This window comes from Diceros bicornis, chromosome 8 (genome assembly GCF_020826845.1).
Source record: "Diceros bicornis minor isolate mBicDic1 chromosome 8, mDicBic1.mat.cur, whole genome shotgun sequence".
Lineage (NCBI taxonomy): Eukaryota > Metazoa > Chordata > Mammalia > Perissodactyla > Rhinocerotidae > Diceros > Diceros bicornis.
In genome coordinates, this window is record NC_080747.1 from 54,208,555 (window position 1) to 54,280,643 (window position 72,089).

A 72,089-nucleotide genomic window follows, 5' to 3' on the forward strand; every position below is an offset into this window, starting at 1 on the left:
TGTGTGTGTGTGTGTGTGTGTGTGTGTGTATTCATTTATTCAAGGCAGTATCCAAATAAGGACCATGGTATTAGTTTCATAGGGCTGTTGTAACAAAGTACCAGAATCTAGGTGGCTTAAAACAACAGAAATTTATTGTCTCACAGTTCTAGAGGCTGGATGTCTGAAATTAATGTGCGGACAGGGCCATGCTCCTTCTGAAACCTGTAGGGGAGAATCCATCTTTGTCTCTCCTAGCTTTTAGTTTTAGCTGGTAATCCTTGGTGTTCCTTGGCTGCATCACTCCAACCTCTGCCTCCATTTTCACATGGCAGTATTTTCCTTGTGTAAATTTCCTCTATCTCTGTGTCTCTTCTCCACTCTTATAAGGATACCAATCATATTGGAGTAAGGGCCCACCCTACTTGACTATGATCTTACCTTAATAAGTTGCATATGAAACAACCCTATATTCAAATAAGGTTACATTCTGAGGTACTGCAGGTTAGGTCTTCATTATATTATTTTGGGGACACAATTCAACCTATAACATCCGTGTACTGCAATTGGTTTATATTTTGTATATTTCTCATAAGTTTATTTTAATGTATAGATTACTTACATCAAAGTCTTTTTTTCTTCCTTCCTTGCATTTTATTTTTGAAGATGGCTACTTGTTTGTCCTGTAGAGTCTTCTATTGTCTGGATTTTGCTAATGGTATTTGTGCAGGATTGCTTAACATATTCATCTGTGCTTTACCTGTGCCTTAGAGCATGATCTCTCAACATGAGCACTATTGACATATGGGTCGGATGGTTCTTTGTTATTAGGGAGAGTGAGCCTTTCCTCTGCCTTATAGGGTGTTTAACAGCATCCCTGGCCTCCACCCACTACATACAAGTAGCTCTCCCTCTGCTGTGGTAACCACAAATTTCTCCAAACATTGCCAAATGTCCCCTGGGGGCAGAATCACCCCTGGTTGAGAACCACTGACAAAAGTCTATGAGATCCAGGTTTAATGTTTTGGCAAGACTACTTCATAGATAGTGTTATGTACTTCCATCAGGAGGCACATGACAGCTGATTGTCGTTTTGTTATATTAATTAGGAGCCATTAAAACCATTGCCTTGATCTGTTTATTTCATTAATGGTTGTAAAATGGTGATGTCCTAGTTCTGTCATTGCTTCACCCTAGCCATATATTACCTGGAATAATTCTATGAAGAGAAACTTCCCTTCATCAACTACTTGCTTGGTAACCCTGAGATACAGTTCTAATTGCAAACACAGGATGAATGATTTCTCTTTGTTTGCTAGTTTTCAAAATAATGAACTGGTTCCCTAGCATCATCCAAAGAGGACTGATGAATTTTTTTGAACTATTATGAATTCATGGATTTAAACATACTTGATATGTTTCAAGCCAACGCAGTTTTATCTTTACAGTGCTTAAAATGTCCATATTTGGCCAGTGGGAGCCATTTTAGTTAGGAACTCTTCTGAGTCATTTTGACAGGACCTTAGCATTCATTGATCACTGCTGTCTGGTATGACAAGATGTTCTAGGTTCATATTATACATTTGCTTTCCCTATATTGATATTCTCTAAGACTCTGGACTGAGTCTCCTTTACTCTTCACTCTACATAATCTTCCCAGGGCAACAGAACTCAACTACCAATTTTTTTTTTCTTTGATGAGGAAGATAGGCCCTGACCTAACATCTGTTGCCAATTTTCCTCTTTTTGCTTGAGGAAGATTGTCCCTGAGTTAACACCTGTGCCAATCTTCCTCTATTTTGTGTATGGAACACCACCACAGAATGGCTTGATGAGCAGTATGTAGGTCTGCACCGGGGATCCAAATGCAGGAACCCTGGGCCGCTGAAGTGGAGCACGCAAACTTAACCACTAGACCATTGGGCCGGCCCTGCCAATTTTTTTTCCTGAATCCACACACTTGAGAGATATACACTCCAATCAGTAATATTGGCCAGGAGTAAGGCAATTTAGAGGCATGGTGGAGGCCAAGCCTCACTGGAAGTTGTGTGCCCTGATTAAAAGCATTAAACTTCAATAAAAGCATACACTGTACTGGTTCACGGAAAGTCTTAGGTCAGCAGGCACCAGTCTGCAACCTATGCTATATGACCTGGTCCTGGCCTGATTTAAAACTGAATATTGTGAAAAATATGTTTCACAGACTCTATTTTGTTCTCTTCCTCTGAGAGGTGCTGATCATCTTGAACTTGTGTGAGCTTGGTTTTACACTTTATGGGTGCCCATCTGTGGAAAGCCCAAGACATTTTCCATTCCCACTCTCCAGTGGGCTCAACCTGGAGATTCTCTCTGCAAAGCTTGTACTGCTTTTGTTTCAGGCTGGGTCCTGATTAGGCCCTTACTCCTAAGGTGTGTCCTGTCCCTCAAACATTATCTCAGCTACTTGCCCTCTCATTGTCTGGGGTCCAGCTCATTGGCATTCTCCTTAGATCCTTGACCACACTAAAGCCTCTTTCTCCCTCAGAACCTTTGTTACGTGCTGTTCTCTGCCTGGAAGACTCTTACCTCCACCTTTTATAGGTATCAGTCTCAACTTCACCTCTTCAGAGAGGGCTTTACCGGTTTTTCTACATAAAAAGTCCTTCTGCCTCATCATATTAGCCTTTTATTTGTTTCTTTCCTAGAATTCATCACATGTAATTGTTTACTTATGCCCTGTCGCCCTAACTAGAACATAAACCTGAACTCCTTGAAGAGAGAAACCAGATCCTATACTATATATGTATATTAACTCTGGAATCTATAACAATATAGGACTGAATAGGAATTTAATAAATACTAGTTGACTGAACTAATAAATGAGTAGAACATTACATTATAATGCTTTTCTTGATTCAGTCTCTTCTTACCTAACCACTGAATATCGACTTGAATTGAACTATGGGCAGCTTTGCCACCTAGGACCTTTGCTTACGTGAAAACTATCCTTCTAACATTACCCTTGCCCTTTCTCCCTCTCACCTAGGCTAATATTTGTTTAGTTCTCAACTAGGCTTTATTTTCCCTTCTTCAGAAAGGGAACCCCCCTTGTTACCCCCCATCACTCTGAGTGACATGCCTCTAAGGATTCCAATATCCTGAGAGTATGCTACATGATGCAGTAATATCAAGTGGGTGGGGGCTAGAGCCAAATTGCCTGGATTTGAGCCATGTTTCTTACTACTACTTGTGACTTTGGGCACTTTAATTTCACATTACTTCACTTTCCATTTATGTAAAATAGAGCTAGTAATCTAATTGCATTTTTGGAAGAGGAAATCAGATCGTATACTTCAAGTGCTCAGAACAGTACCTGGCACACACAGTAAGAACACACAATTTTAACCATTATTCTTACACGACATCAATACAAACAATCCATAATAAATCTATAAAACAACTTGGGGTGAGTTTATCATATGAGCCCGTGTGAGAACCACATAGCCCTGGAAGGCGCCTTCACCAAGGAAGGAAGTACTCCAAAGAAGTGAAGTGTACAGCATGGTTATATACCATCTTGAAACAAAGAACATATATCAAATATGACAGGAATCTCTTTTACTACAGTCACAAGCTGTTTTGCTAGCACAGCAGGTCAGTGGTAACAAGATAAACACAGCAGGTCACAAGATGTACACAGTAGGTCAGTTTGACCCTTAGTTTCTGGGACAAAGTGCTTATCTCTAAAAAAAACGCTGATATGGGGGGAGGCATACATCCTTATCTTTAAATGCATCATTCTTTGCTTTGTAAATGTTTAAAGCAGATGTACAATGCATGCTTCACAGGCTATGACACGCCTTCCTGGAAAAACAAGGTCAGGCCAAACTAGTTTTAAACCAAGTGGCTTCCTTATATACTCTGTCTGTCTGTCTGTCTCTATATATACTTTTCTTATTGCTTTTCATTTATTTCTCAACATTAATTTCCTATTGTCTCTTCCCTATATTATATTGAACATTCTTTAAAGACAGAAATACTATTCTATTCACCCTTGATTCCTAAGCATCTAACACATAGCTGGGTGTTATGTTTACTTGTTTTTCCTTCTCTTTTTTCCCTGCAAGCCTCCAACAGCTCCAAACAAATCTCTTTTAGTGTTTTTCCACTGCTTAAAATCTTCCCACTGCCTTTAGTTTGGTCTCAATTTGTTATAAAGGCCATCAAGGACCAAGAAACTCTAGATTATTTTTCTTTCTCTGAACATGCCATTGGTTTGTTTTTACATAACAATGTTACTTTTTTTTCAAATTTTCTTTCCCTTGTAAACTCAGTCATGGAGTAGTGAAGCAAAATTACATCTTTATTCTTTTGGATAATAAACTTTATGTACCTTTCACCATATTATTAGTTAAGTAGTTTTTGGTCACTTCTGTACTTTCAATTTCTCAATAGTCTCTTTAATCAACTGAGTACCCCAGGGCCTCAATAAATGTTTAAATCAAATTTGCTATTATGTGAATTACAAAGTTATATTAAAATACAATATAATTCCTTTCCCCAATTAAAAACAAAACTAGTATGCTTTTGTGACAAGTGAGCTAGTTGCATCCTGTGCTGCCTTTGAAGCCCGGGACACCAACTGTGAAAGTACAACTGCCATCCCTGCCGACTGCAAAGGCAAAGGCCCATACTTGTCCTAAATAAATCTCCGATTTCCAGAAGGGAATCAGGAGTAGCGCGGAGCGACACGAAGCATCTTCGCTCTTAGGCTGAAAAGTACGCGAATACCCGGTTCAGTCGAGAAAACTGCGCCACCTAGGCGTACACAGCACAGCAGCGGCTCGATTTAAATAACTCCGGCCGCTTAATCACTGGCAATGAGACTCTTTCCACGGACATCCGGGCTGCGGGGGGCGGGGCGACGTGCTGACGTTACGTCACGTTCCCTTGCTCGCCCTGCTTCCCCGCCTCTCTCCGCACTGTGACGTTCCCAGGGAGGAACGAAGCGTAAACAGCGCAGGGCATTTCGGGAGCGGGATTGTTTCGCGCAGGAAGCAGGCTCCATTTTAGCGCCGCCCGCTGTCGCCATCTGTTTCCCTTCCCTCCGCCTACCCGCTCCGGTCCCCTAGCCCCAACGGGAAGGCTTGGCCTAGGCCGCGGGAGATTGGAGCGAAAGGAGGGAAGGGGAAAAGGGAGAAGGGAAAGAAGCGGGGAGAAAAAGGGTGAGTCGAGAAGGGTGAGTGGTAGAGGCCCAGGAGCGAAGCGCGCAGCCCGGCGGACGGACTGACGGACGCCTCCGAGCTACTGCTGCCGCGGCTGCGGCGCCGGCGCGATTCGCGTCGAAGCGGCAGCGGCAGCAGCGGAAACAGGAGGGGAGCAATGGCGGCCGACAGCCGGGAGGAGAAAGGTTAGTGCGGAGGAAGGTGACGGGCGGAGGCGGGGCTCGGGAGTGGGTCGACGGAGCCGTGGTCGTCGTTGCCGCGTGGGGGTTGGGGGGGTTAGCCTGCTCCGCGCGGAGCGGGTCCCCCCGACCGAGACGCTTGCACTCATTGGAAAAGATCAGGCCTGCCCTTACGTCCTCGATCTCCCTATGACCTAACACTTATCTGGCCTATGGTTTTTCTTTGATCCTAATTCCCCTCTTCTTTTTCCGTTTAGCTGTTCTGGGCGCGGCTGGGACAAGGCCTGTTCTGAGTTGCAGGCCCTTAGGTTTATTTGCTGGTAAGATTATGCGGATGTAATGCATATCTTCAGAACAACCTTTTCTGGTAGGCGAAATTTCGAAAACCCTGAATGTCACGATCAGAGCTGGTAGTATAGTAAGTGAGCATATTTAAGAAGTGCTATAGGTGGATTATTAATCTCGAGAAATATCTATTAGTAACTTGTGGCTGTTCCTGTAAAATAGGTAAAGTGGCATGAATTGCCCGTTTGGCTCCTCAAACACTTATTTTAGAAAACAAGATGTTTGGAAGGGTAATTATATGATTTAGGCCTGGCAAAAAAAATCCTGGCCGCTATTCTGATAGAAACACATTGTGCTTAACTCCCGGAGAGTACAACCAGGAGCAAATGGATGTAATTTATAGAGAGTTGGAGGGATAGAATTACAGTGGAATATAGAAAGAACTGATGTTGCCAGAAAGGAGTGTCATGTTTTGTGAAATACCGATCTCCCAGGCTCTGGAGATGGAGATCCTGGATCAGTACCTGTCTAGAGGGTGGTCTGTATTAGATGGTGCCTTAAGGTCTTTTCCAACCCTAAGATTACCGAAAGATTATAGTTAAAAAAAATATGGCACAGCTGCTGCTCTTTATTTCACAGATCTACTCTTCTGTGTGGCTAGTAAATTTGGGGTGGGAATTTATTAAATGAGCTCTAGAATCAAGTTGCATTAGGCCTGTGATCTTTTCTCCTTAAAAGAAAGAAGTCTTCATGCTTCAATAAACTGCTGTAGGATAGGGACAAGCTTGGGAAGTGGAGTGGGTGGGAATATGTTTAAGATATTGCTCCTATCTTAAAGCAGTTCAATGATTAGGTTATGGTAGCTTAATTTTACTTCCTTAGACGAATCCTAGAAACCCCTTCTGCCCTTTTTTTGAGAAGTCTGAAAGGAATGTGAACATAGGATTGCATGGTGTTAGTGAATAAAAGAAACTGCTTTTAATTAGTAGTAAAGTTAGTTATTAAAATAGATGATTTTAATCAATAAGAATTCAGTCAATGCTTGATTCTGTCACTGTTATTTATGAGCTGTGTGTATGGGAATGGGTGGCAGTTATGGTGGGTGAGATGAACCAAATATAAAATGAGTAAAACTCAGCACTCCTCAAGAATTCGTTGTCTGTTAAGATGAACATAGTAATTTTAAGTCAGTAATAGACTAGACTCCATAATGTACATTGAGGAAGAAAAGTAGGTGGTGGTGTAGAAATTTTGTCAAAGAAGTGGATATAGTGATGAAAATGTAATCCAAATACTTAAACTTTATTATTGGGAAGTAGTAACGCTACCTATTAGCAGTACTTAGGATAAATTGTCCGGCTTTTGAAAGGCCTTGATTTGTGTAGTTTTTGAAAAACTTAATTTCCATAATTGAACTTCTCTATTTTAGAACTTCTGATATAAGTGCTTATCTTTATAGTTTAGATCGAAGATTGTCTCTTAGTTTACTGCGAAAGCTAGCAAATACAAACTTACTGGAATTGCTTGTTTAATTTTTGAGTAGCAGGATTTCTAGAATAATCCACTTTGCAAATAAGGAAACTGAGTCACACAGCTAGAATGATAGCCAGAATTAAAATCAGTACTTGACTCTTCCTTCTCATACTTGAACAAGGAAAAGTGGGAAACTAAGTACTTAGTGTCATCAGTTATCTTGTATGAAACATTAGGAAATGGCAAAGATAAACCTTGTAAGAATCTTAGACATGTCACAAACTTGAGGTCCGTTTTTAAATGATTACATAAATAATGTAAGATCTTGATCAGAAATGAGTTTAAATGGCAAGAATTTGCTATTAATCACAGAACAGTTAAAAGACTTGGTCATTGAGTCCTTGGATTATTGGGTTTTGTGCGTTAGCTGTGTAATAAACAGGCATTAACTTCTATAATGCTTCTGTAATACTAATACCTGGAAGCTGAAGCCTGTTATAACTGGACAGATTGCCAGCTTCCTTTGATTCCTGTGTTGATTATTTGTCCAAAAAGTGGATTTGAAAGACATTAGAATGTTGATGGTGTTAACTAATGTTAAATGCCATTTTTCTATATGCAGAAATACACATCTTTTTTATTATAAACACTTTGTATAAATTTTATTTCTTAAGCTCTTATAAAGTTCTCTTCAAAAAAGTTAATCAAAGTTTAATATATCCAAAATGTGGATAATAAGTTACCACTTTCAAAAGTAACATGTTTTCTACATTACTAGACTGGAAGCTTCATGAGGGTCAGGAGTATGTCTGTCTTGTTCATCAGGTTTCTTGTGTACAGTTATTGTGTCTCAGTTCCTTGAATAAATGATTACAAGGTTGTAAATCGTTAGCCCAAGGTTGGACTTCATTAGTAACTAATTATATGACATTTACTATTGATATCCAAAGCTAAGAGTTTTTCAGTTTAAATTATATATGTACACACACACACGCAGGCAAATACATATAAATATCTGCACACACACATATATATATATACATATTGTGCCCCTGACTATAGTAAGTTCTTAGGATAAGATTGACTTTTTTGGTCTGCCTTACTTAGGACTCTGTAAGCATAGAATATGTATTGATATTCCAATGTATTTGTTTTATGCATAATAGAGTAGAATTAAAAAATTAAAAATGCTCTCCTTAAACTTCAATCATATGCTTTTTGGAAGACAAGAAATTTGGATGTGATGGGGAATCCAAGTCTCTACACTTCATTTAGAGGAATGACAGTTTTGAATGACAGAGGAGTAATTTGAGAGACTGGTCTAATGTAAAATGTAATAGAAAGGGGGGTTCCAGGAATTCTTGCTCCATGGCCAAACTCCACTAAAACTATATTAAATGAATTAAAAAATATAATGTACTTCTGTGCCCTGTGTTGGAAAACACATTTTTTTTTGCACTATTTAACTGCCCAGTTTTCTTTCTTTAAATACTCTAGGTCTTAGTCTGATGCTGGACCCTGAAATAATTAGTACTTTGTATTTCCTGACCCAGAAGCTTACCAGGTCAAAAAAAATGGACTGTCTTAGATAAAGGCTAATTTTCTACCGTGATATCCCTGGGGTTAAGGTTTGTGGCCGTCTTCAGCCAGGAATTTCAAGATCAAGGTGTGATTTTGGTACAGTGGAAACAGCACTAAATTTGGATTCAGCGTTGTGAGGGTTTTTTTTTTTTTTCTTTTTTGGTGAGGAAGATTGGCCCCGAGCTAACATCTGTTGCCAGTCTTCCTCTATTTTGTATATGGGATACCGCCATAGCGTGGCTTGATGAGCAGTGTGTAGGTCCGTGCCCAGGATCCAAAACTGCAAACCCTGGGTGACCAAGGCGGAGCACGTGAACTTAACCACTATGCCACTGGGCTGGCCCCTAGAGTTCTGAGATTTTAGTCAAGTCACTTTAATTCTGTGGGCTTTATTTTGGAATTCTTGTTAGGTACATAACCTTCTAAAGGTTAAACTACTTTGAAAGCCATTTAGATATTTAAGTTCCTATGTTTACCTAAAACAAACAAAAATCCCCTGAGCAAGCAACAAAAAACAAGCCTTGTTACTTCTAACATCTTGGCAGTTATTGAACAGACTCTAAAAACAATGATTCTTTTGATTTCCTTGTTTTGCCTCCTATACTTCTGGATCTGTACCCTTTATCTCAAAGCTCAATTTGCTAGTAGTTTGCATTAACTGAGATTATGCTAGCTTGCACCGGTGATGATAATGAAGTCCATGTATATCATTGGTTGTGAATGCAAAATGTTCACAGATGATTGCACTTTAACAGAGGAATCAAGCTAGCGGCAGCCTCCTTTGTTTTGTTTTTAATTGAGGCACAGTTTAAAAGTCAGACAATTTGAAATAAAAATCTGAATTTGGGAATCCTCTTGAAAATTTGGAAGATCTGACAGTGTGGTGCTTGTATGCTGTCAAGGCACTTAATCCACTGCAGTTGAGTAGGATTGTCCTCTTGAACATTCCTACTCTGACAAAGTATCGTATATACTAAAACTGGAGTTTGGTGTCCCTATGCCTCAGTGTCTATTGGACTGAATCTTCAGTTTATTTGCAGTTATTTAACATCACTGTTACTCAAGAGTGACAGGCTTATATGCATATGAGGGTCAGGCAGAAAAAGTACTTGTTTAATACAAAGGTAATTAGGTTAAAAAAAAATAGGCGAGTAAGCATGTCCTATGTTCAGGCAGAATTAGTAAATACACTGATTTACCAGGCGTAAACCTAGATTGCCTCATGCAAAACCTTGACGTTATGTTACCTTCTCTGTGTCTTAACAGAGGTCTATGAGGACTGCTCCAGCTGTTTGTTTTCAGGTGAGATCTGGCCCCCTTATAATCAAAGAGTCCTTTAAAAAAATGTAGGGACCCGGGGCTGGCTGGGTGGTGTAGTGGTTGGGTTTGTGCACTCTGCTTTGGTGGCCCAGGGTTCGCAGGTTCAGATCCTGGGTGCGGACCTACACACTGTTTATCTAGCCATGCTATGGCAGGCATCCCACATATAAAGTAGAGGAAGATGGGCACGGATGTTAGCCCAGGGCCAGTCTTCCTCAGTGGAAAGAGGATTGGCAACAGATGTTAGCTCAGGGCTAATCTTCCTAACACACACAAAAAAGTAGGGTCTGGATTTTTATATTAAATTCTTGGAGGTTTTGAAAACAAAGGGTCCAACAGCTAGATTTATCCTGCAGGCTGTTAGTGTATAACTTTTGAATGGATTTGAATTTTAGCTGTAAATGGGGATACTGTTAAATGAAACATTTTGTGTTTCATTTGGGCTAATTCATTGCACTGATGCATTGTGAAAAAATTCATTTTGTTGCATCTTAGACACAATTTTCAAGATTTTAAAATGATTTTTTTTTTTTGGTGAGGAAGATTGGCCCTGAGCTAACATCTGTTGCCAGTCTTCCTCTTTTTGCTTGAGGAAGATTGTCGCTGAGCTAACATCTGTGTCAGTCTTCCTCTATTTTGTATGTGGGATGCTGCCACAGTATGGTTTGATGAGCAGTGTGTAGGTCTGTGCCTGGGATCTGAACCCGTGAACCCCGGGCTGCTGAAGTGGAGCATGCAAACCTAACCACTATGCCAGTGGGCCTGCCCCTTAAAATGATTTTTAAAGACTAGTTAGTCTAGTTCTTTGTATAGACTTATCAAAAAACTTAATGTGAAGTGCTTTATCTCATAGAAATACCGCGTTAGAGTTATTTTTATAGTACATGAATTATATGTTCATAGAAATCTTAACTTGATGTTTGCTAACCTTTGTTCATTTTCCCGTTAATATGCTTAGGTTGGGGTGCTGATGTCAAACTACTATAAAGTAATTGAATGTATACATACCTCTATACACAATAACAACATTAAATTTCAGGACAAAGAGAGTGATTTAAAACATTTATTAAGGTAGTTTAAAGAAAGTTACCCTAGAGAACTAGTGCTTATTACTTTATCTCTTTAAGAGATAATTATTGGGGCCGGCCTGGTGGCACAAGCGGTTAAGTGCGCGCTCTCCGCTGCGGCGGCCCGGGGTTCGCCGGTTCGGATCCTGGGCGTGCACCGATGCACTGCTTGTCAAGCCATGCTGTGGGGCGTCCCATATAAAGTGGAGGAAGATGGGCATGGATGTTAGCCCAGGGCCAGTCTTCCTCAGCAAAAAAGAGGAGGATTGGCAGATGTTAGCTCAGGGCCAATCTTCCTCAGGAAAAAAAAAAATTATTTCTTTCCAAAAAGGGTATGCCTTTGATGATTAGTCTTTAATAGCAGTAGCTTCTGAAAATATTTAAATAATTTCCTTTCTTTGTAACTAATTCTTTTTTTTTAAATATTTCATTTCTTTAAGCATATTTCTTTTTTTTTTTTTTTTTTGGAAGATTGACCCTGCACTAACATCTGTTGCCAGTCTTCCTTTTTTTTCTTTTTTCTCCCCAAAGCCCCAGTACAGAGTTGTGTATCATAGTTGTAGAGTTGTAGCTCTTCTGTATGGGATGCCGCCTCATCATGGCTTGAGGAGCAGTGAGTAGCTCTGCGCCCGGGATCCGAACCGGCGAACCCTGGGCCACTGGAACGTGTGAACTTAACCGCTATGCCACTGGGCCAGCCCTAATTCATTCTAAATTGAGAAAAATGAATTAAAATATATACAAAGTGTACTTTTACTAGCTCATGAAAGAAGTAGTCAGAGGAAGCAGCTTAAGTTAGTTTTATAACCCAATGCTATAAACTCTCACCTTTTTAAACCAGATTTTGGTTTTTAAAAACACACCTTACATTTACAATTAAAATCTTTAAGTTTAGACAAAAATAAGTAGATGGTGGTAGTTTTGAAAACGTCTACCAAGAATTTGACACTTCTCTCAACAGTAGGTGGAGTCCATGTCTCCTTTGTTTGAACCTGGGTAGATTTTTGTGATTGCCTCTGAATAAAGTACTGTGGTAGTGTTGCTGAGCTTCTCTCTGGCCCTTTCTCTCTTGGGATGTACAGAATGGTAAAGTACAGATAAACATCTTTAGAGCCCTGAACCGCCTTATAAGAGGTCCGTCTATCCTGAACCTGCCATGCTAGAGTGACCACCGAAAGAAATGCCCTAGAACCCCTGCTGTTTTGTGTTTTCCCAGCCTAGGTGCCAGCCAGACATGTGAATGAGCAAGCCTTCACATGATTCTGGCCCTAGCCGCCATCTGACTTGCAGCCACATAAGAGACTCTAGTTGAGCTCCAGCACCATTAGCAATAATAATAAATGATTGTTGTTTTGTTTTTTTTTTTGTGAGGAAGATCATCCCTGAGCTAACATCCATGCTAATCCTCCTCTTTTTGCTGAGGAAGACCGGCTCTAAGCTAACATCCTTGCCAGTCCTCCTCCTTTTTTTCCCCAAAGCCCCAGTAGATAGTTGTATGTCATAGCTGCACATCCTTCTAGTTGCTGCATGTGGGACGTGTCCTCAGCATGGCCGGAGAAGTGGTGCGTCGGTGCCCGCCCGCATCCGAACCCGGGCTGCCAGTAGCGGAGCGCGCGCACTTAACCGCTAAGCCTCGGCGCTGGCCCCTAAATGATTGTGTTTTAAGCCACCAGGTTTGGAGGTGGCATGTTATGCAACAATAGATAATCAGAATATGTAAATACTTGTCTTACTGAAAAAGAGGATTTTGTTTTGTGTTCTTGACCAGATTTTGTATAATCACGTACCCTAGTTATTAACAAAAAGTTTGTGACAGGCAGGATTTATTAGAATCTGATAGCGATAGGGAAAGGCTTATGGGTTGAAAAACTCATCAGGAGATTCAAATAACTGCCCTTCTGTTTCCTTCCCAAAACACTGATTTTTTTTTTATTCCAAATACCTCTTATCAGAAGGGAAGAAACTGGAGCTCAGACTGGGACTTGTCCAAGGATACTTAGTTCTTAATAGATGACCTGGATTTTCTTACTTCCAAATCTAAATTTCTTTCTCCTGTGTATTATATTACAGTAAATATGTAAGTGGTTTCAGTGATGGAGAAAAGAAACCTAAAATGTGGTCATTTATATTGGGTCAGCAAACTTTTTGTAGAGGGCCAGTTACTGAATAACATTTTAGGCTTTGTGGGCCACATAAGTCCTTTGTCATATATTATTCTTTGCTTTTTTTTTTTTTTTTTTTAAAATACAACCTTAAAAATGCAGAAACCATTCTTATCTTTTGGGTCTTCAAAAACAGGCCATGGGCTGAATTTGTCCTGTAGGTTTTAGTTTGCCGATACTGGGATAAAACCACAGTTAAAGTTACTGATGTCGTGGACTATAATATGGATACGAATGTGTAGACCATCAAGTGAGGATGTTGTGGTTATCTTAAATTTAAGATGCTATAATGTTGGTAATACAAAGCTTTCTGGTGTGCTAATTTGAAATTAATATACTAATGCACACGACCTTTTTAATATTTTACATTTTTGTTGTTTCCTTATACTTTGTTTAAAGGTCCTTTTAATGTTCCCCATCTAATTTAACCCTAAATTTAAAAAGCCTAAACTCTAGACTTAGATCCATCTGTTTCTAGACAAGTGAATTTGGTTAACTTGAACTTCTGAGCTGCTTTTTCTTTATCTGCAAGGTAATGGATGATAAAACATATCTTATGTGTTTCATATGATACATATATATGATATATGTGAAAGTGATAAAATGTTTAAAAAGTAAGCATTGGTTAATATTTGTTGTTTTAAAAATTTGTAGATGTTTTCTAAAACTGCAGCCAGTCTCTGAATTTGACCAATATAATTATTTGTTAAAGCTTTTTAAAATAATAATACCCTTTTTTATAGGCAGACCGTGATTTAGGCATGTCTGAAATTTAAATTGATTTAAATTAACCTGCACATTTCTTTCATTCTGTGTTAGAATATATCCCATGAAGTATATAATCACATAAGTGTATAATTTCTTGTGACTGTTCAAGCTTTTGGGTTGAACACTAATTAGGAACTAGTAATTTCTTGAAAAGATTTGTGTAGCACTATATTTACTTAATTACCTATTTTGTTGTGGTAGTTTTAAGTTTTTTCTTTTTGGTTCTACAAATGTATTTGATTTCGTCAAGATCTGTTGGACCCACTTTTTTACTGACTAGAGAGCTTTGATCCAAGAATCATTGTGTCTGGATTTTTTTCTGTCGAATTATATGATTTTATTTTTTATTTATAGTATAGAGTCTAAAAATTGTTTGCCACCATTCAGATCTTGAGCAAATTTCCTCTTTAGTGATAACATGAATCCAGAAGATGTGAGAACCCTTTCTGGTTGGCTTATCTTGATTTTAAATAACATTTAAAAAATTGGTAAACCAAAGTAAAAACAGTCCATATAGTATATGTTCATTTTAGAAGAATGGTAAAGTACAGATAAACATTATTACCACCCAAAGAAATCAATTGCTATGCCATCCCAGTCATACTTAATTTTGAGGTGTTCTTAAATAGCAACTGTATCTGACTCCAAATACAGAGGAAGATAACCTTGTTTTCCTTCTTATCATACCTATGTTAAACTATTTTAGTTCTCTTTAGTCACTGATTTCTCCCCCCGTTTGGGGAAATTTGAATCCCATCTAACCTGTTTATAGATCTCAGGTTGATAGTCTTTGCTATACTTTGAGTTGGCTTTGCTTTTTGGCTAGAGCCATAAATATAATTGTCCTGTCTCATCAGTTTTAATGGCTTTGTACTTCTCTTTGCCACTCTTTAAAATTGGAAAGATATTTTTGATACCAGAATACTTAGTGTTCAAAACATTTACTATTAGCTTTAGTGCATTATAAAAAAATCAATTTAAAGTAGTAAATATTTGCATGTGTTTCTAAGATTTATTTTGTCCTGTTAGGGCGGGGATGGGGTGACAAAACTGAGTTCTAAATTTTCATGATTATTGAATATGTTAATTATAGTCAGTAGTTCCCTTCTCTGAACAGTTGCACTTTTATAGTTGATACCAGCAGCTCAAACATTTTTGATTGTGTAGCACATCAGTAATTTTTTTCTTTTAACTTTATTTTGACATTATTTCAGACAAACAGTAGCTATAAAAATAGTACAAGGAGTTTTCTTTTATTTTTCAAACATATTCCACAAGTGTTAACATTTTACCATATTTGTCTCTAATTCATTCTCTCTCAGTGTATATATGTGGATATATGCATGCAGACACACTTTTTTCCTGAACTGTTTGTCAGTTGCAGACATGATGCTTCTTTGCCCCTAAATACTCAAGTATGTATTTCCTAAAAATTAGGACTTTCTTCTACCTAACTGTAGTACTATCAAAATCAGGAAATTAACATCGATATTTACTATAATCTACAGACCCTTACATTTCACTAGTTTTCCCAGTTATGTCTCAGATCACATGCTATATTCAGTTATTTCTCTTTAGTCTCTTTTAATCTGGAGTCGTTCCTTAGTGTTTGTAATTTAATGACATTGACCTTTTTGGGTGCCCCTTAATTTGGGTTTGTTTGATGTTTCCTCATGTGTTGGTTCTTATGTTGCATTTTGCATAGGAATATCACAGAATTGTTGTTCTCTTCTCAGTGCATCATACCAGGAGGTCCATGATGTTGATTTGACCCACTACTGGTGATGTAAACTTTGATTACTTGGTTGAGCTGGAGTCTGCCTGGTTTCTCCACTGTAAAGTTATTTTTCCATTGATAATCAATAAGTATCTTGTGGGGAGTATGCAATTCTTGATAAAGGTATATTTATTTATAAGTTATACACATGTATTTCTATACTAATTTATTGTGCACATTTTAGATCTGTTACAAAAACTAGAAATTAAAGGATGAGATCGAAATACAGACGTTCTGACATTTTCTTTTTGTACTCCAGCATATCCTTTACTACCCTATGGGATGTATACTCCTGGCTTTGTAGACTAGAGCTCTGTATCATGTCCTTTACCTTGTATGGTTTTATAGGAATTATTCTTGTGTCTTGATCCTGAGATAAAAGCTCCTTGAGGGTTATGTTCTTATACTTCTGTAGCTTCAACATAAAGTACTGAAAAATAAATGCGTAATGATAATGATTTTTTCCTGTTACTTTTAATTTTCTTGCTTTCAGATGGAGAACTCAATGTTCTAGATGATATTTTGACTGAAGTACCAGAACAGGATGATGAACTGTATAATCCAGAGAGTGAACAAGATAAAAACGAGAAAAAGGGTATGTAAGATTGCTATTATTTTTGTTAAAATAACAGTGTAAATAGATATTTAATTTCTTAAGAAAGTGACTTTGCTTTTGTACTTGTTTCTTGAGGCAGTTAACACCACAAGCACAATCGTAACAAACTTTGGTACTCAATTCCATATGAGTAAGAGTAATATTTTTTTTCAGATGTGTTGAAACATCTCAAATGCATGAATTTATTCCAGTATTTGAAAGCTATGTTTTCTTATGATTAACTTTGGAGTAAAAATATTTCAGAAGACATTTTAAAGAAATGAGGCTTTTTTTCTCTTTAATGTATATTATCTGTTAATCTTGGGTGAAATAAATGGAACATGCAAACACTTTTATATGTTTTTTTAAATTGCATTTTTAAGGATCAAAAAGAAAAAGTGACCGAATGGAATCTACTGACACCAAGCGACAAAAGCCTTCTGTTCATTCAAGACAATTGATTTCTAAACCATTGAGCTCATCAGTTAGCAATAACAAAAGAATAGTTAGTACAAAAGGAAAGTCAGTCACAGAATATAAAAATGAGGAATATCAAAGATCTGAAAGAAACAAGCGTCTAGAAGCTGATCGGAAGCTCCGTTTGTCAAGCAGTGCCTCCAGAGAACCTCCTTATAAGAGTCAACCTGACAAAACTTGTCTCCGGAAAAGGGATCCTGAAAGGAGAGCCAAATCTCCTACACCAGATGGTTCTGAGGTAGTAAATATTATTGCAGACATAAAAGAGAAAGCAATTGTTTTTGAGGCTTTAGAACTGTTATTCACTCTGACCTTGTCTGTTATATGACTGCTGATTCCCTTTTTCTTTAAACATCAGAGAATTGGACTTGAAGTGGATAGACGTGCAAGCAGATCCAGCCAATCTTCTAAAGAAGAAGTGAACTCTGAAGAATATGGCTCTGACCATGAGACTGGCAGCAGTGGTTCTTCTGATGAGCAAGGCAACAACACTGAGAATGAGGAGGAAGGGGTGGAAGATGTGGAGGAAGATGAAGAGGTAGAGGAAGATGCAGAGGAAGATGAAGAGGTAGATGAAGATGGAGAAGAGGAGGAGGAGGAGGAAGAGGAGGAGGAGGAGGAGGAGGAAGAAGAAGAAGAAGAATATGAACAGGATGAGAGAGACCAGAAGGAAGAGGGAAATGATTATGACACTCGAAGTGAGGCTAGCGACTCTGATTCTGAATCTGTGTCCTTCACGGATGGGTCTGTCAGATCTGGTTCAGGCACAGATGGATCAGGTACTATTTTTTGTGTGTAGAAGTTTGTCGTAAAAAAAAAAAAGAATTTACCTGATTATTTTTATTCTTGAACACGTTATGACATTTTTGAGGAGTAATATTAATTGTGACTTTTTTTATAATTATATGCTTTTGAATATTGTAGATATATTTGAATAAGATTTACATATGTTAGTAAAGGTGTTTTCTAGCTACAAATTGATCGTATTGTTAATGAACCCAGTTGGATTATTTCTCTATAAGGAAATGTGTTTCAGGCTTTATGTTATAAATTCTTAGATTTTCATACTAGTCAACAACAGCTTATTAAAACACTGATATACTTGAAGAATACAGTATTCATATGGAACCTGTCTGCTAGGTATTACAATATTTCCGTGTTAAATGCCTCTAGATCTCCATCATGTGGTAACAGAAATCAAAACAACTTAATTTTTTTTTTTTTTTCTTTTGGGAACACAAGCTTTTTTTACAATTCTGTATCTGTGGGTTGATTAACTGAGGCCAGATCCCCAAAGGATTGGGTGTAAAGAATGGAAAATAGGAGTATAAAAATTCTTGTGGAAAGATTAGATAAGAGCCGTCTTGGGTCATTCCTTCAATACTACACGTCCTACCACTTTATCCCTATCAGATCATGAGATGTAAATATAGGAGTGGTAGGTAGTTGCAGTCACTAGGCTAAGAGTGCCCTCTTTTAGGGGGAAATTCAGAGGGTACAATAAGGAGAGGTCAGGATTCTTCAAGACCCCTGGCCACTATGTGGTGATTATACTCTCGTGGAGCCAGATGTGCTGCATAAGCAAAATATACTAAACATTGGAATATAAGAAAAATCCTATTCTTTTGATATATAGGATAGTTAAAATTTCATTATTAGAGAACTTTCTCATTCAATGATACGTTATTAGTAAATCATGTTCTTGGTATAGTGTAGCTGGTAGAGCAAGTGGCTAGTTATTTTCTAGTGATTGACAACTGAAATACTTTCAACCTTTTGCTTACTGGAGTTGTAGGTTTGGGAGGTTAGATAGGTTTTTGAAGGGGGTTAAAGAGTTAAGATAGATGAGTTAGTTGGGTTTAATGTAGAAACTTGTAGAATCTTTAATTCTACTCTCCCATCATACTTTTTGAAAACTGATGGAATATCTTAGAATTTATAATAATGGATAGAGAACAGAAATTGCATTGGCAATATGAATGAATATTCATTCATTGTTGAGAATGTGAAACTTGCGTAGGGGTAGGGAACATTTTATCGTAAGTGTCTTTTTGGCATCCACGTTAGGAGCGATATTTCTTAGACTTGAATGTTTGTCTTAAGTCAAACAAGGGAGACTTATTTAAATGGGTAGGGCCTAATATAATTTGCATTTTTTACAACCTCCTAGGTGATGCTGATTCTGTAGCAAGGTACGTGATAGTACTTTATATTTTTGTGGATAAGATACGTCGTATTGGGTGGTAGCCAATAGTTTTATAAAACCTTGATATCAAAACCGTTAATGGGGGGGCCAGCCTGGTGGCATAGTGGTTAAGTGCGTGCGCTCTGCTGCGGCGGCCCGGGGTTTGGATCCCAGGCGCACACTGAGGCACTGCTCGTCAAGCCATGCTGTGGCGGCATCCCATATAAAGTGGAGGAAGATGGGCACAGATATTCGTCCAGGGCCAGTCTTCTTCAGCAAAAAGAGGAGGATTGGTGACAGATGTTAGCTCAGGGCTGATCTTCCTCACAAAAACAAAAACAGAAAACTGTTAATAGAAGAGATTTATTGTTTTAAAAGAGATACCTGGAACTCACACATTCTTTACTAAAGGAAAATTGGTGGTTTTTTCCTTGAAAGATCCCTTATATGGAACATGCTTTAGAGACTGGTATGCAGGAAATTATTTTTATTAGAGTCGTTTCTCTTTATTTTTGTTAGTACCCTGGATTTGATTTTGACTCCTAGTGACCCTGTGTACAGCAGAGCAGAACCTTGCCCAGTCTTTTTGTGCCATCCTCTCATCTTCTGGCACTGTCAGACAATGCTCCACTGCTGTTCATAGGGTTTTTATGGCCACTTGTTTATTGGAAGTGGGTGGTCTTTTTTTTCTAGTCTGTCTTAGTCTGGAAGCTCTGCTGAAACCTGTCCACTGTGAGGGACCTTGCTGGCATTTGAAATAACTGGCGGCATAGTTTTTCAGCATCACAGCAGCACATAGCCACCACAGTATGACAACCAGCAGATGAATGCTGTGGTTCCCTGACCGGGAAACAAACCTGGGCTGCGGCTGTGCAGGTGCTGAATGAGGTGATTTGGAATTCCTTGAGTAGGAGATGTCAGTTTTTAAATAAAAGAGATCACAGTTTAATTTCTGTGTCATGAATTTTCTAGATTCCAGTTTATTTTACCTTTTTTTCTCAGAATTTTCAATAACTTCCTTACAAAAGTGACACATTTTGGTGTATGTTAAAGGTTTGTTTAGATAACTTTTGTTCTTTTGACCTGAGAATAATAGTTGGAAGAGGGGATCATAAACTTAAGAGCAGTGGGAGTTACATCTGTACAAAAAGGATGCAAAATCCTTGGAGATTTCTCATGGTAATGCCAGATTTAACGTTATATAAAAACAGTGGGCCGGATATTGTTTCTGCTCCTATTATTTTTCTTGCCTCATCTTAGTGAGAGATCCTTTTAATACTTTGAAACCATAAAGTATTGTTTTTAAACAGCAACAAGAGATATATTATCTTTAGTGATCAATTCATAATGCTTAGACTCCTAAATATTCAAAGAGGAAAAATTAAAAGAAACATGCTAGAATTGTTGCAAGAAATAATTAAAAAAAATTTTTTTAACAAGGTTTTATTTTTCTAATCTCTTTCATATATATAGATGTCATATTCATTGATTCAGTGAATCCAGTTCCTACTATGTGCCAGGCACTATATATAGGAATGTAGTCAGTCAGTGAACAAAACACATGTATGAGAAAGAGATTTGGAATTTGACAAAATCTCCTGTTTCTCATCTGTTTGGGTGAGGTTCTCAGTCATTTTGTACTAGGAGGCTTTAGTATATTCACTCTATGTCTTATAGTTTGCCTTGAGGGAAAGGATTTAAAAATTTTCGAAAGTCAAGTGTCATTATTCAAATCCAGCAAGCCTAGAAATAAATGCTTTTCTCTATAGTTGATTATTTGAAATATCATTGTGCCCCCATGGTTGTTAGGTTTAAATGGGTTTAGCTCTGTAGTTGTGCCAATATGTGCTGCTTTGCTCTTCTCTTTCAGCTCTAAGTTAGGAAAATCAGCATCATGTACAAACTTCTTGTTAAATATATTTGGAGAAGCAGTTAGTAGTAAATTACAAAGGGACAGATGCTTAAACTAAAAGGAAAGGAACTTATGATGTTCTTAGAGTTTTCCATCTTTAAACTAGTTAGACCTAGAATCCATTTTCAAGAATAGTAGTAAAATATCTTTTCTATTCGCTCAATAGGGATAGAGCTCAGAGTTTGTTACTTTCAAGTTAGAGGACTTTCATTTGAATCTAGGTTCTGCCAGGAATTGTGGAATCCTGGCCAAGTTGCCTAACCACTGCTCTAAGTTGAGGTTTCCTTTCTGTAAAGAAGAATAATGGCATTGTGTATCTCATGAGCTTGTTATGAGAATTGAGGGACCTAATTTATTTAACGCTTTTAAAATAGTTAGGAGATTGTATGGAAGATCATGGATTATTCTTTTTTAGCTTTCTGTTATTTTTATAAAAGTAAGTGCATGCATTTTCTCCCTTCATATTCCTTCTTACATCCTAGCTGAAAAGTAAAGGAGCTTAGAATGGTATGATTAAAACCAATAAACAGAGCCAGGAAAGCCTAATTCCTTTTAGGTCCTCATTTATATGCGTATGAAGTTCCAAATTAAGCTTGAAGTAGTTCTTACTTGACAGGTAATGCAAACCATTTCTGTCTACTGAAGATTCCCAGCTTTTTTATAGAAATACATGGCTCTCATTAAGATTTTAGAAATAAATTTTAAATTGAGTTTGAAAATAAGAGCAGTAATCCAGGAAGGAAATGGTCAAAAAGAATGAAATTGAAGACACAGAAGCAAGCAGTGGCAACCAGAAGGAAATCACTAGTTCACTACAGTGTATTCTTTATGTTTTTTTCAGTTGAAAAGCTTTGGGTTCTAGGGTTCATCAGACATCTAAGAATCAGAGTTGGAATTTCAAGGGAGAATGATAGTATACTTTTTAAAAAGAGGACTTAGAACAGTGGTGCCTGATGCATAGAAGAGAATACGGTAATTTTTATTGAAAGAAAAACTGTTTGCTTTGCAGATTTTTTTCTCCCTTCTGGAAAACTATTCAAGACCACCTTTATATATAGAATAGGTAGTTCTCAGTTATGGCCATGTGTTTTTATTTGATTGAAATCGGTGATAGAAACAACAAAATATCCTTAGTTTTTGAACAGTGTCTTTGAAATGGAACACTTTCTTCTGAGGAAGTTGAGGGATCAGGAGAGGAGGTTAGCAATGACTAATACTTAGGGATTATGCAAAAACCAAACACAATGATACATTCTTGTTTGATTACCTATACCTATATTGTAATGGTTTTAAAAATCTGACTTGAATTCGTTTTAGATGAGAAAAAGAAGGAAAGGAAGAGAGCTAGAGGCATATCGCCAATTGTTTTTGATAGAAGTGGAAGCTCTGCATCGGAGTCATATGCAGGTATTCTCATTTCACCTTTATTTATGATCATTATCTAACTGATTATAATCTATGGAAAGTATATGGAGGCTGTAGTTTAGTGTGAACTTGTTGATGTCCATTAGTATTGATTTTTGGCATGTTCAGTGTAATAATTCTAGAGGAAACTAAGCTTTTTCTTATTATTTTAATCTTGTTCTGTTACTGCTTAAGTGGAATTTCACTTTTTTTTCTTGGAAGATGATGATTCAGTGACTAGTTTTCTGAGTGGGAAACTGTTCAAATATAAATATTTAAAAAAAAAAAAAATCCAAACAACCCAAAAAGCAAAACACTCGTACACATTGAGAAGTATTTTTTTGTGTGTGTGGGTGCGCCAGGAAGAATAATTTGTCTTGACTGAGAACTTTATGTGACAAGACTGTAGAAATTTTGTCTTATCTCTATTAAAGCTCAATCTGAACAAATGTACTTTGGCTAAATACAGGTTCAGAAAAGAAGCATGAGAAATTATCATCTTCCGTTCGTGCTGTCCGAAAAGGTATCATTTAAATTTGAAATTGTTTTCATTGCATGCTGCATAAAGTCATTATTTTGCCTTATTGGTTCTCCATTAATAGTTGATGTTAATGTAGTAATGTTCTGATATATTAAGGCAAAAAATTAATAATGTAGTCTTACATAGAGCTCCATGTTGACTTTTTACTGCATATCTTGTGGAACAATAGCAAACATCTCAGGATATTTTATAGTTTTTGAATACAGTGGATGGTATATATTTTTTAATAGTATAATGGCCTGTTATCAGTCTTTAAATGAATAATGTGATAAAAGAAATCCATAAAATTTGTAGCCATTTTCATACTTAAATGTGGATCTGATATATCGGAACATCACTAGATTAGGTTTACCTTCTTGCAAAATGCTGGTGTCTTTTCTTAGCTTTGCTTTATTATGTGTTGTGGCTTAGCTTTCCAGGTTGAATGGGTCATAATGAATTTTAAAAGCTTAGCTGGGTTGTGGAGGGCTAATTTCAGTTAGTGTAACTTACACTCCTTTGTGTGATAATGGCCTCTGGTTAAGCATCTTGGATTTCTTTTTTTCAGATCAAACCAGTAAACTCAAATATGTCCTACAGGATGCAAGATTTTTTCTCATAAAGAGTAACAACCATGAGAATGTGTCGCTTGCCAAAGCTAAGGTATTAGCATGAGTTCTGTTGAAACTGTCCTGATCTTGAAAATTTTAAATGGGAAGGTGAACTTGAATACCTCGAGTAGCATAAGATACCATGATTTTCATTAAAGCTGTGAAGATTCACAGCCCAGTTGCCACTTAGGGTCTGCTTTGTGGCTAGTTAGACAACCTAATAGTACTTTGAGTTTTCTTTTAAATTTTTAAAAGACTATTTTAGAAGCCAAAGTCTTCTATATTGAAGAGTATATATCTTTTATACTTTGTACTGTAAAAGATGTGTTTCTGTTGATTTTTTTGTTTCTGCGTTCAATTGCTAATTTATTGTACTAATACTTTTTTTTTTTAAACTTTTAGTTAACCAGTTTTTGTTTTAGATTGGTGCTTGTTTTACGTCTTGAGATCTTGAGAAGAAATCATTCCTTTATGGAGAGTTTCTTTTATTTTTAGAAGTAAGATCATTTGGATTGAGAAGAAAAGAGGTGTTAGCTTAAAGGTCCACCCCAGGCTTTACAAAAATATGCCCTGTTGCTGTAGGATGTTGTAAGATATTAATTTTCTTTTTATGTTTTTGCTACAAAAATAACGTTTATTACACTGACTTTTATATATTTCTATTGTTGGTTTAAAATGAATAATTTACAATTTCTGCTGACTTTTAGAAAGTTAAAACTAAAGTTAACATTTTTCTAACCATATTTTTGTCAATATTAATATCTTATATTTTTAAAGTTTAAGTTGAGGATTGCCCATCAAATTGTACAGAAGGAAGAAATAATACACCAAATAGCTATCTAGCGGAAGTTTTTTCTTTTCTTCAGCTGGAGTGGATGTATGCAGAAGTAATTAAGCACTTAGTGTGAAAGAGGTCTAGTTTGTATGAGCAGATTGAACTGAATTAGAGCTTCTGCCTTACCTTACCTTTCTGTCTCTTTTAATCTTGCATGAACAAAGAATTGATTAAAATGCTTCAGAAATTAATAACTATGTTCCACCTCTCTGCCTCTTCAGTCAAACGATTGATACATGAAAATTTGAACTTAAATAGAAAAAATGAGAAATGCTAGAAACTTGACAGAAAATCTTAACTTTGGGTTTACCAATACAGTAATTTTTAATAAGTTAGGCACAGTTTTTCAAGAAGAAAAATGTTCTACATGTTGTGATTCACCTTCAAACAACATGTTTTTACTGCAGTAAATGGTCGTGATATTAAAATAATCATAGGTGACTGTTTTTATTATATAGAATTGTAGTCCATAAGATTTGAACCCCCTGTGTGTTTACTAGTTTTAATAATTTTATTAAGGTTGATGAGTTTCTTTATATTTTTCCTGAGTTTTTAATACATTATCACATTATTTGACAGCTGATAAATGAGACCCTTATTATAGCTTACTTGAATTTAAAATATAACACTGTCAGTACCCTTGGTCTTTTGCAAATATAATTGGACACATGAAAGATTTGCATTAATGTCAATCTGTGATCTTGACATCTTGACATCATTTGTATAGGGTGTATGGTCCACACTGCCTGTAAATGAGAAGAAATTAAATGCTGCGTTCAGATCTGCAAGAAGTGTTATCTTAATATTTTCTGTTAGAGAGAGTGGAAAATTTCAAGGTAAGAATAAAAATAATTTGGATATACAAAAACATTGATTGTATTACCATCTATATATTATGTTGTGATTTGATTCCCTTAGGATTTGCAAGACTTTCCTCAGAATCACATCATGGTGGATCTCCTATACATTGGGTACTTCCAGCAGGAATGAATGCTAAAATGCTGGGAGGTGTCTTTAAAATTGACTGGATTTGCAGGTAAATTATACACTTTAGCATAGATAAAGTTGCCCTTGTTTCGAGTGGGCTACCAGTTGGGAATAATGTTAAAATTCCACAGTTGTTTAGTATTCTTATTTATTTTCTTTTTCTTTTTTTTTGTGAGGAAGATCAGCCCTGTGCTAACATCTGCCAGTCCTCCTCTTTTTTTTTTTTTTTTTTTTTTTGCTGAGGAAGACTGGCCCTAGGCTAACATCCGTGCCCATCTTCCATCTTCCTCCACTTTATACGGGACGACGCCACAGTGTGGCTTGTCAAGCGGTGCGTCGGTGCACGCCCAGGATCCAAACCGGCGAACCCCGGGCCGCTGCAGCAGAGCGCGCACACTTAACCGCTTGCGCCACCTGGCTGGCCACCTTATTTCTTTTTTTGATCTCATTCCTAGGGTGATTTGGATCTATGAAATTTAACGATATTAAAGTAAAAATAACATCAGTATGTTTAGCTTGTCTTGTTCACTGCCTTTATAATATAATATAGGATGCAAAGGGCAAAGCTTTATTTAGTGAAGAGTTTTATTTATTTCATTTGTGCTCTGTATTAGTAATATAGCAGTAAATTTGTTATAAATTAGTTGCTTGGAATGTTATCTGGCATATATCTATGTAATTTTAACTTGTCGTTAGTCGCTGTAGAGTGGGAAAATAGTCTGATTTGGCTAACATTTTGGAGGTGACTAGTTGTGAACAAGTAGTGTTTTTTGAGGAAGTTAGCAAACCATGTTTAGTTGGCATTGTGATCTTTTGAAACTGGAGTAATTAAGATTTAAATATGTTTATTAGAAAAAATAGACTTGTTTTGAATATTGAGTTATTACCACTATTTCTATATCCTTACTGAATGATTGTACATTGTTAAAGAAAATGAATCAAGAAGTCAGTGTAGGTTGATACAAACAGACTTAGAGTTTGTGAAATGGACAGTGTCCTTTGAAGAACTGCAAAATGGAGCAGAAGGCAGAAAGCTTTTATAGGATAAAGAAGAAAGAACAAGAAAGAGACAAACAGGAAATATTTGATTGGTTTGGACCACGTAGGCAATCTTGTTTGGGGTGAGAAAGCCCAGAGGTGGCTTGGCGTTTGGGAGTTGGCTGACTGGATAAACTGCTTTTCTGGTTAAGCAAAGGGTCTGCAGGGACATGGAAGATATCTAAGTTTTGGTTTGCTGACACTGCACACTGAGCAGGAGTGGCTCCATGTTGGGCGTAGAAAGTTATTTCAACAACATAAAAAGCTAATTATTTAAGTGAACTTTATATGGCATGCACAAATCTACTACCTATAAAATCAATTTTAGTTAAATAAAAATTACCTGAAAGGGACCATAAGGATTTTTTCTAAGTTGGCTTAGGTGTTGGATGGGGATGAAGGAATTGTATTAGAATAAGGAGGGAAAATGCTGTTCGTATTCAGGAAGGCAGGCTAGCACAAGGAAGAGCATGGAAACAGAAACCATGGGGTGGAGGGAGAGGTGAAGGTGGGGTATATGGGTGGGATAGGGAGCCACCTTTTTGAATGAAGCCGGTAGTTAGTAAAGAGAAGAGCAAAAGGCAAAGCTGAATAGTAATGTGGGCCAACTTAAGGAGTTAAACCTTTACTGTGGGACAGTGAGGAACTGTGAAGAAAAATGGCCCATGATATAGTGGAAGTTGTATATTAGGTTAACTGTTAATAGAGTAGCAAAAAGCAGTATATGTAAAAATATATCATCTTTACTTATCATTATTTTCTATAGGGAAAAATTAGGAGGAGTCTAAATTCTCTCATATAGGAAATTGGTTAAATTATGATTTGTCACTTGAATGTAGTACACAGAAATAATAGTCCATGTAACAACATGGAAAGATAAAAACAAATGAAAAAAGCATAATTATATTGTTGGAATGCCATATTACAGTGGTGAGACTAGGTGATATCCCCCTACTCCATTGCACCCAGGGTTTTTAAATGTAAATTTGTAGTTCTTTAGAAATTAAAGTTATAATTGTTATAATTAAATTATAATAAGTTAAAATTGTAAAATTTAAAAATCTGGTGGCAGTTTATAGGGAAAACAAGGTGCTGATTATTTCTTGGCAGAGATAGGCATTTTTATTAGTTTTTGGATGGATAACTGTAAAGGTCAAAGGAGAGGTTTTTTAGTCTGTAGTTTTATGACTAGAAATATTATTGGTGTCACTGGAAAATATTTGGAGATGATACTTAGGAAAAGGAGAAAAAATTACCCAGTTGTAGACTGGTTGCAGCGTATTTTGTTTTGAATGTTACTTGTTCTGTTAACCTTTATTTTCAAATTATTGATAAAGAAAATTTGTTTCTTAATTTAGATGGGCTTAATTTATTCATAGATTATTGGCTTCATATTCCTCTTCATTGACTTACTGGCTATTCTACTAACTCGTTTGAAATGTATATAGCAACAGAAGAGGTAAAAATCGAAATAGTCCATCCTACTAACATTTTGTGCAAACTTTTGGGTAGTGAAGGCTTTATTATAATACTTGAGTTCTGAGGGGCATGTGATATTTACTACATTGCTATTTCTTTGGGTAAGTCACTTGAACTCTTAAGTTTTCTGTATAAAATGAAAATTACTTTTGAGTCTCCGAGTTAAAAGACAAACTTTAATAGGTATAAATGCTAAGGGCTTTGCTGTAAGTAATAATAACTGCTGTTAATATTTTTTCTTTTCAGATACGGTAGTTATTAGACTTTTAATTAAGCGCCCTTTGGATTTAATAAAACTAGACTAAAAGTTTCTTTAGGTGTGTTCCCTGGATCACTTGCATCAGTAGTATCTGATTGTTAAAATGCAGAATAAGACCCACCTCAAACCCGTTGAATTCCTGCTAGCTCAGTTATTTTGTAGGCACAGTTTAAGACCAGATGATGTATATTAGCAGATAGGAGAGGAGGCATAAAAGGATTTTTTTAAGTTGCTACCGGGAGTTAGCTCAAAATAAGGCTATAATCTATGAAATGTCATTCATCCAGAATTAAATCTACTGACTCTAAATTTTATACTCACCTCTTTCAAGTCCATTCCAAATAACCCATTTTTCTTTTCTTTCAAAGTTTCTCTGTTATTCCTTTTAATTTTTGTAACCAAACCACTATCCAGTACATAAGAGCCTGTGTACACTTTTATGTTCCTTTGTTAAATTTGCCCCATTTATCAAGCGCCTTAAGTCAGAGAGTCGTTCCCATGTTCTCTAGAGTACTCACAGTAAAGATAGTCATCTGTAGGCTTCTTCATTACACATGTCTGCTCAAGAGGTAACTGTTAGGATGCCAGTTCTGTAATTGTGACGACCATGGACCTGCAGTTTCTCTTAACTTATTCTGAGCCCTGTTTTGCTTAAGGCCTCAGAGTTCTCTGTGATATCCAGGCTGGGATTAACTAATTTGTCAAAACAGTGGGCATATATTTTCTAGTATCTAGTTAGAACCAATGCCACCAAAGAATCTCAACCCCAGGTGACTACCAGCTGGACATATGCCTTTATTTTGGACCTTGGGTATTCCGTTGCTAATATTTAAGTATCAGTGATAACTCTGTGCAATAATAATTTGTAACCTTCCTATATTTTGGTGGCTGTAGGTTATTTACTCCTGTTACTGTTTTTTAACTGGCAATTTTGAGGAAAAATCTAAGAAAGTATTAAAATACAAACAATTGTTATCTCTTTAACTAGAGATCTGCCTCTGGATATTCTAGGCTTTTGGTATGGACTTGTTCTAGCTTAATAGTAGTCTTTTTATTCTTTTTTTTTTTTTTTTCCTTACCTCTGATAGCCTGAGAGGGAAAAAAAAAATGTGTATACATCCTTGAACCACTCTTCCTATGTGAAGTAAAATGTGTATTAGAGTAAGAATCCAGGCCTTTTAGTAATACCTAGTGGGCATTTCCATCGCTAACTATCCACTTCCCCCATACATTCACATCACTACCACCGCAGAGCGTGCCACTTTGTTACTTTAAGTTTAGATGTACTTCTCTTTCCCTGTAAATGTCAAAATTTTTTCTGAGGTTAGAAAGGTTATATAAAATTCAAACATTCAGTATTCATCTTTAAGAAAATTTAAGATTAGAATAAATGGTTTTATAGTTTGTCCACTGGACAGATTACTTCCTTGTGTTTTTCTTTCTCTGTTATGCTTTTGCTCAAGCCCTTTTCATTGCTTCGGATGTAACCCTGCTTTACCTCTCTACATAATGGCTTTTGCCGAGTCACTTTTCTTTCAGACTTATCCCGTATGCCACTTCTAGGAAACTTTCTATTTTTATTTCTCTCCAAAATAAATATGACCATTCACATTAAAAATGAAACAAAACTTCTAGATTCTTTTTATGGTACCCGTTCTTTTACAAAATAATAGTATGGGCTTGTTTATTCTTCTTTGATAGCTCTGAAAGAAAGGTTAGGAATATAAGCAGCTCTTTATCTTACTCATTTGTGTATATCCTTTGATCACTTTTATTTGTATCATAGATATAAATAGTTCTTTAAAGCGTTTAATTGACATTACTCATTTTATGCACAAATAGGTAGAACCTTATCAAATGTTGTTAATTTTTGATTATTATTTGACAACTAACAAGTATTTATTATGTGTCATGTTTGCTTTCAGCATTGTGCTAGACTGGTAAAGAACTATAAAAAAATACTTCTTTAAGTTGATGAGGTTATTTTGCCCTATGGCTCAGAGAGCTTAGAGCCAGGGTTTGTTTACGTTATGTAGATACTGCACTGTAGTGTAAGTAGAGGGTATAATTAATGCACACAAATACATGAATTTATAAATAAATATTTGCGTTGTCAAGAGCCATTCCATAGGTGGTGGGGAATATTGCCTTATTGAAAGGGGGAGGACACTTAATTCTGAGAAAGCAGCCCTTAAACAAGGGGACACTTGTTTCATTGTTTTCATTTGGTGTTAACTGCCTAGTTAAGGGTCAGCTCTTTGTTGATCAGTTAATAAAAAATACAGTTCTTTGAGTACACAGAAGCAAGAGATATGCTAAACATTTTATATGTTATTTCATTTGCAAACTACTTAAAACTTAAGTATGAAGTAGGTGGTGATAACCTTGTTTATAAGATAAAGAAACTCAAGCTCGGAGAAGTTAGAGAGAGAGAGAGAGCTGGGATTTAAACCTCAACTGCCTTGGTTTCCAAGAAAGCTCATGTTTTTAAGTACTATATTATGTAGCTTAACACTGTGGAGAATGTGGAAGGAGTTTGTCTCTGAAGGGGCTCCTTCTCTGGGGAATAAGCCCTACCAGTCTAAGTGCTTCTTTAAATTTTAGTCACATTTAAATCATGATTAACATAGGAATTCATTACTGAAGTAGTATAAGGTCCTTAAAGGATTCTGCAAAAGAGTATAATTGAGATTACTTTGTATTTAGGCGTGAATTACCCTTCACTAAATCGGCTCATCTCACCAATCCTTGGAATGAACATAAGCCAGTAAAGATCGGGCGTGATGGACAGGTTTGTTGTTTTAATTGATTCTTTAAAAAACACACATTTAATCAACCGTTTTAGAGATCTTTATTGAAGGACATTTTTAAACCATTTCTGAAAGAATTTGTATGAAAGTTTAAGGGAAAATATTCTTATTTTGAGTTCATGATTATTGTGATTATGGCCGATTAATAAGATTTCCATTAATGTTAAAAGATAGGTGGCTTTATGTGGTACTTTCATTAATACAATTGAAGGAAAAGTTTTTGAAGAGAATTGACCTGATTTTAAATGGTTTTTCGTGATATTACTGTTTTAACAGATTCTGCACTTGGTATATTTTAGAAATGCTATTTAACATCTTTGCTGAAGTTTTTTGACTAGAAAGAAGCTTTATGAAAAGATAAGTTTGTTTACTCAGGTTTTCAAGTCTGCAAATGAAATTAAGAGTGCAGTGATTTAAAATAAACTCAAACCTTTGGCCCCCATAGTTTCTATATGTAATTTTAAACCAGAAGTAATATGTTTTCATTGCTTATAAGTGAAAAGTTGCTAATTAAAAATAAAATTTAGTTTTAAAAAGCCCATAGGTTAGTCTACCTTTGTAGTTATTCTAATGTATTTCAGTATGTTTAGCAGTTCATAATTATGAAAGTTGTTGGCACACGCTAACGTGTATGTTATTCCTCCACTGTATTAAGGTGGATGACTTTGTCCTGATATTTCTGTATTTTGCACTAAGAAATATTCCTTTGTTTGCAGAGGGAGATTGTCACAGAGTTTTAAGCAACTGCATTTATGTATTTAACTTTGGAGATTCTACACTTTTAGTTTTTACCTTTATATAAATACGTGAAACACTTTTGAAAGGTGTTTTTCAAAACCTTTCAAGGAAGTTCATCGGAATCCCTTATGATCATTACCCTTGGGAAGGAAGCCTCCAAGTCAGTCTGTTTTGTTCTTGTACACCAGCTAAATAAAAGTCTATTGAAAGTTTCTCCTGTTTCATCTTGTAAGTTACTACTTTGTTATTCTAGGAAATTGAACTCGAATGTGGAACCCAGCTTTGTCTTCTATTTCCCCCTGATGAAAGTATTGACTTGTATCAGGTCATTCATAAAATGCGTCACAAGAGAAGAATGCATTCTCAGCCCCGATCAAGAGGACGTCCATCCCGTCGAGAACCAGTCCGGGATGTGGGAAGGTTAGAAACGTTCTTTGGACTGATAATAGGCACATGTATCAGAATAACATGATGGAGGAATGTGATTCGTCAAAAGTTTGTCCTGCGGTAAAGAAGAAAGAGAAAATCCTCAAATCAAGCTGCATGGACTAGTTTGTGGCTTCATTGAGGATTTCACATGGTCACCTTGGTCTCAGTCATTTTTCAAGAGGAAAATGGGGATCTTTCCTAATGCAGAAAAAGTGCTAAAGAGTGATAACCAGTTTAGATTAGATAATATTCTGATAATACAATGTATACAATGGAAATGAGGTAGGCCTTTGTTGCTAAGAACAGGCTAGAAAGGAGGAAGAGGAGGAAGTCTTTATTTGCAAAAATTGTTAATATTTTGTAAAAAGCCTTTTCTTTCAGGTGTGTCTCTGGATAAGCCTTGTCAGATATGGGACTTTTATAAAGGATCACTAATATTTTTTCAGAAGATGACGCCTCGTTTAGAGGATAAAATATTTTAAGTTATTTTGATATTCAAGAGGAGCATTATTGGGACTGTTTCAGATTTTATCACCGTGATGTGTTAACCCCATTGCCAGATATTCTCTAACATGTACCCAGTGAATTCACACATCTTGCTGAGCTTCTGAAAACAATAGGTTCTTTCCAAAGGGGATCAAGTGGCCCTGGGAGACCCGGCAACAAACCAAAAAGAAGGGCTGTTGCTGTGTCTGTTTACAACTTTTCCAGATGCTGGCAGTACCTGTGGACTTAAAGTGTTTTTTAGAGGATCGCCATGGTTGTTGATCACTACTTTATGAACTTAAACGTCATTTTCCAGGAAAAGGGGGTTTAACTTGTTACAGAATTGGAGAAGTCTTTGCAAAGGACTGATTTATGCCCTTCTACCCAACACCTTCCCCTGTATAGATTTGCATACAGCTAAATCTAAGATATTCTGCTAAAGACTGTTGGATGTATGGTTGATGGGATGAAACCTTTGGTTAAGTTTCCTTTTGGTGGAAACATCCTGTGGTAGGTACAGATAATCCAACAAGAGTCCCCATTTCTTTGAGCTTAAAAAGGACACTGTCGAGTAGGTAGGAGGAAACCTGGCAGAGCCCCCTTATTTTTGGCCTAAAAGGACTGAGCACCAAGATGTCTTTTGAAGTTTTAAGCTAAGAGGTTTCCAGTGCAATACAGTACACACCAGTGAAGTTTTTACCTCAGTTTTGCAATGGACTGCAAACTATACTTATTACACCACTACACCTTCTCTCAAGCCTGCCAGGGCCTCCATATATGTATGTGGCTTACAGCTTAAAGTCGGTAGTTGGACTACTATATGAACTGTTACTATCATGTTTTATACCGGTCGTAAATGCACTCCCCAAACTACAAGAAAGCGGTATGTTTATTTTTTAAACCAGCTTTTAATTTTCTTAGTCTTTATTGTAGATACAACTGTTTTATTCTGTTGGGGGGCTTGGAATTATTGCACTTGGCAGTTTGAGTGAGCTTGTGTTACAAAAGTTAATGAAAGCAGTTGATATTCAGAGAAATAGCTGGAAAACTAGTGATGGCAGGTTATTACAGTTTTTATTTGACATTAAGGGTAAAAGATATATTACCCAAAAAACTTGAGTTTTTTGTTGTTATTTTCTGTAGATCTATTAAATGCTAAGTAAAATGAAGTGTATTTAATGATGTATTATATTAACTACTGAGATTTATGCAAGATAGTAAAGAGCAGCCCTCTGCATACAGTAAAATTTCATCTTCTGAAGAATATACTTTGAACTCGTTTTATGAACTCTGTTAAAACTGCCCCATTACTTGGTATTTTTATTTTACTTGGTATTTTTATTTTAAGGCATTGTTTCTGGAAAAAATTCCCTTAATTCCTAAATGTTATTAACTATAGAAATTAGTTTTTCAAAGTATTAAGATTTTCAAAACTTTCCTGTAAAGTCACTTTTAATAAGTATCAAATTTTCTGTATGATTATGTGAAAAGTATAATTTTATGTGAAGCAGAAGAAAAATAAGAAATTCTTAATTTTTGTTTAGAGTTACCCTAAAATGACATTAGCAACTTTAAATATGTAGATTTTAGAGTTACCTATTGTGTAATGATGATAGAGTTTTTTTCCTCTATTTTTCATCTGAATGGAGACTTTGAGAAAGTGTTTTAATTGTTAAACTGGATATATACGTTACTTTGAGGGCAGCTCAATTACTTTTGTTTAGAATACTATGTGATTTACATATTTTGAGCAGATTCCTTTTTCCATGTGTCTCTTCATAGCATGAGAATTGCAGAGAATATCTGCTTTCAGCAATACATTTAAGGATTGGTTATAGTAACTAATTTGAGGAATTAAAATTTAGAAATTTTAAGATTATTTCCTCACCAAAAATTAGAATGTTATTTTAAAGGAAATAATGGGCTATTCTTTGTACTTACTTCTCTCAAAAACTCTTGCTTTGCTGTTTGTTCTCCCAGAAGTTTTTGGTTTAATTTCTAATGTGTCTAATTTGTGTAGGCGTCGACCAGAAGATTATGATATTCATAACAGCAGAAAGAAACCAAGGATTGACTATGCCCCTGAGTTTCACCAGAGACCAGGTTAATATTTTATAATCCTGCAGATATTTGACTTAAAATTATTTAAAAAAAAGCAAAACACGGAAACTTCTATCATAATCCTATGGTTTTAAAAATGAGAAAACTTTAGGATGTGACTACTTAAACCTTAGGAAATTAATAGTTCTCACTTAGTTCTTCCTCTACTTTGTTAAGGTTGTCTTATCTAGTCTAGTGTGACTCATTATCATAATTTGTTAATTACCTGAAATTGCTAATTTATAAATTATTGCACAAATGGAAACCTCGCATGTATTATAAGATTAAATGTAGATAGGGAAAGCAATGATCTTGTACTCATTATGCTTTTTATTGCCTATGATGCTTAGTGTTTCATGTGGTATATAGCCTTAAGTAGAAACTGAAATTATGCTATATTTTTCTAAATAAAAAAATCTTTGACTTCATGTTTTTAGAGAGGAATGGGAAATATTTGGTTTGTAATTTAAAAGCAGGTTTTCAGTTAGTCTTTCCCTTACTGGAATTAAAAAAGGCAAAGTGCATTTAAGAGAAAATATTTATTTAAAACAGTCAGTGATAACACTTACAAATATTAGACAATTTGGAAATTGATGTTAGCATTACAGCACTATTACATAACAAGTGGCTTGATAATCAGCCTCATTCTTCTCCAAAATGGATATTCCAGAGAGTGAAATTAGTTTTTCCCCAGTAACATGACCACTCAAATATTTTTACATTTAATCTACTGAGTACTTACTAAAAAGACTATTTCTCTTACCACATTGTTCTTTCATTTAACATGTATACATCTTCATTTTTGCTATTTTGTTTTTCTCCCCCTTAAGTTTACATATTTTAAAACTGTGGTTGACTTAGCAAGGCTTGCATGTACTATCAAACTGGAAGGTAAACATTTGTTTTAAGGAAGTCCTATTACAGTGTCCTCAAGATAATTCCTCTGCCCTTACCTTCCTTATGGTCTAGAATGAAGAAATTTTCTATCTAGTGAGAATTGGGATGTGGATTTAGAAGATCCATATGAAAACCTCTCTAGCACTTTATAATTCTGTGATAACAGTAAGTTATTTAGTTACTTCCTGGATTATCATGTAATCTGAGAAGAATATCTGAAAATGGAATAATATAATAATAGCATCATGTAATAGCGTCACTGTATTCATGGGAAGAATTGAAATGAGTGGTAAGGAAGGTTTAATTTTAATGCCGTAATGAAAAATGTAAATTTGATTTACTAAAATGCTTGATGTTTGAACAGGGTATTTAAAGGATCCACGATACCAGGAAGTAGACAGGTAAGTTGGGTTCACTCTTGCTTAGTTTTGAATTACATTCTTGGAACTAGTTTATGAATTACCTGAATTTAGTTTCACAAATCTTATTCCCAACAGACGATTTTCAGGAGTTCGCCGAGATGTATTTTTAAATGGGGTAAGCATTTTATTTTATATTTTTAATGTACATAAAATCAGGATCTGATTTATTTTGTAGTTCTGAGTTTGATTTTTATTCGTTATTGACATTATCATCTTTCATTTTAGTCCTACAATGATTATGTGAGAGAATTTCATAACATGGGACCACCACCACCTTGGCAAGGAATGGTTTGTATTCTATTTTTGCAAGTTATTTAACTTCATTTGTAGTTCCATATATTTTGAGTGCTTGCTTGGAATATGATTGTTACAGTTACCCATTGAGAGACTTAAAATACATTTCTTTGGTGATAAATAATTGTGTGCTATTTTTAAAACGAAAAACTAATGAATAATTTGATTTGTGTTAGTGGGGCAGGCTTACTTGGTAAGTGTTATGGTTTAGTATTGTAGTGGCTAGTAGTACAAACTCTGCCTGTGTTTTCATGCCTTCGCTTGTCAACTTGATGACTGTGGGCAAGTTTCATAAGACATTTCTTTTTTAGTTTTCCTTATCTGTGCAACTCAGTGCGCATTCGTTCATTCTTTGGTTCTTCAAACCAATATTTACTACCTACTCTGTGCAAGGCACTGTGCTTGGTGAACACAGTGTACATTGGTGAACAAATTGGATGTTATGACTGTCCTTATATGGCTTAAAATTTAATGGAATAGTGTCTACATCATAGGATTGTCAAGAAGCTAAATTTACAAAATACATATAAAGTTTAGCATACTGCCTGATCCTAATACTCAGTAAATTCTCTATAAAAAAATAAGGTTAATTAAGATTTGTTCCTAATTTTTAATTTTTTCCTTTAAGAAAACTGGATATTCTTATAGTATATTGTAAGATATTGAGGATAGCTGACGCATTATATTCCCAGGAAATAAAAAACTTGGAAGTTTGATTAGTTCTTATTGTTTCTTACCTTTTTTTTTAATTTTAAATGCTGCCTATAATGTGGGCCCTTCATCTGACTTTTGTTTTACTTAAGGTACTGTATACAGATAGATGAATTTATAAGATTTCTTTCATTTAGATTCTATGATATTTTAAAAAATCAAAATATTTAATAATATTATTTTGGGACTAACTAGGAAAGTAACCTTTTATTTGCCCTTATTCATTTTATAATGGAATTTAAAAGTTTATTAGCTCCTGGAGGTTTTCTTTTAAAGAATAGGTGTTTGCGTAGTGGTTAAGATGACTGATTCTACAGCCAGGATTCCTGATGTTGTGTCCCAACTCCACGCCTTTAGCAATGTAATCTTAAGTTACTTAACCAGTTGGTGCCTCATTTTCTTTTTTAAATTAGGAGTGATAATACCTATCTCATAGGGTTGCTGTGAGAATTAAATGAGACGTGTAACATGCTTAGGACAGTGGCTGTATCATATTAAGCGCTACGTGAGGGTTTGCTATTTCTATTAGTATTTAAATGAAAAGTATACACATCTTATCTTAAAAGATGTATTAGAGAGTTTATTATGCACGTATTTTCAGGAATCGAGTAAAGAGGGTATTTTGAAGAACCTTAACATCGAAGTAAATGGCTAGTACAGATTAAATGATTGTGTGGGTTGAGTGGTTTGGGTAGGGGAATTCTAAGAATGGTTTGTTTGCAAGGTATATGGTGGATGTTTATGGAAGTGGTTTTCTTCTTTTAGGCTCCTTATCCTGGAATGGAACAACCTCCACACCATCCTTACTATCAGCATCATGCTCCACCTCCTCAAGCTCATCCCCCTTACTCAGGACATCATCCAGTACCACATGAAGCTAGATACAGAGATAAACGAGTAGTAAGTGCATGAGAAGGCGAAAGTATGAGGGAACTACTTACAATTCTGTAGATAATTTAAATGGAGGGTTACCAGATTATGTTGAATGGTGGACTGTTACATATTCTTTCTGTAGACTATTTTGGAGTAATTTACAACCTGTTTTTTATTTAAAAAAATGGCTGATCCCTTTGGATTATTTAAATAGACTATTTCTTTTAATGATCAAACACAAACTGCTTAAGTTGAGGCAACTTCTACGTATAACTCTTAGGTAATGTCCTAGGGATATAGTAAACTAGGATATTTTCTCTCTGTCCTGAGGTCTTCAGTTATAACTGTGTAATTAATATTGCAAATAGGTATTTCTAAGCTTTCTGTATATTCTGGTTGGCTCAATTAATTTTCATAGGATAGGTGGTGTATATTAAGTTTGTTAACAGATAATCTCCAATCTCATTTAGTCATTTCTATTTCTACCAGATTTTGTTAAAATTAGTAACCAAGTGAATTGTTTCACTTCCTTCCTACCTGATTCTTAGGATGATGCTAGCAAATGACAAACATGTTAAGAAATGAAGCAGAAGAGTAATTGTCCTTTAGTAATTATTGGTTCTAATAATTTGATAAGGTTGATATGAAAGCTTTTTTTGATCACTTCAAAACAGGTTGAATGAAAGTATAGTTTGAGGTTTTCAGATTTTCATTATACCAGTCAGGCTGAGATTGTTTATTAAATGGGATTCATTTTTTTCCCTTAATGGTACTTTTATTTTTAAAAGTGAAATTGCTTTCTGGCACTTGGTAACTGAATTTCTTTGTATATAAATTTGATAGCTTTAGAAAGGTAGTTTGGTGGTTAAAGTAGGATATACACTTGGAGATTCCTGCCCACCCCACAAACTTATACACACTTGAGATGATGAGTTTGTGCTGGGCCAAGTTAACATCCGTTTATCTTCCTACTTAGATGAAGAGCATGCTTATTTGAGAGGGCCAGTTAGAGCAGTAGTTTCTTAGCCTGTCTTGGAGATATTTTTATCTGATGTCATTTATTTCCTTATCCTCATAAAGATGTTAATCTTTCAAAATCAAATCATGTTAGGAGCTATAATATTTAGTAAAACAGTTTCTGAATCCTAACTGACAAATAGACTTTGAGTAGTTTTTTTTCAGTCGCACAAGAAGAAATATACAGGTTATGTATGAAGAAATCTTAGTTGACTAGATGGGTTGTGCTGTTTTTAAAAATGCCTTTTATAAATGATCACATAATTTTCAAAATAAGTCTAAGATTCTTTTACCAAAGTATACTTGTCCTTTTTAACAAGTTCTGTTATTTCATGCACCTTCACGTAGTAATTTTTTGGTTAGTATATATATATATATATATATATATTCCATGGTTATGTAATATTCACATATTGATTATATATGAAAGACAGTGTGGAATTGTTTTGAACCTTATATTCTGTATATTTAAGCTGACTTTTGAAAAGAGACCAAGTTCAGGTTCAGTAAGTAAGGGTGAGTTGAGAACTAAGAGTAGAAAGCTAGAGCAGGGGTCAAGCTAAGAAGTGGCCACAGTAACTTGCTACCTCACTTTGTTGCTCATCTTACTCTTTTTTATCCTTTTCAGCCTTTTGTATATTATTAGCTCTGTGTGGAATAGACTTCACAATCTTTCTGAAGTACATATTTTCTTAAAATTCTATGAAATTCCATAAATTGTCATTAAAAATGGTTTAGTCTGAAAGAAAATCTGGAATGTAAGAATTCCTAATTTCACCCTAAGAGGGCACAGTTGGTTCAAGTTAGTTTGTAGAATCAAAGGATGAAAAAAAAGTAAGGTTCACCTGTTGCAGAAAAATGTTGATGACATTTAGCATAATTGGCAGCGTGTGTGCATGATGGTTGATGGTCATCACTGGGTGTTTACTTTGGCTTAAATCTTATTAAAGGGATTGGATGGAGAAGTTATCAAAGTTACATAGAAACCACATGAAATGATTTTTAATGAGATTTGAATAATTCTCTGTTTTAGGTGTCTAGTAAGACATCAGAATGCTTTTTCTAAACAATGTCAAAATTACATTCTATAAATTAATGCATTAGGGCATTTCTCTAGATTCTTTCTCTCTACCAGGCAATAATTACAGTGTAGCCACTGATAAATTCCATTTGATTGTTGACATACCTAACCTATTTCTTACCTTTTCTAGCATGATTATGATATGAGGGTGGATGATTTCCTTCGTCGCACACAAGCCGTTGTCAGTGGTCGGAGAAGTAGACCCCGTGAAAGAGATCGCGAACGAGAGCGAGACCGCCCTAGAGATAACAGAAGAGACAGAGAGCGAGATAGAGGACGTGATAGAGAAAGAGAAAGAGAGAGATTATGTGATCGGGACAGAGACCGAGGGGAGAGAGGTCGATATAGAAGATAATGCGCTTTTGGAAGCACTGATTGTTTAAAGATAAAAAATCTTGTATTTTTTTTTTTTTGTGTGTGTTTACAAGTAGTAAATTTATTTTCAGCTGTCTACTTAAAGTTCGTTGTGTAGAAGGATTTATTATGACCCTTTTTGTTCCAAGCATGCAGTATAATAAGAACTGGAAAAACTCAAAATCCTCCAAAAATGCACAGTTGACAGTTTGAGTTATTTTTATTGGGGCAGAATGGAACAGTCCAAGAATGTAGATATTAATTCCTTCTCCGTAAATGTTTATCTACTTACAGTATGTTCATCCTAGAGTTATTTTTTGTTTTCTTTTTTTCTTTTGGATCTTGATTGATAACTGCCATTATATTTTGCTTCAATGTGTTTCTAAGTGTAGTTGCACACGGTTCAGTAAAAATAATGCTGCTATCAAGTATGCAAATATTGAAGTATGATGATTTGACTGTATAGCAGTGTTGTAGCAGCCTCTTGGTTTCTCCCCTTCCCTCTTTTCTTTAATCTTAAAGTCACTTTTTATTTTTCTTCAGTCTTCAATGATGAGAGCAATATGAAGAAGACATTGCTATATAATTTTTAATCTTTTTAAATAAAAATTTCCTATGTTCAGTAGCATGGTTGATGCTATTGTTTAGCCTTCCCCTCCAAACTGTACACGTTGGCTTGGAATGTTCAAAACTAGTGTGTGTGGCAGCGGAAGATAATTCCCGTATTCTACATTGCTACTGTTTTGTATAAAATAAATTGGTAAAGATTGACACTTACCTGTTGTATTGCTTTCTTGTCTGGATGCAAGTCTGTTTTCTTCTGCATTAGTGGCCATAAAAGTGTTTTGTCTTTAGGAGTTGTAGGAACCTCATTTGCTTTCTTTGCATTTTTTTTTTTTTAGCGTTGTTAATCTAGTTTATAACCACTCACAACATACTTTCACATCCCTCTTTCATGCAGTCTAAGGTCATCAGGTATTATTGGCCCCATTTTATAGATGAGGAAACTAGATTTCTTTTTCTGTTTTTTTTTTAATTTTCTGTTTATTGCAGTAACATTGGTTTATGACATTGTATAAATTTCAGTTGTACATCATCATACTTCTGTTTCTGCATGGATTACATCGTGTTCTCATGTTCACCACCCAAATACTAATTACAATCCATCACCACACACATGTGCCTAATTATCCCTTTTGCCTTCCCACTTCCCCCTTCCCATCTGGTAACCACCAATACAATCTCTGTCTCTATACATTTATTTGTTGTTATCTACTACTACTAAATGAGTGAGATCATAACGGTATTTGACCTTCTCCATCTGATTTATTTCACTTTGCATAATACCCTCAGTGTCCGTCCATGTTGTCACAAATGGCTGGATTTCATCATTTCTTATGGCTGAGTAGTATTCCATTGTGTGTATATACCACGTCTTTGTCCATTCATCCCTTGATGGGCGCTTAGGTTGCTTCCAAGTCTTGGCTATTGTGAATAACACTGCAATGAACACAGGGGTGCATGTATCTTTACACATTGATCAAGTTCTTTGGATAAATACCCAGGAGTGGAATAGCTGGGTCATATAGTAGTTCTATCCTTAATTTTTTGAGGAATCTCCATACTGTTTTCCATAGTGGCTGCACCAGTTTGCACTCCCACCAGCAGTGTATCAGAGTTCCCTTCTCTGCATATCTTCTCCAACACTTGTTTCCTGCCTTGTTAATTGTAGCTGTTCTGATTGGTGTGATGTGATATTTCACTGTAGTGTTGGTTTGCATTTCCCTGATAGTTAATGATGATGAACATCTTTTCATGTGCCTGTTGGCCTTCTGTATATCTTCTTTGGAGAAATGTCTCCAAAAATGTCAAGTCATTGGCCCATCTTTTATTTGGGTTGTTAGTTTTTTTGTTGTTGAGATGCCAGAGTTCTTTATGTATTTTGGAGATAAACCTCACATCAGATGTATGGTTTGCAAATATCTTCTCCCAAATGTTAGCTTGTCCTTTCGTTTTGTTGATGGATTCCTTTGCTGTGAAGAAGCTTTTTAGTTTGATGTAGTCCCATTTGTTTATTTTTTCTGTTGTTTCTCTTGCCCGGTCAGACATGGTGCTTGAAAATATGTTGCTAAGACCGATGTCGAAGAGCGTACTACCTATGTTTTCTTCAAGTTTCATAGTTTCAGGTCATACATTCAAGACTTTAATCCATTTTGAGTTAATTTTTGTGTATGGTGTAAGGTAATGGTCTACTTTCATTTTTTTTGCGTGTGGCTGTCCAGTTTTCCCAGTGCCATTTGTTGAAGAGACTTTGTTTTCTCCATTGTATGTTCTTGGCTCCTTTGTCGAAGATTAGCTGTCCATAGATGTGTGGGTTTGTTTCTGGGCTTTTGATTCTATTCCATTGGTCTGTGTCTGTTTTTGTGCTAGTACCATGCTTTTTTGGTTACTATAGCTTTGTAGTATATTTTGAAATCAGGGAGTGTGATACCTCCAGCTTTGTTCTTTTTTCTCAGGATTCCTTTAGCTATTTGTGGTCTTTTCTTGTTCCATATAAATTTTAGGATTCTTTGTTCTATTGCTGTGAAAAGTGTTGTAACTTTGATAGGGATTGCATTGAATCTATAGATTGCTTTAGGAAGTGTGGACATCTTAACTATGTTAATTCTTCCAATCCAAGAGCATGGAATATCTTTCCATTTCTTTGTGTGTTGTTCAATTTCTTTCAGCAATGTTTTATAGTTTTCGATGTACAGATCTTTTACCTCTTTGGTTAAGTTTATTCCTAAGTATTTTATTCTTTTTGTTGCAATTGTAAATGGGATTGTATTCTTAATTTCTCTTTCTGCTATTTCATTGTTAGTGTATAGAAATGCAACTGAGTTTTGTATGTTGATTTTGTATCCTGCAACTTTACCGTATTCGTGTATTACTTCTAAAAGTGTTTTGCTGGATTCTTTAGGGTTTTCTATATACAAAATCATGTCATCAGCAAATAGTGACAGTTTCACTTCTTCCTTTCCAATTTGGATCCCTTTTATTTCTTTTTCTTGCCCGATTGCTCTGGCTAGGACTTCCACTACTATGTTAAATAGGAGTGGAGAGAGTGGGCATCTTTGGTTCCTGTTCTTAGAGGGATAGCTTTCAGTGTTTCACCATTGAGGATGATATTAGCTGTTGGTTTGTCATATATGGCCTTTGTTATGTTGAGGTACTTTCCTACTATACCCATTTTATTCAGAGTTTTTATCGTAAATGGATGCTGTATCTTGTCAAATGCTTTCTCTGCATCTATTGAGATGATCATGTGATTTTTATTTTTAATTTTATTAACGTGGTGTATCATGATTTGTGAATGTTGAACCATCCCTGCATACCTGGAATAAATCCCACTTGAGCATGGTGTATAATCTTTTTAATGTATTGTTGTATGTGATTTGCTAATATTTTGTTGAGGATTTTTGCATTGATGTTCATCAGTGATATTGGCCTGTAATTTTCTTTTTTTGTGTTGTCCTTCTCGGGTTTTGGTATCAGGGTAATGTCGGCTTTGTAGAATGAGTTAGGGAGCTTCCCCCCCTCCTCAATTTTTTGGAAGAGTTTGAGAACGATAGGTAGTAAGTCTTTTTGAATGTTTGGTAGAATTCACCAGGGAAGCCATCTGGTCCTAGACTTTTATTTTTGGGGAGGTTTTTGATTACTGTTTTGGGCTCCTTACTGGTGAAATGTCTATTCAAATTCTCTATTTCTTCTTGATCCAGTTTTGGAAGGTTGTATGATTCTAAGAATTTATCCATTTCTTCCAGATTGTTGAATTTGTAGGCCTATAGCTTTTCATAGTATTCTAATCGTTCGTATTTCTGAGGTATCCGTTGTAATTTGCCCTCCTTCATTTCTATTTTACTTATTTGAGCCTTCTCTCTTTTTTTCTTGCTGAGTCTAGCTAAAGGTTTGTCAATTTTGTTTATCTTTTCAAAGAACCAGATCTTGCTTTCATTAATTTTTTCTATTGTGTTTTTAGTCTCTATTTCATTTATTTCTGCTCTTTTATTATTTCCCTTCTTCTACTGATTTGGGTCTTTGTTCTTCTTTTCCAGTTCCTATAGGTGCATTGTTAGATTGTTTATCTGAGATTTTTCTTGTTTGTTGAGATAGACCTGTACTGCTATAAACTTCTCCCTCTGATACCCGCTTTTGCAGTATCCCTTAAATTCTGGCATGTCGTTATTTTCATTTGTCTCCAGGTATTTTTTTATTTCTCCTTTGATTTCTTGATTTACCCAATTGTTGTTCAGTGGCATTTTGTTTAATCTCCACGTATTTGTGGCCTTTCTGAATTTCTTCCTACAGTTGATTTCTAGTTTCATACCGTTGTGGTCAGAAAAGATGCGTGGTATTTCAATCTTAAATTTATGTAGACTTGTTTTGTGGCCTAATATGTGATCAATCCTGGAGAATGTTCCATGTGCATTTGAAAGGAACTTATATTCTTCGGTGTTTGGATGGAATGCTCCGTATATATCTACTACGTCTATCTGTTCTTGTGTGTCATTTAAGGCAAGTGTTTCCTTATTCATCTTCTGTTTGGATGATCTATCCATTGGTGTAAGTGGAGTGTTCAAGTCCCCTACTATTATTGTGTTACTGTCTATTTCTCTTTTGATGTCTGTTAATAATTGCTTTATATATTTAGGTCGTCTTTGTTGGGTGCATAGATATTTACAAGTGTTATATCCTGTTGTTGGATTGTTCCCTTGATCATTATGTAATGCCTTTCTTTGTCTCTTTTACAGTGTTTGTTTTAAAGTCTATTTTGTCTTATATGAGTATTGCTACCCCAGCTTTCTTTTCATTGCCATTTGTGTGGAGTATCTTTTTCCATCCCTTCACTTTCAGTTTGTGAGTGTCTTTTGGTCTGAAGTGTGTCTCTTGTGTGCAGCACATATATCTGTCTTGTTTTTTAATCCAATCAGCCACCCTATGCCTTTTAATTGGAGCGTTTAGTCCATTGATGTTTAAAGTAGCTATTGATAAGTATGTACTTACTGCCATTTTTTAACTTTTTTTTTTTCCTCAGTGTTTTTTAGTAGTCCTTCTCTATTCCTTTCTTCTTGTCTTGCTCTCTTCCCTTATGGTTTGATGGCTTTCTTTAGTGTTATGTTTGGGTTCCTTTCTCTTAGTTTTTTGTGTATTTATTATAGGTTTCTTGTTTGTGATTACCAGGGGGTCTGTATACAGAACTGATGGTCTCTTGAGTTTGACCTCTGAAAGTTCTACTTTTTAACTCCCCTCCTCTCACATTTTATGTTTTTGATATCATATCTAACCTCTTTTTTGTGCATTTGTATCCATTACCCTTTTATCATGGAAATAGATAATTTTTCCTATTTGTGGTCTTCTCTTTTCCCCCTAAATATGTCCCTTTAGCATTTCTTGTAGTACTGGTTTCTTGGTGACAAACTCCTTTAATTTTTGCTTCTCTGGGAAACTTTTTATCTCTCCTTCCATTTTGATTGATCACCTTGCCGGGTTGAGTATTCTTGGCTGTCAGTTTTTTCCTCTTAGCACTTTAAATATATGGTACCACTCTCTTCTAGCCTGTAAGGTTTCTGCTGAGAAGTCAGCTGATAGCCTTATGGGGTTTCATTTGTATGTAACTTGTCTTTCTCTTGCGGCTTTTATAATTTCCTCTTTAATTCTGGACATTTTAATTATGATTGTGTTGGTGTGGGCCTCTTTGGGTTTATCTTGTTTGGTGCTCTCTGTGCTTCCTGTACCTGGATGTCTGTTTCCTTCCTTAGGTTAGGGAAGTTTTCATCTATTATTTCTTCAAATTGATTCTCTGCCCCTTTGTCTCACTCTCCTGGGACACGTATAACACGGATGTTAATGCACTTGATGTTGTCCCAGAGGTCCCTTAGACTGTCCTGACTCTTTTTAATTTTTTTTCTTTTACCTGTTCAGGTTGGGTGATTTCTTCTAGTCTTTCTTCCAGCTCGCAGATCTGTTCTGTATCCTCTACTCTGCTTTTGAGTCCCTCTAGTGAATTTTTCACTTCTAGTATTGTATTCATTTCTGATTGGTTCTTTTTTATACCTTCCATTTCTTTGTTGACATTCTTATTGAGTTCATCCATTCTTCTCCCAGCATCAGTGAGCATCCTTAACACTCTTTGAACTCTCTGTTGGGTAGGTTGCTGATTTCTGTTTCACTTAGTTTCTTTTCTGGGGTTTTGTCCTGTTCCCTTATTTGGAATGTATTCCTTTGCCTCCTCATTTTGTCTATTTCCCTGTGCTTTTGTCTGTGCATTAGGTAGGTCAGCTACATCTCCTGCTCTTGGATAGGTGACCTTATATAAGTGATGCCTTAGGAGGCCTGCAGTATGCTTCCCTGAGTTCTGCATGTTCCAGGAGTGACCCCTATGTGGGCTACGTGTGTTCTGTTGTGGCCTGTTTGCTCTCCCTGTAGGTGCCCAGGGAGGCTGAGCTATGCTCCTGGCCAGCTGTTGTAGTGCTCAGCTGCTTGTAGTTGTTGTGGGCCCTTTAGTCTCTTTATCAGGTGTGGGGAGCCCCAGCACAGTTGGCTGCAAGTTCTAATAGCACATTTGTGTTGCAGTATTTCTATTAAGAGAGTAGGCCCCCAGCGTGGCAGGTTGTTAGGTTCAGGGGCTTACAATTGCTGTAAGCCTCCAGCCTTTAGGTCTCCTGTCAGCTCTCAGGATTGCAGCTGCGGAGCGCCCAGTTGTTTCAGGCTTTGGAAGGTGGGGCAAACCCCCTATGTGGGTCTTTGAGAAGCACAAGTCTTCTGCAGCTGACAAGCCCCGCCACCCACAGGTCCACACACGGAGTCAACACAGTCCTGCCCTGTATGTGTACCTCTACCACCTGAAATGGACCCAGTGTCTCCATGGCAGGAGCCCCACACACTCCACGACAGCCCCACACTCACACCCGCTCCTTGTGCTCGCCCTGCCACACTGGAGTTGGCCCAATTGCCAGGCTGCGGAGAATCCAGTCACCAGTCTATGTAGCCCCACAAGTTGCCTGAGGACTTGTTGGGTGAGGCTAGTCTCTAGGGTGGGCTGCCTGCCCTGGCTGAGCTGGATTAAATCGGTGCTCTAGTGGGTGGGACAGACGTTGGTCTAGCAGGGCCCAGGACGAACTCCAATGGTATCTGCCAGCATCTGTGCCAGCACGCCCACACCAGGCCACAACAGTGGCTGTGGCCAATGTCCCAATCCGTGGGGAGGTCTCACCTCTCACTGAGATGCACTCAGAGCCATAAGAGGTGATTCTCTTTTCACCAAAGCACTGTGCACCTTTTTCTGGTGATTTTAGGTTGCTTTCTGAAACGGGTGAGTTTGCATGTGGGCCCTTTAAGAGCCGGTTTTAATTTCTCTGTGAGCCAGCTTTTCTGGGGGTACTCCCCAATGTTTTAGTAGCAGGCAAAGTCAGATATTATGCCACTCGTCTCGATTGTGCTGGGTCCGCAAAATGCCTACAGTGAGGGCACTCCCTGGCTCAGGGCCCCGCACCTCCAGGGAGGGCTGCTTAACTTTGGGCTGCTCCCGGGTGGCCGTGAAGCGCTGCAGTTCGTGAAGGCGGTGTTTTTCCTCTCCAGAACGGAGTTTCTGCCTCTTCCACCTCAATTAGGATTGTTGTTTGTTGCAAGAGTTCCTCTTATCCAGTTTTCAGTTCTCTCTCAGGGGTAATTTTTTCATGAGTAGTTGTAAATTGGCTGTGTCAGTGGGGCGAGGTGAGTTCAGAGTCTGCCTACGCTGCCATCTTGACTAGCTTTCTCAGGAAACTGAATCTTTTTTTTGCATATTTTAGTAGAAATGATTGACCTAGGCCAATTATATTGAAAGCTTACTTCTATCTTATGTTATATCTATAACATAAGAACTAATGGCACACAATGGAATTATGTTGATATTCTGGTTAAGTATTTATTCATCTGATAACAGTTTGGATCTACTCTGGTCACAGGGTTGTTTCTTATTTCAGGTTTTCTGTTGTTTTCATTTTTTTTAAAGATTTTATTTATTTTATTTTCTCCCCCCAAAGCCCCAGTGGATAGTTGTATGTCGTAGCTGCACATCTTTCTAGTTGCTGTATGTGGGACTCGGCCTCAGGATGAACGGAGAAGTGGTGCCTCGATGCGCACCCGGGATCCGAACCCGGGCCACCAGCATCGCAGCGCGCGCACTCAACCACCAAGCCACAGGGCCGGCCCTCTGTTGTTTTCATTTTTGATAAGAGAACTACTTCATAGATGGTTTCTATTTTACTTTTAAAATGCACTTGAAAATTTAACCCTCTTGTAGTTAGTTACATATTTTAGGTTAACCTTCAATCCTTCTCAGTAGTGACAAGGTATATACAATAGAAAGAGCCACATAATTATGAAAACAGTTTATGAAAGATTTTTGATTTTTGCATTTCAGTTTCTTCAGTTATACAGTAGTCCTCCCTTATCCGTGGTTTTGCTTTCCACGGTTTGTTACCCATGGTCCAAAAATATTAAATGGAACATTCCATAAATAAACAATTCATAGGTTTTAAATTGTACACTGTCCTGAGTAGTGTGATGATATCTGGTGTTGTCTGCCTGGGACATGAATCATCCCAGCATATCTATGCTGTATATGCTACCTGCCCGTTAGTCACTTAGTAGCTGTCTTGGTTATCAGATCGACTGTCCTGGTATCGCAGTGCCAGTGTTCAGATAACCCTTATTTTACTTACTGGCCCCAGAGTGCAAGAGTAGTGATACTGGTGATTTGGATATGCCAAGGAGAAGCCGTAAAGTGCTTCCTTTAAGTGAAAAGTTGGAAGTTCTTAAGGGGAGACAAAAAATCGTATGCTGAGGTTAAGGTCTACAGTAACTTTTATTACAGCATAATTGTAATAATTGTTCTATTTTGTTAGTTATTGTGGTTAATCTCCTACTGTGCTTAATTTATAAATTAAACTTTAGCATAGTTATGTATGTATAGCAAAAAACAGTATATATAGCGTTCAGTACTACCCACAGTTTCAGGCATCCATTGGGGTTCTTGGAACATATGTGGATAAGGGGGGACTACTGTACCTGAAATTTTGGCTTTTATTAAGTTGAATATTTATACACCTGGGATATTTCAATACTTGACCACTGTTTTCCTATTTTCATACAATGTCTTATTTATAATTCTGCTCTCTACCAAATCATGATCACAATCTCACATTTAATCTATATTTATTGGTCTGAAAAGGGGAATGCAGGAACTTCACTGTTAAAGGTTATTTAAAATGATCAGTTTACTGCTTTCATATCCTCACTGGCATTTAGAATATTTTTTCACACCTTCACAATTAGTGGTTTTATTTACCTATTTCAAAAATAAAGCCTAAAGATTTATTTTACATCTGTGCATTGTGGTAGAGGGAAGAACATTTAATAGGATGTTAGGAAAGCTGCATTATAGTTTCAGCATTGCCTTTAATTTAAATCAGTAGGTAATATAAGGTAAATTATTTTACTGACATTTTGTTTGTATTCATCCATAAGATAGAAGTTAATTTCTAAGTTTTTTTTCAAGTTATTAAACTCTGAAGAATTTCTAAGATGGAGAGGAATCACCTAAAATGTTACTTTAAGAGAGAACCAGTTACACAAAACTGGTAGGTAACACTAAAGTCATTTTCCTGAAATAATGATAGTAATAATAAGAAATTAATATTGAGCACTTAGTATGTAAAGACACTTTGTGCTTCTATGTACTGACTTATTTCATCATCATATAACATCCCACTCCCTATTTTTATAGATGGGGAGACAGGCCCAGAAAGGCTAATAATTTGCCCAAGATTACAAAAGTAGTAACTGATGGAACCAAGATTCCACCCATATTTTTATCCAGTTTGGTGTTTCAGAAGAAGCCACGTCATCTCTTGGAAAAAATAGAAATTAGCATTTAAAATGATGATGCTAGGTTCTACTAAGGATATTAAGCATATTTCCTTCAAGCTTCCTTATTAAGGAGAGGTTTTTGTAAAGTGTCTGATTACTTAGATGTTAACCTATGCTTTGTATTTTAGATGTTAAAAAGATTAGTATCCAGTTAATCTATTCTAAAAAGCTAACGTTTATTGAGTTCTTCCTAAGGCATTATTCTATATACTTGAGTTAGCTCATTTAATTCTCACAATAACTGCTTTCTCCCCTCCTAATTTTTTTGGATGAAAAAACTGACAGGGGAACATGGTGTAAAAGGTTGCATGATAACTTTTTTTTCTATGCAGAGGAGTTAAAATAATAGACATGTAAAATTGACATTTTTGACTAGGTATTTGAAGACCTTTGTGACAGTCTGCCTTAATGTGAAAGGGATGGTTTCTTCCATGTGCTTTACAAAGTTGATTCTAAATCTATACGTCAGCAACATATGTTCAAGTAAAAAATTTAGAGTTTAGAAATTCAGTCAGGGATTTTAATGGCTAGAGTAAAAGTTCAAGGGAGTCAAATTGAATTCAGGTATGTCACTTCTCTTTTGGCTTTGCTTATCTCTGTGATGGCTTTATTCTCAGGCACATTCTAAGTGTTAAAAAATGGCCATCAGCGTCTCCAGGCTTCCATTATTCATACAGTTTGTGTCAGAAGGAGAGAGCCATTTTTCCACCAAGTTCCCATATCAGTTCCACAAAAGAACTGAATAACCATGCTAGCCTGGAGCCAGCTCTGATCCAATCTTTGTGTCCAGGGAAACTTCAACTAGCCAGCATGGGGGGCAAGTGAAGCAGGGAATCTTATGTTTGGCTCCATTGGAATTAAATCAGGAGGGACAGTTTCCAAATGACATGGACAAAGTAACAGATGTTTGATAACTGTTGAATGCATGCTCTCTCATAAAGCTAACATCCGAATGTCTGACTGTTCACTCAGAAAATTTTATCATAGGCATAGCTTCCTTCTGCTCCTGGGTATGTCTTTCCATTCTTTAGAATGCCTTGGTCACTGTTCTGAAGGACCTGGATCCTGGCTTTGTCATACCATGACAAATTATGATCCTAAGGCATGTTGGATGTATGGAGTAAGAAGAAGGAAATGTGAATTGTTGCCAGCATTTCACTGACTATGCTAGATTCCCTGACTCTGAGATAAGGGTGACTGACACACGGGGATCATTTTATCTTGATTTTAAAAATTTTGGATAGAAAACATTCCTAATGCAATTTGATATACATATTAAAAATTGAGGGACATGTGACACTATTGGCCCATACTTTTAGACCTCAAGTTCCTTGTAGTAGGAATAGGAGTCTTAGAGCTTAAACAATTGATAGTATTCTATTCTATCCTCTAATATGGGTCATCTAATTTTTTGCCTCTCCTTTCCTTGTTTCTAAATCTTACACTTTGTGTTTCCCCTTCAGTATTTTTTTCTCTCTGTCCTAAGCGTGTCTGCGGCATCTGAAAGACTCAACCCTACTAATGATATTCAGGGTATAACAGGTCAGTAAACTGTTCTCGATTTTGGCTTCTACTGAAGTCACTCAATGGAACTTTGTTTTTAAATTATGTGACCAGAAGACAGGAGGCTATAGTTAGCCTCACAGAGTTTCCAAGGGACTCAATGATTATGAAATGTGAGCTCAATTTTTTGGCTAGAAATATTAAATCAATTGGTGAACAACTGGCTTCTAGAATGCGAAAAAGCCTTCATTTATAGTGGTTTTCAGAAGTAGATGAAAATTTTGGTACAAAATTAAGGCAAGTGGTTTTAATGGAAACATCCTATTTAGATTAAAGAGATTTCTGTCACTATGGAAGTAATCGTGCGTTTTTTTCTCTATGCAACTTGTGCGAGTTTTTAACTGAAATCTATGGAGAGAGAATATTATTGGGATTAATTTCAATCTCAGAACACTCAATTTGTTATTTTTTACTTTTGTTTTTTAAAAAATATTTAAATAGGGGCTGACCGGGTGGTGTAGTTAAGTTCGCGCACTCTGCTTCTGCAGCCCTGGGTACATGGGTTCAGATCCTGGGCGCAGACCTACACACTGCTCATCAAGCCATGCTGTGGTGGGTGTCCCATATAGAACGTGGAGGAAGAGGGGCACAGATGTTAGCTCAGGGACAATCTTCCTCAGCAAAAAGAGGAAGATTGGCAAGGGATGTTATCTCAGGGCTAATCTTCCTCACACACACACACAATATATTTTTAAATGCACATAAAATATGTAGTGTATATAAACTTCCTTTGGATTTTTCTTTTTTAATTTTGTTGACTTTCAAGTGTACATCCTTATGTTTTTACCTCCCTATGGCCTACATCGTGTTCACCACCAAAAGTCTAGTTGCCATCTGTCATTGTACAAATGTACCCTTTTACTTCTTTTGCCTCCCCCACTCCTCTTCCCCTCCCCTCTGGTAACCACAAATCTATTCTCTGTATCTATGTGTTTGTTGTTGTTTTCTTATTTTCCACATGTGAGTGACATCTTAACGATATTTGGCTTTCTCCCTCTGACTTATTTCGCTTAGCATAATACTCTCAAGGTCCTTCCATGTTGTCACAAATGGCAAAATTTCATCTGTTTTTATGGCTGAGTAGTAGTTCATTTTATATATATACCACATCTTCTTTATCCATTTGTCCATTGATGAGCACTTAGGTTGTTTCCAGGTCTTGGCTATTGTGAGTAGTGCTGTAATGAACATAGGGGTGCATATATCTTTTCAAATTAGTGTTTTTGTGGTCTTTGGATAAATACACAAAAGTGAAATAGCTAGATCATATGATATCTCTATTTTTAATTTTTTGAGGAATCTGCATGCTGTTTTCCATAGTGGCTGCACCAGTTTACATTCCTACCAGCAGTGTACGAGGGTTCCCTTTGCTCCACATCCTTTCCAATGTTTGTTATTTCTTGTCTTTTTAATAATAGCCATTCTGACAGGTGTGAGGTGATATCTCATTGTGGTTTTGATTTGCATTTCCCTAATAATTAGTGATGTTGAACAACTTTTCATGTGCCTTTTGGCCATCTCTATATCTTCTTTGGGAAAGCATCTGTTCAGATCCTCTGCTCATTTTTTAATCGGTTTGTTCATTTTTTGTTGTTAAGTTGTATGAGTTCTTTATATGTTTTGAATATTAACCCCTTGTAGGATAAATGCTTTGCAAGTATCTTTTCCCACTTGGCATGTTGTCTTTTCATTTTGTTGATGGCTTCTTTTGCCATTAAGAAGATTTTCAGTTTGATGTAGTCCCATTTGTTTATTTTTTCTTTTGTTTCCTTCACCTGAGGAGACATATTTAAAAAGATACTACTAAGACCAATATCAAAGAGTATACTGCCTATGTTTTCCTCTAAGAATTTTATGATGTCAGGTCTTATATTCAAGTCTTTAATCCATTTTGAGTTAATTTTTGTGTATAGTGTAAGATAATGGTCTACTTTCATTCTTTTACATGTGGCTGTCCAATTTTCCCAGCACCATTTATTGAAGAGACTTTCCTTTCTTCATTGTATGTTCTTGGCTCTTTTGTCGAAAATTCACTGTCGATGAATGTGCAGGTTTATTTCTGGTCTCTTAATTCTGTTCCATTGATCTCTGTGTCTGTTTATCTGCCGGTACCATACCATAGTGTTTTGATTACTACAGCATTGTAGTATACTTTGAAATCAGTGAATGTGATGCCTCCGGCTTTGTTCTTTTTTTCCTCAAGATTGCTTTGGCTTTATTTGTTCTTTTTCTAGTTCCTTTAGATGTAATGTTCGGTTGTTTGAGGATTTTTCTCATTCCTCAAGGTAGGCCTATATTGCTATGAAGTTCCCTTAGTGCTGCTTTTGCTATATCTCATAGATTTTGGTATGTCATATTTTCATTTTCATTTGTCTCCAAGTATTTTTTTTTTGTGAGCAAGATCAGCCCTGAGCTAACATCTGATGCCAATCCTCCTCCTTTTTTTTTTTTTTTTGCTGAGGAAGATTGGCCCTGAGCTAACATCCATGCCCATCTTCCTCTACTTTATATGAGACTCCACCACAGCATGGCTCGACAATCAGTGAGTTGGTGCATGCCCAGGATCCGAACTGGTGAACCTCAGGCTGCCACAGTGGAGCATGTGCACTTAACTGCTTGAGCCACCGGGCCGACCCCCTGTCTCCAAGTATTTTTTGATTTCACCTTTGCTTTCTTCAGTGACCCAATAGCTGTTCAGTAGCATTTTGTTTAATCTCCACAGATTTGTGACTTTCCAATTTTTTTTTCAGTTGATTTCTGGTTTCATAATGTTGTGGTCAGAAAAGATGCTTGATATTGTTTCAGTCTTCTTAAATTTATTGAGACTTGTTTTGTGGCCTAATATGTGATCTATCCTGGAGAATGTTTCATATGCATTCTAAAAGAATGTGTATTCTGCAGTTTTTGGATGGACTGCTCTATATTTATCTACTAAGTCCATCTGGTCTAGTGTGTCATTTAAGGCCAGTGTTTCCTAATTGATCTTCTGTCTAGATGATCTGTCCATTGATGTAAGAGGGGTGTTAAATTCCCCTATTATTGTGTTACTGTCAGTTTCTCCTTTTATGTTTGTTAATATTTGCTTTATGTATTTAGGTGCTCCTATGTTGGGCACATAGTGTTATATCCTCTTGTTGGATTGTTCCCTTTATCATTATGTAATGTGCCTTTCTTTGCCTCTTGTTTCAGTTTTAGTTTTAAAGTCTTTTTTGTTTGATATAAGTACTGCTACCTCAGCTTTCTTTTCATTTCCATTTGTATGGATATCTTTTTTAATCCTTTCACTTTTAGTTTGTAGAGTCTTTAGATTTGAAGTCTATCTCTTGTAAGCAGAATATAGATGGGTCTTGTTTCTTTATCCAATCAGCCACCCTATGTCTTTTGATTGGAGCACTTACTCTATTTACATTTAAAGTAATTATTGACAACTATGTACTTATTGCCATTTGGTTACTTTTTTCTGTTTTTTGTTTTTTATTTTTGGTAGTTCTCTATTTCTTTCTTCTTTTCTTGCTCTCTTCCCCTGTGATTTTAATTACTTTCTTTAGTGTTATGTTTAGGTTCCTTTCTCTTTACATTTTTGTCTATTTATTATGGGTTTTTGTTTGTGGTTGCCATAAGGTCATATATAATAACGTATGTGGATAGCAATCTATGTTAAGTTGATGATCTCTTAAGTTCGACCTCATATTAAATGCCCTACACTTTTACTCCCATCCTCATATTTTATGTTTTTTATATCATATAACCTTTTAAATTTTTCGTATCCCTTAACCTCTTATTGTAAATGTAGATTATTTCAGATGAGTTTAGATCCCCATTTGTGTCATTTCTTATTTCAAAATCAAAAACCTATGTTCTGTTTCTAGAAAAACTCATGCAAGAAATGGAGATCTTCTCATACTTTGTAAGCAGACATCTTTAGAAACATACATTATCTGTTTGATAGCAGCTGTCTTTCATCACTGCCCTCTAGTTACACAGTTTGGAATAATTTGAGAACAGACTCCACTGATTCCTCATTTGATTAATAAATTCTAAATAATGGTTATGGTGAATGTTACTGATTTCCCATATCGACTCTATTCATTCTTTTATTCATCCTAACAGTTCTTCACTTATCACTCAAGTGTCCCACCTTGCCTGAACCCATGTGATTTAAGAATAGCTGGCCCCATCCTTAGAGAGTGATCTTGATTGGCCTGGGTTATCCCATTCCCTTAGCAACTCTTAAATCAATCAGGGCATGGCATTCCATTTGCCAAGACTTGGCATAGAACTCAGCAGTTTACCATACTTAGGCCAATGGGATGCCATGGAAGTTTTTCTGAGGACTTCTGGGAAAGAGGTTTACTTACTCTTAGAAGAGAGCCAATGGAAGAGACACTTTTTCATTTCACTTCAGGGAATAAATTATGTGAATGTGAAGCCTGGAACTGTTATAACTATTTTACCAGGTTCAGGGAACTAAATTAAGGATAAATCCAACAAATAAGACAAAGCCAGAAGCATCTTGCATGATAGAATAGGGTAGAATTTTTTGTAATCTTTGAGAAACTTTTCTACTTAACTGGGCCTTAACACAAAGACCTTGTAATTACAGTCAAGGATTTACAGAAACAGGAAACAATTATTGGGAAGAGGTCATAGATCTGAATAAAATGGAAAGTGTGAGTGCAGGATCAGTGGACAAACAGATCTTGATAAAACAAAGTACACTTCAGCTCACTAAGAGGTCACATAGGGATGTGTTTTGCAACTGAACTCATCAAACCCAAGTGTTAATGTGGGGGAAATGTGCTCAGAGCACAGGGGAGTTGCGTAGTAAAAATTTGATAGAGGAGGAAAGGGGGAGAACTTTTATGATGTCACATTTAATCTTCATATCATCTCTCTCTGGTGAGCCACATTGTTTTAACTCAATAGCCCACAATCTTATGAGGAGGAAGGAAGAGCTTATTTCTCCTCTGTGTTTGGGGATGTGTTTCTTGGTGCAATCTGGCAAAATAGCAGTCCAGATGGGATATTGATTCGGAATGAAGGAAAAAAATCAAAATATTTTTTTAAACATTTATTTTTTTAATTTTAATTTGTTGGGGCTGGCCCAGTGGTGTAGTGGTTAAGTTCATGCGCTCTACTTCGGTGGCCATGGGGTTTGCAGATTCAGATCCCGGGTGCAGACCTACACACTGCTTATCAACTCATCCTGTGCATCTCACATATAAAGTAAAGGAAGATGGGCACAGATGTTAGCCCAGGGCCAATCTTTCTCAACAGAAAGAGGAGGATTGGCAACAGATGTTAGCTCAGGGCTAATCTTCCTGACCAAAAAAAAAAATTTTTTTTTTATTTGTTTTAATTCTATTTCTTTTATTTAGGCATAATTTACATATAACATTAGTTTCAGGTGTATAAAATAATGATTTGATATTTGTGTATATTGTGAAATGATTACCACAATAAGTCTAGGTAACATCTGTCACTACACATAGTTACAAAATTTTTATGACTGGAAGTCTGTAACTTTTGTCCCCCTTCACCCATTTTGCCAACACCCCACCCCCTATCTCTGGTAACCACCAATCTGTTCTCTGTATTTATGAGCTTTTTTTATCCACATATAAGTGAGATCATACAGTATTTGTCTTTCTCTGTCTGACTTATTTCACTTAGCGTAATGCCCTTAAAGTCTATCCATGTTGTCATGAATGGCACATGAAAAGATACTCAAAAAATGAAATAAGATTTCATTCCTTTTTATGGCTGAATAATATTCCATTGTGTATATATACCACATTTTCTTCATCTATTCAGACATCAGTGGACACTTAGGTTGTTTCCATATCTTGGCTGTTGTAAATAAAGTTGCAGTGAATGTAGAGGTGCATATATCTTTTCAAATTAGTGTTTTCTTCAGATAAATACCCAGAAGTGGAATTGCTGGATCATATGGTAGTTCTATTTTCAATTTTTTGAGGAAATTTAATGCTGTTTTTCATAGTGGCTGCACCAACTTACATTCCAACCAACAGTGCACAAAGGTTCCCTTTTCTCCACATCCTCACCAATGCTTGTTTTTTGTGTTTTGTTAATAGCCCTTCTATTTAATAGATGTGAAGTGATATCTCATCGTGGTTTTGATTTTCATTTCCCTGATAATTAATGATGTTAAGTATCTTTTCATGTGCCTGTTGGCATCTGTATATCTTCTTTGGAAAAACATCTATTCAGATCTTCTGCCCATTTTCAATCGGATTGTTTGTCTTTTTTGCTATTGAGTTGTATGAGTTCTTTATATATTTTGGATATTAACCCCTTATCAGATACCTGATTTGCAAATATTTTCTCCCATTTAGTAGGTTGCCTTTTCATTTTGTTGATGATTTTCTTTGCTGTGCAGAAGCTTTTTAGTTTGATGAAGTCCCACTTGTTTATTTTGCTTCTGTTGCCTTTGCTTTTGTTGTCATCCAACGAATCATCACCGAGACTGATGTCAAGGAGCTTACTGCCTATGTTTTTTTCTAGTAGTTTTATGGTTTCAGGTCTTAAGTTCAAGTCTTTAATCCAATTTGAGTTAACTTCTGTGCATGGTATAAAATAGTGGTCCAATTTCATTCTTTTGCATATGGCTGTCTAGTTTTCCCAACACTATTTATTGAAGAGACTGTCCTTTCTCCATTGCATATTGTTGGCTCCTTTGTTGTAAATTAATTGACTATATAGGCATGGGTTTATTTCTAGACTATTCTGTTCCATTGATCTATGTGTGTGTTTTTATGGCAGTATCATACTGTTTTGATTCCTATAGCTTTGTAAATACAGTTTGAAATCAGGAAGCATGATGCCTCCAGCTTTGTTCTTCTTTTTGAAGATGGCTTTGGCAAATTGGAGTCTTTTGTGGTTCCATGCAAATTTTAGGATTGTTTGTTCTAGTTCTGTGAAAATGCCATGGGAATTTTTTGTGTGTGTGAGGAATATTAGCCCTGAGCTAACCTCCATTGCCAATCTTCCTCTTTTTTCCTAAGGAAGATTGGCCCTGAGCTAACATCCATGCCCATCTTCCTCTATTTTATATGTGGGATGCCTGTCACAGTATGACTTGATAAGCGGTGCATAGGTCTGTGCCTGGGATCTGAACCTGCGAACCCCAGGCCACTGAAGCAGGGCTTGCAAACTTAACCACTATGCCACTGGGCTGGTCCCTGGAATTTTGATAGGGATTGCATTGAATCTGTAGATTGCTTGGGTAGTATGGCTATTTTAGTATTAATTCTCCCAATTCATGAGCACAGAATATCTTTCCACTTATTTGTGTCTTCAGTTTTTTTCATTGGTGTCTTATAGTGTTCAGTGTATAGGTTTTTTACCTCCTTGGTTAACTTTATTGCTAGGAATTTTATTCTTGTTGATACAATTATAAATTAGATTGTTTTCTTAATTTCTCTTTCTCATAGTTTGTTACTAGTATATAGAAACACAAGATTTTTGTATATTGGTTTTGTATCCTACAACTTTAATAAATTTGTTTATTAGTTCTAACAGTTCCATGAGAGCACTTCACAGGCCTTAGAAGTGTGACAGACTAGACACCTGCCCCTCAGGCCAACACTTTAAGATTTGCAAATGAATCTCTTTCACACCGGTCTGAGTGCTTTTCAAATGACTGTTTCTGCGCTGGGCCCTGTGGTGAATGAGTCGGTGCATGACCCCTTTAAGAAGTTTCTCACTTCATTACAGCCCTTTGGGGCTCTTGGAGGAGAACCTTATTGATTTTTAAAGCCAAATGTTTTTCAAGCTTGCCTCTTAGGTGCAGGTCCTAAAAGTTGGGGTGCCAAATTTGGGGAACAAACTCTTTGCCTCTCTGGGAAAACCACTGGGTTTATGAGTTCCCTCCCATTTGTTCTCTGCACTGAGGGGTGGGGTTTATGGTGAGATTGGGTCTCAGCCTCTCCTACCCACTTCAGTGTGGCCTCTTTCTCATTTGCCTGATGTGAAGGAGTTGCTCAGCTTATTTTCACCCCTTTTTCAGAGGAAATTGTTCCATATGTAGCTGTAGATTCTGTGTGTTCCTAGGAGGAGGTGAGTTCAGGATCTTCCTGTGTCACCGTCTTGAACCACCTGCTCTAAAAACATTTATATCCAGTCTTCTTAGAGCTTCCTAAAAATGGAGAGGAAATATGAACTAATACAGATTTTGGAAGTATGTTCAATACAGCATGTCAGTAAACTTACATTAATTAAATTCAACAAAAATGTATTAAACATTTCCAGTGGGACACTTTGGGAGATGCACAGATATAAAAGACAATCTCTGCCTTCAAGGAGATTAAATCTTCAATGGAGATAAAATACATATTCAAGGAGAATGTGAGTATGAATTCAGATGAAGAGTTAGGATTTATTGGGGAAAGGAATGAGATTTAGGGATGCTATATATATAAGAGAGGTGATGAAACATAGGAGAGGAGTATAGTTGCAAGTGAAGTCAAAAGCTGTGTTAGAGTCAGATTGCCTAGAGTTATTTGTTTGGATTCAGTCTCTTCACATAAAGTGATGCTTTGGAAAATTCTAAAAGTACCGTAATTATCTATTGAAATTAAATCAAAAAGTACATAAAACGCAATGGTCTCACTGTCAACAAAAATAATCTGTAACCAATCTATAAATCAAAATTGGGGTGAGTTTATTATGAGCAAGACCTGAGGACCATGTAGCCCAGGAGAATCCTTTCACAAAGGAATGGAGCATTCCAAAGAAACTGGGGTGTACAGAGTGGTTATATACCATCAAAGAGCATGCATCACATATGATTGGAATGTCTCTTTTAAAATAGTCATGAGATTGTGTCACAGGCACAGCATTTCACAGTAATTGATGAACGCAGCAGGTAGCAGGTCTGTGGTCTTGAGCTAGGTGGTCACAGCAGGTCAGCAATCAATCCATAGCCTGGGGAGAGATGCTTATCCCTAAGGAAATGCTGATGTGGGGGAAGTTACTTTATCTTTAAGGGCATTGTTCTTGTCTTTGGGACATAGTAAATATTTAAAGCAGATATACAATGCATGCTCAATGGGCATGTCAGGCCCTTTTGGAAAAACAAGGTCAGGCTGAATTAGTTTTACACCAATTGGTTTCCTCATATACTCCAATATATCCTCTTGCCGGTCATTTATTTATCATCACTTTTCAATCTAATTTATATGGATGGCATATTATCAGTTTGATGTTTATTATTCCAGGCTTTTTTCTATGTTTACATAACAATTTGTAGTTTTAAAATTATTATTTTAAAAATAATATATACAGGGCCGGCCCGGTGGCGCAAGCGGTTGGGTGCGCGCGCTCCGCTGCGGCGGCCCGGGGTTCGCTGGTTCGGATCCCGGGCGCGCACCGAAGTACTGCTTGGTAAGCCATGCTGTGGCGGCGTCCCATATAAAGTGGAGGAAGATAGGCACCGATGTTAGCCCAGGGCCGTCTTCCTCAGCAAAAAAAAAAAAGAGGAGGATTGGCGGATGTTAGCTCAGGGCTGATCTCCTCACAAAAAAAAAAAAATAATAATAATAATAATATATACATATTTTGGCAAGTAGCTTTTTCCCACTTAGTGTATCATGAACATATGTCTGAGTGCATATTGACTACATTTTTTCTTTTTAATGGCTTCATCTTTTTTAATGTATTGATGTACCAAAATGTCTATCCATTCACCTATTCTTGGGCTGTTAGAGAACTCCTAAATGCTGCTATTACAACTGTGCTATAATGAATATTCTCATATACATATTTTATTTATTTATTTATTTATTTTTATTTTTTTTGCCTAGGCTGGCTCATTGTTTTTCCCAGAAATGCTCATTTCCCTATTTTTCTTTTGCTATTTTATTTATTTATTTTTTAATTTATTTTTTTTTTAATTTTTTGTTTATTGCAGTAACATTGGTTTATGACATTGTAAAAATTTCAGGTGTACATCATTGTACTTCTATTTCTGCATAGATTACATCATGTTCACCACCAAAATACTAATTACAACCCATCACCACACACATGTGCCGAATTATCCCTTTGGCCCTCCTCCCTCCCCCCTTCCCCTCTGGTAACCACCAATCCAATCTCTGTCCCTATGTGTTTGTTTATTGTTGTTATTATCTACTACTTAATGAAGGAAATCGTACGGTATTTGACCTTCTCCCTCTGACTTATTTCACTTTGCATTATACCCTCAATGTCCATCCATGTTGTCACAAATGGCTGGATTTCATCATTTCTTATGGCTGAGTAGTATTCCATTGTGTATATATACCATTGCTTCTTTATCCATTCGTCCCTTGATGGGCACTTAGGTTGCTTCCAAGTCTTGGCTATTGTGAATAACGCTGCAATGAACACAGGGGTGCATGTACCTTTACAAATTGGTGTTTTCAAGTTCTTTGGATAAATACCCAACAGTGGAATAGCTGGATCATGTGGTAGTTCTATCCTTGATTTTTTAAGGAATCTCCATACTCTTTTCCATAGTGGCTGCACCAGTTTGCACTCCCACCAGCAGTGTATGAGAGTTCCCTTCTCTCCACATCCTCTCCAACACATGTTGTTTCCTGTCTTGTTAATTATAGCCATTCTGACGGGCATGAGGTGATATCTCATTGTAGTTTTGATTTGCATTTCCCTGATAGTTAGCGATTTTGAACATCTTTTCATGTGTCTGTTGGCCATCTGTATATCTTCTTTGGAGAAATGTCTGTTCAGGTCTTTTGCCCATTTTTTAATTGGGTTGTTAGTTTTTTTGTTGTTGAGATACATGAGTTCTTTATATATTTTGGAGATTAAGCTCTTATCAGAAGTATGGTTTGCAAATATCTTCTCCCAATTGTTAGGTTGTCTTTTCGTTTTGTTGATGGTTTCCTTTGCTGTGCAGAAAATTTTTTGTTTGATGTAGTCCCATTTGTTTATTTTTTCTATTGTTTCTCTTACCCGGTCAGACATGGTGTTTGAAAAGATGTTGCTAGGACCGATGTCAAAGAGCGTACTGCTTATGTTTTCTTCTAGAAGTTTCACAGTTTCAGGTCTTACATTCAATTCTTTAATCCATTTGGAGTTAATTTTTGTGTATGTTGTAAGGTAAGGGTCTACTTTCATTTTTTTGCATATGGCTATCCAGTTTTCCCAACACAATTTGTTGAAGAGACTTTCTTTTCCCCATTGTATGTTCTTGGCTCCTTTGTCAAAGATTAGCTCTCCATAGATGTGTGGGTTTGTTTCTGGGCTTTCGATTCTATTCCATTGATCTGTGTGTCTGTTTTTGTGCCAGTACCATGCTGTTTTGGTTACTATAGCTTTGTAGTATATTTTGAAATCAGGGAGTGTGATGCCTCCAGCTTTGTACTTTTTTCTCAGGATTCCTTTAGCTATTCGGGGTCTTCTGTTGTTCCATATAAATTTTAGGATTCTTTGTTCTGTTTCTGTGAAAAATGTTGTTGGAACTTTGATAGAGATTGCGTTGAATCTATAGATGGCTTTAGGAAGTATGGACATCTTAACTATGTTAATTCTTCCAATCTAAGAGCATGGAATGTCTTTCCATTTCTTTGTGTCTTCTTCAATTTCTTTCAGAAATGTTTTATAGTTTTCGGTGTACAGATCCTTCACCTCTTTGGTTAAGTTTATTCCTAGGTATTTTATTCTTTTTGTTACAATTGTAAATGGGATTGTATTCTTAATTTCTCTTTCTGCTACTTCGTTGTTAGTGTACAGAAATGCAACTGATTTTTGTGTGTTGATTTTGTATCCTGCAACTTTACCATATTCGTTTATTACTTCTAAAAGTTTTCTGGTGGATTCTTTAGGGTTTTCTATATATAAAATCATGTCATCTGCAAATAGTGACAGTTTCACTTCTTCCTTTGCAATTTGGATCCCTTTTATTTCTTCCTCTTGCCTGATTGCTCTGGCTAGGACTTCCAGTACTATGTTAAATAGGAGTGGTGACAGTGGGCATCCTTGTCTGGTTCCTGTTCTTAGAGGGATGGCTTTCAGTGTTTCACCATTGAGGATGATATTAGCTGTGGGTTTCTCAAATATGGTCTTTATTATGTTGAGATACTTTCCTTCTATACCCATTTTATTCAGAGTTTTTATCATAAATGGATGCTGTATCTTGTCAAATGCTTTCTCTGCATCTATTGAGATGATCATGTGATTTTTATTCTTCATTTTATTAATGTGGTGTATTACGTTAATTGATTTGTGAATGTTAAACCATCCCTGCATCCCTGGAATAAATCCCACTTGATCATGGTGTATAATCTTTTTAACATATTGTTGTATGCGATTTGCTAGTATTTTGTTGAGGATTTTTGCATTGATGTTCATCAGTGATATTGGCCTGTAATTTTCTTTTTTTGTTTTGTCCTTGTCTGGTTTTGGTATCAGGGTAATGTCGGCTTCGTAGAATGAGTTAGGGAGCTTCCCCCCCTCCTCAATTTTTTGGAAGAGTTTGAGAAGGATAGGTATTAAGTCTTCTTTGAATGTTTGGTAGAATTCCCCAGGGAAGCCGTCTGGTCCGGGACTTTTATTTTTGGGGAGGTTTGTGATTACTGTTTCGATCTCCTTACTGGTGATTGGTCTATTCAAATTCTCTACTTCTTCTTGATCCAGTTTTGGAAGGTTGTATGATTGTAAGAATTTATCCATTTCTTCCAGATTGTCGAATTTGTTGGCATATAGCTTTTCATAGTATTCTCTTATGTGTTTCTGAGGTGTCTGTTGTAACCTCTCCTCTTTCATTTCTGATTTTACTTATTTGTGCCTTCTCTCTTTTTTTCTTGGTGAGTCTAGCTAAAGGTTTGTCAATTTTGTTGATCTTTTCAAAGAACCAGATCTTGCTTTTATTAATTTTTTCTATTGCTTTTTCTCTATTTCATTTATTTCTGATCTGATTTTTATTATTTCCCTTCTTCTACTGATTTTGGGCTTGGTTTGTTCTTCTTTTTCCAGTTCCTTTAGGTGCATTGTTAGATTGTTTATTTGAGATTTTTCTTGTTTGTTGACATAGGCCTGTATCACTATAAACTTCCCTCTTAGAACCGCTTTTGCTGTATCCCATAAATTCTGGCATGTCGGATTTTCATTTTCATTTGTCTCCAGGTATTTTTTGATTTCTTCTTTGATTTCTTCATTAACCCAGTCGTTGTTCAGTAGCATTTTGTTTAATCTCCACGTATTTGTGGTTTTTCTGATTTTCTTCCTATAGTTGATTTCTAGTTTCATACCAATGTGGTCAGAAAAGATGCTTGGTATTATTTCAATCTTCTTAAATTTATGGAGACTTGTTTTGTGACCTAATATGTGATCAATCCTGGAGAATGTTCCATGTGCATTTGAAAAAACGTGTATTCTTCGGTTTTTGGATGGAATGCTCTGTATATATCTACTAGGTCCTTCTGTTCTAGTGTGTCGTTTAAGGCCAATGTTTCCTTATTGATCTTTTGTTTGGATGATCTATCCGTTGGTGTAAGTGGAGTGTTAAAGTCCCCTACTATTATTGTGTTACTGTCTATTTCTGCTTTTATGTCTGTTAATAATTGTTTTATATATTTAGGTGCACCTACATTGGGTGCGTAGATATTTACAAGTGTTATATCCTCTTGTTGGATTGTTCCTTTGATCATTATGTAATGCCCTTCTTTGTCTCTTTTTACAGTTTTTGTTTTAAAGTCTATTTTGTCTGAGTACTACTACCCCAGCTTTCTTTTCATTGCCATTTGCGTGGAGTATCTTTTTCCATCCCTCCACTTTCAGTTTGTGAGTGTCTTTAGGTCTGAAGTGTGTCTCTTGTATGTAGCATATATATGGGTCTTGTTTTTCTATCCAGTCAGCCACCCTATGCCTTTTAATTGGAGCATTTAGTCTATTGATGTTTTTAAAGTAGCTATTGATAAGTATGTACTTACTGCCATTTTTTAACTTTTTTTTTTTCTCAGTGTTTTAGTAGTCCTTCTCTGTTCCTTTCTTCTTCTATACAGAATTGATGGTCACTTTAGTTTGACCTCTGTCTGAAAGCTGTACTCTTAACTCCCCTCCTCCCTCCTTTTATGTTTTTGATATCATATCTAACCTCTTTTTTGTGTATTTGTATCCATTACGTTCTAATCATGGAAATAGATAATTTTTCCTATTTGTGGTCTTCTCTTTTCCCCTTAAATCGGTCTCTTTAACATTTCTTGTAGCACTGGTTTCTTGGTGACAAACTCCTTTAATTTTTGCTTATCTGGGAAAATTTTGATCTCTCCTTCCATTTTGAATGATAACCTTGCTGGGTAGAGTATTCTTGGCTGTAAGTTTTTTCCTTTTAGCACTTTAAATATATCATGCCATTCTCTTCTAGCCTGTAAGGTTTCTGCTGAGAAGTCAGCTGATAGCCTTATGGGGTTTCCTTTGTATGTAACTTGACATTCTCTTGCGGCTTTTAGGATTCTCTCTTTATCTTTAATTCTGGACATTTTGATTATGATGTGTCTTGGTGTGGGCCTCTTTGGGTTTATCTTGTTTGTGGCTCTCTGTGCTTCCTGTACCTGGATGTCTGTTTCCTTCCTTAGGTTAGGGAAGTTTTCTTCTATTATTTCATGAAATAGATTCTCTGCCCCCTTGTCTCGCTCTTCTCCTTCCGGGACACCTATAACACGGATGTTAGTGCACTTGATTTTGTCCCAGAGGTCCCTTAGACTGTCCTCACTCTTTTTAATTCTTTTTTCTTTTACCTGTTCACCTTGGGTAATTTCTTCTAGTCTTTCGTCCAGCTCACAGATCCGTTCTTCTGTATCCTCTACTCTGCTTTTGAGTCCCTCTAATGAATTTTTCATTTCCAGTATTGTATTCTTCATTTCTGATGGGTTCTTTTTTATATCTTCCATTTCTTTGTTGACATTCTCACTGAGTTCATCTATTCTTCTCCCCAGGTCAGTGAGCATCCTTAACACTCTTAGTTTGAACTCTCTGTCGGGTAGGTTGCTCATTTCTGTTTCACTGAGTTCCTTTTCCGGGGTTTTGCTCTGTTCCCTTACTTGGAATGTCTTCTTTTGCCTCCTCATTTTGCCTCTTTCCCTGTGCTTGTGTCTACGTATTAGGTAGGTCAGCTACGTCTCCTGCTCTTGGATAGGTGACCTTATGTAAGTGATGCCTTAGGAGGCTTCCAGTGTGCTTCCCTCAGTTCTCAATGTTCCAGGGGTGACCCCTATGTGGACTACATGTGTCCTTCTGTTGTGGCCTGTTTGCTTTCCCTGTAGGCACCCAGGGATGCCGAGTTATGCTCCTGCCAGCTGTTGTAATGCTCAGCTGCTTGTAGTTGTTGTGGGCCCTTCAGTCTCTTTATCAGGTGTGGGGAGCCCCAGCACAGTTGGCTGCAAGTTCTAATACCACATTTGTGTTGCAGTATTTCTTTTAAGTGAGTAGGCCCCCAGTGTGGCAGGTTGTTTGGCTCAGGGCCTTACAATTGCTGTAAGCCTCTAGCCTATTAGGTCTCTTTTCAGCTCTCTGAGGATTGCAGCAGGGTGGGGCCGGCCTCTGGCAGGGGAGCACCCAATTGTTTCTGGCTTTGGAAGGTGTGGCAAACGTCCTATGTGGGTCTTTGAGAAGCACAAGTCTTCTGCAGCTGACAAGCCCTGCCGCCCACAGGTCCACACACACAGTCAACACAGTCCTGCCCCGTGTGAGCACCCTGACCTCCCCAAGTGGACCCAGTCTCTAGATGGCGGGAGCCCCACACACTCCACCAACACCCCACACTCTCCACCCGCTCCTTGTGCACACCCTGCCCCATTAAAGTCGGCTCAGTTGCCAGGCTGCAGAGAATCCAGTCACCAATCTATGCAGGCCCATAAGTTGCCTGAGGGCTTGTTGTGGGGTGGGGCCATTCTCTAGGGTGGGCTGCCTGCCCTGGCTGAGCTGGATTAAATCAGTGCTCTAGTGGGTGGGGCAGACCCTGGGTTAGCAGGCCTCAGGGAGAACTCCAATGGCGTCTGTGTCAGCATGCCCACACTGGGCCACAACAATGGCTGCTGCCAATGTCCCAGTCCCTGGAGAGGTCTCACCCCTCACCGAGATGCACTCAGGGCCTATTAGGTGAGTCTCTTGTCACCAAAGCACTGTGCACCTTTCTTTGTGGTGATTTTACGATGCTTTCTGAAACGGGTGAGTTTGCGCGCGGGCCCTTTAAGAGCCAGTTTTAGTTTCTTTGTGAACCGGGTTTTCTGGGGGTGCTCCCCAGTGCTTTAGCAGCAGGCAAAGTCAGATATTATGCCGCTGGTCTCGATTGTGCTGGGTCCACAAAATGCCCACAGTGGGGGCACTCCCCGGCTCAGGGCCCCACGCCTCCAGGGAGGCTGCGTACCTGTGAGCTGCTCCCGGCCACCGTGAAGCTGGCGGCTTGTGAAGGCGGTGTTTTTCCGCTCCAGAAGGGAGTTTCTGCCTCTTCCACCTCAGTTAGGATTGTCCGTTGTTGCAGGAGTTCCTCTTATGCAGTTTTCAGTTCTGTCTCAGGGGTAATTTTTCCATGAGTAGTTGTAAATTGGCTGTGTCCACGGGAGGAGGTGAGTTCCGAGTCTGCTTATGCCGCCATCTTGACTCCCCCCCCATATATATTTTAATATATACTATTTTTTTTAAGATAGGGAAGGTTCTTGAAATAATACAGTTTGGTCATTTTACATTTTGATAGGTATTGTCAAATTTTTCTCCAAACATCTGTACAATTTACTTAGACAATCTATGAGACTTGCCCATCTTCTGTATACTCTTATTAGCACTGGAAACAATAGAGCTCTTAAATTCCTCCAGCCTGACAGGAGAAAACACTATTTCATTTTTATATTAATTTGCATTTATTTAATTATTTATAAATTTAAGCATCTTTTCATAAGTTCATTTAACCATTTATATTTTCCTGGCAATTGCCTTTTCCTATTCTCTGCTCATACATTTATGAGTTTACCTTTTTATTATACTATATACATATGAATAATATACATATGTATATTAATGGTTTGTGATATGTGTTGTCAATGTTCTCTACTAATGATAGGTTGTCTTTTTATTTTGTTTATGATATCTTCCTCATATAAAAGGTTAAATTTTTATACAGTTAATCATGTAAATAATTTATTTATAGATTCTTGATTTTGTGCCATTTTCATTCCAAGTTTCTTAAAAGTGTTCTTCTGTATGTTTTTAAAATGTTAAAGTTTTTTTTACATTTAAACCTGTAATCTAATCTGAAAGTTATTTTATAATAACCAATGCCCTTTATAATTGAGTAATCATGTCTGAAAGATTTTCAAAGTCCTGTTTATCACACACTGAGTTTTTACCTACATCTGGGTCTGTTTTGGACTCTAGTCAGTTTGTTGATCTACATATCTATGTCTGCACCAGGGCCACAGTGTTTTAATAACTATGATGTACTCTAGTGTGTATTCTTCACTTTCAATCTTTTCCTTATTTTTGTGCGTTTAATATTTCATAATAACAGTATAACATTTTTGTTCCTTTTAAAAATATCTTCAGGATTATGAAATAAATGCATTAAGCTCATAGAATTATTTGGAGAGAATAATTTAAATGTTGAGGTTACTCATCCAGGTACATGGTAGTTGTTTCCATTTTTCCATGTCTTTATGTTCTTAAGTAAATCTTTATGTTTTTCTGTCAATGTGTATTCCTCATTTCTTGTTAGGATTATTTTTATTTACTTTAAGATTTCTGTTGCTTTTGTGGTAAATTCTACAATATTATATGATTGATTTTTTTCCTGACACTTAGGAAATCTATTGATTTTTAATATTGATCTTATATTTCACCATCTTATAGAACTTATAATAACCTGTGATAATTTTTCAGTTGTTACATTTGATTTTTCTCACCAGATCCCATATTACCCATAATTGATGACAAATTCTCCTTCAGTGTTCCAAATTTTATTATTTTTACGTATTTTTCTTATTGAATTGGCCAGGACTTTCAGTACAATACTGAATAGTTAAGACTGACAACTAAACATTCTTGTCTAGTTCTTGACTTTCATGATAATACTTCATTGGGGAAAAAAAAAACAATTTAGCAAAAACTAAGAATTCACGTATGTGGTTAAACAGATCAAATAGTATTTATGGGCTTGTATTGAAAAAGAAGTATCTCCTGACCATCGGCCTTATTTAGCCATTTCAGATTTTGTTTCTTCTGAAGGTTATCACATCTCTCAATAATATGCTTATGTAGCTTTTTCTAGATTTATTAAGTTTAGATAATGTTTGTGTGTTTAATTTCTTTACCCAGTCCTCATAAAACTTCTTGACTCCCTCCACATCAGCCACATTTTTAGTCTCAATTCCTCCTCTGAGGAACTGCGACCACTATCTCTTTTTCTTTAGAGAAAGCTTCACTTGTCTCTTCATTTTCTAAGATGAGAACATTAGTTCTTGTGTCCTTCCCTCCACCTCCAATAACCTCCTGCCTTCACCTAATGACTCTAAAATAATGCTGCTTCTTGTACATTGTCAAGATTGATAACATTTATATTGTTTTGTAACCACAGTTAAAGCTTCTGTAATTTGTAGATTGAGTCTTAACACAGTCGATAAATATCACTTTCTTTATTTTGTATATGCAGTTATCATTCACTCCAAAGCCTAATAATATTATTTACTTCTTTATATGTTCCATACCATGACACCCATGGTCCTGAAATGGATAGTAATCCTAGGATAAATTTTAATTGGATTTCTTTCTCCTCAGACCCCTTCTCCTTTCTCTTATCCTCCTTCTCCTCCACCTTTCCCTCCCCTTTCTCCCCATTCCCCTCTTATAATTTTCTTCATCATGTCTTCACTTTTTTTCAGTTTCTCAGTCATCCTATCTTTCACTTATTTTTTTTTATTGTGGTAACATTGGTGTATAACATTGCATACATTTCAGGTGTACATCATTATACTTCTATTTCTGCATAGATTACATCATGATCACCACCCAAATACTAATTACAATCCATTACCACACATATGTGCTTAATCATCCCTTTCACCCTCCTCCTTCCCCCCTTCCCCTCTGGTAACCACCAATACAATCTCTGTCTCTATGTGTTTGTTATTGTTTTTATTTTCTACTTATGAGTGAGATCATACAGTATTTGACCTTCTCCCTCTGATATTTTTCGCTTAGCATAATACCCTCAATGTCCATCCACGTTGTCACAAATGGCTGAATTTCATCATTTCTTATGGCTGTGTAGTATTCCATTCTGCATATATACAACATGTTCTTTATCCATTTGTCCCTTGATGGGCACTTAAGTTGCTTCCAAGTCTTGGCTATTGTGAATAATGCTGCAATGAACACAGGAGTGCATGTATCTTTATGCATTGGTGTTTTCAAGTTCTTTGGATAAATACCGAGCAGTGGAATATCTGGATCGTATGGTAGTTCTATCCTTAATTTTTTGAGGAATCTCCATACTATACTATTTTCCATTGTGGCTGCACCAGTTTGCATTCCCACCAGCAGTGTATGAGAGTTCCCTTCTCTCCATATCCTCTCCAACACCTGTTGTTTCCTGTGTTGTTCATTATAGCCATTCTGATGGGCGTGAGGTGATATTTCATTGTAGATTTGATTTGCATTTCCCTGACAGTTAATGATGTTGAATATCTTTTCATGTGCCTGTTGGCCATCTGTATATCTTCTTTGGAGAAATGTCTCCAAAAATGTCCGGTCTTTGGCCCATTTTTTAATTGGGTTGTTAGTTTTTTTATTGTTGAGATGCATGAGTTCTTTATATATTATGGAGATTAACCCCTTATCAGATCTATGATTTGCAAATATCTTCTCCCAATTGTTAGGTTGTCTTTTCATTTTGTTGATGGTTTCCTTTGCTGTGCAGAAGATTTTTAGTTTGATGTAGGCCCATATGTTAATTTTTTTCTATTGTTTCCCTTGCCTGATCAGACACAGTACTTGAAAATATGTTGCTAATACTGATGTTGAAGAGTGTACTTCCTATGTTTTCTTCCAGGAATTTCATGGTTTTAGGTCTTACATTCAAGTCTTTAATCCATTTTGAGTTAATTTTTGTGTAGGGTGTGAGATAATGGTCTACTTTCAGTTTTTTTCATGTGGCTGTCCAGTTTTCCCAACACCATTTATTGAAGAGACTTTCCTTTCTCCTTTGTATGTTCTTGGCTCCCTTGTCAAAAATTAGCTGTCCATAGATGTGTGG

The 72,089-nt window shown here is 36.6% G+C and overlaps 1 protein-coding gene across 4 annotated transcripts; it reads left to right on the top strand.

Moving 5' to 3' along the window:
• The first annotated feature begins 4,999 nt into the window (after window positions 1-4,999).
• On the top strand, window positions 5,000-41,086 carry YTHDC1 (YTH N6-methyladenosine RNA binding protein C1). Of its 4 annotated transcripts, none has more exons than XM_058547181.1 (18): window positions 5,000-5,368; window positions 5,620-5,682; window positions 16,289-16,390; window positions 16,774-17,105; window positions 17,226-17,646; window positions 22,282-22,371; window positions 22,838-22,891; window positions 23,457-23,551; window positions 25,062-25,170; window positions 25,253-25,370; window positions 30,804-30,888; window positions 31,899-32,065; window positions 34,581-34,663; window positions 35,922-35,958; window positions 36,031-36,094; window positions 36,205-36,267; window positions 37,750-37,884; window positions 40,086-41,086. In XM_058547181.1, the coding sequence occupies exons 1-18, from the start codon at window positions 5,341-5,343 to the stop codon at window positions 40,308-40,310; spliced, it is 2,271 nt and encodes a 756-aa protein (XP_058403164.1). In that variant the 5' UTR covers window positions 5,000-5,340; the 3' UTR covers window positions 40,311-41,086. The 4 variants fall into 4 exon arrangements, with proteins under 4 accessions (XP_058403164.1, XP_058403165.1, XP_058403166.1 ...); XM_058547182.1 differs by having other exon boundaries at window positions 36,055-36,094; XM_058547183.1 differs by lacking the exon at window positions 5,620-5,682 and adding an exon at window positions 9,968-10,003.
• The last annotated feature ends 31,003 nt before the right edge of the window (window positions 41,087-72,089 follow it).

Excerpts from the sequence above, each read along its gene's own strand:
- YTHDC1 (XM_058547181.1), top strand. The coding sequence starts at position 5,341 with ATGGCGGCCGACAGCCGGGAGGAGAAAG. Across the intron at positions 16,391-16,773 it reads AGATAAAAACGAGAAAAAGG|GATCAAAAAGAAAAAGTGAC; the intron begins GTATGTAAGATT and ends TGCATTTTTAAG. Across the intron at positions 36,268-37,749 it reads CACCACCTTGGCAAGGAATG|GCTCCTTATCCTGGAATGGA; the intron begins GTTTGTATTCTA and ends TTCTTCTTTTAG.